The following is a 68,515-nucleotide window of genomic DNA, read 5'->3' as shown; positions in this document are numbered from 1 at the left end:
ATGGTGTTAAATGCTGAGCTGTAGTCGATGAACAGCATTCTCACATAGGTATTCCTCTTGTCCAGATGGGTTAGGGCAGTGTGCAGTGTGGTTACGATTGCGTCGTCTGTGGACCTATTGGGGCGGTAAGCAAATTGGAGTGGGTCTAGGGTGTCAAGTAGGGTGGAGGTGATATGGTCCTTGACTAGTCTCTCAAAGCACTTCATGATTACGGAAGTGAGTGCTATGGGGCGGTAGTTGTTTAGCTCAGTTACCTTAGCTTTCTTGGGAACAGGAACAATGGTGGCCCTCTTGAAGCATGTGGGAACAGCAGACTGGGATAAAGATTGATTGAATATGTCCGTAAACACACCAGCCAGCTGATCTGGGCATGCTCTGAGGACGCGGCTGGGGATGCCGTCTGGGCCTGCAGCCTTGCGAGGGTTAACACGTTTAAATGTTTTACTCACGTCGGCTGCAGTGAAGGAGAGTCTGCAGGTTTTGGTAGCGACCCGTGTCAGTGGCACTGTATTGTCCTCAAAGCGAGCAAAGAAATTATTTAGTCTGTCTGGGAGCAAGACATCCTGGTCCGCGACGGGGCTGGTTTTCTTTTTGTAATCCGTGATTGACTGTAGACCCTGCCACATACCTCTTGTGTCTGAGCCGTTGAATTGCAACTCTACTTTGTCTCTATACTGACGCTTAGCTTGTTTGATTGCCTTGCGGAGGGAATAGCTACACTGTTTGTATTCGGTCATGTTTCCGGTCACCTTGCCCTGGTTAAAAGCAGTGGTTCGCGCTTTCAGTTTCGCGCGAATGCTGCCATCATTCCACAGTTTCTGGTTTGGGAATGTTTTAATAGTTGCTGTGGGTACGACATCGCAGATGCACTTTCTAATGAACTCGCTCACCGAATCAGCGTATTCGTCAATGTTGTTGTTGGATGCAATGCGGAACATATCCCAATCGACGTGATCGAAGCAGTCTTGAAGCGTGGAATCAGATTGGTCGGACCAGCCTTGAACAGACCTGAGCTTCTTGTTTTAGTTTCTGTCTGTAGGCTGGAAGCAACAAAATGGAGTCGTGGTCAGCTTTTCCGAAAGGAGGGCGGGGGAGGGCCTTATATGCGTTGCGGAAGTTAGAATAACAATGATCCAGGGTTTTACCAGCCCTGGTTGCGCAATCGATATGCTGATAGAATTTAGGTAGTCTTGTTTTCAGATTAGCCTTGTTAAAATCCCTAGCTACAATGAATGCAGCCTCAGGATATGTGGTTTCCAGTTTACATAGAGTCAAATAAAGTTTGTTCAGGGCCATCGATGTGTCTGGGGGGGCTGTGATTATAATCTAAGAGAATTCCCTTGGTAGATAATGCGGTCGACATTTGATTGTGAGGATCATGTTCATGATGTACGCTATTTTGGGTAGAGAAATAAAAGCCCCTATTTCGTATTCCTGCGCCTGTCTCCTATCATTATACAACGTGACAATTGTGTTTCTCACTGAAATTAATTAAGCCACCTTTATTTGCAGTGTCTCAAACAAAAACTTGGTAATTTGTTGGTGTGTGTGTGCGCGGGCCTGTATGAGTGTGCTTGTATGTGCAGTGTTTCTCCAATCATATTCAATTAACAGGTGTGTGTGTGTGTGTGTTGATGCTTGTATTTCTTTCAAATCTCACTATTACAAAGCAGTAACTAAGTGATTACAGTCCTGTATACTTGTTTGTATACAGTGCATTCGGAAAGTATTCAGACCCCTTGACTTTTTCTACATTTTGTTATGTTACAGCCTTATTCTAAAATGGACAAAATTGTTTCCCCCCCTCATCAATCTACACATAATACCCCATAATAACTAAGCAAAAATAGATTTAGAGAATTTTTAGTAAATTCAGGAAAAATTAAAAAATTAAATATCACATTTACATAAGTATTCAGAACCTTTACTCGGTACTTTGTTGAAGCACCTTTGGCAGCGATGTTGCTACAAACTTGGCACACCTGCATTTGGGGAGTTTCTCCCATTCTTCTCTGCAGATCCTCTCAAGCTCTGTGAGGTTGGATGGGGAGCGTTGCTGCACAGCTATTTTGGTATTTTATTAGGATCCCCATTAGCTATTGCAAAAGCAGCAGCTACTCTTCCTGGGGTCCACACAAAACATGAAACATAATACAGAATGACATAATACAGAACATCAAAAGACAAGAACAGCTCAAGGACAGAGATACATACATTTAAAAAAAAAGGCACACATAGCCTACATATCAATGCATACACACAAACTATTTAGGTAAAATAGGGGAGAGGCGTTGTGCCGTGAGGTGTTGCTTTATCTGTTTTTTGAAACCAGGTTTGCTGTTTATTTGAGCAATATGAGATGGAAGGAAGTTGTCACGTGTGCTCCCTCTCCGGCCTCTAGGTCACCAGGCTGCTCGTTATGGCGCACACCTGTCACCATTGTTATGCTCACCTGGATTCTATCACTTCCCTGATTACCTTCCCTATATATGTCACTCCCTTTGGTTCCTTCCCCAGACGTCATTGTTTCTGTTTCTGTTTCTTGTCTGTGTGCTGTTAGTGTTTATTGTTTTGTTTTATGTTCTGTTTATTTTATTAGAACACTCACTCCTGACTCTCAGTGCACAGCGTTACAGAAGTTCCATGCAATAAGGACTCTATATAATACTGTACGCTTTCTTGAATTTGTGGGGACAGTGAAAAGACCACTGGTGGCATGTCTGGTTGGATAAGTTTGTGTCTCAGAGTTGTGTGTAAGTTGATTATGCAAACAATTTGGGATTTTCAACACATGAATGTTTCTTATAAAATGAAGTGATGCAGTCAGTCTCTCCTCAACTCTTAGCCAAGAGAGACTGGCATGCATAGTATTTATATCAGCCCTCTGATTACAATGAAGAGCAGAAGTGCCACTCTGTTCTGGGCCAGCTGCAGTTTAACTAGGTCTTTCCTTGCAGCACTGGACCACACGACTGGACAATAATCAAGATTAGACAAAACTAGAGCCTACAGAACTTGCTTTTTGGAGTGTGGTGTCAAAAAAGCGGAGCATCTCTTTATTATGGCCAGACCTCTCCCCATCTTTACAACCCTTGAATCTATATGTTTTGACCATGACAGTTTACAATCTAAGGTAATGCCAAGTAATTTAGTCTCCTCAACTTGTTCAACAGCCACACCATTCATTACCAGATTCAGCTGAGGTCTAGAACTTAAGGAATAATTTGTACCAAATACAATGCTCTTAGTTTTAGAGATGTTCAGGACCAGTTTATTACTGGCCACCCATTCCAAAACAGACTGCAACTCTTTGTTTCAGTGACTTCATTAGCTGTGGTTGCTGGTGCATATATGGTTGAATCATCAGCATACATGGACACACGTGCTGTGTTTAATGCCAGTGGCAGGTCATTGGTAAAAATAGAAAAGAGTAGAGGGCCTAGAGAGCTGCCCTGCGGTACACCACACTTTACATGTTTGACATTAGAGAAGCTTCCATTAAAGAAAACCCTTTTAGTTCTATTAGATAGATAGCTCTGAATCCACGATATGGCAGAAGTTGAAAAGCCATAACACATACATTTTTTCAACAACAGGTTATGGTCAATGATATCAAAGGCTGCAGTGAAATCTAACAGTACAGCTCCCACAATCTTCTTATTATCAATTTCTTTCAACCAATCTTCAGTCATTTGTGTCAGTGCAGTACATGTTGAGTGTTCTCTATAATCATGCTGAAAGTCTGTTGTTAATTTGTTTACAGAGAAATAGCATTGTATTTGGTCAAACATAATTTTTTCCAACAGTTTGCTAAGAGCTGGCAGCAAGCTTATAGTTCTGCTGTTAGAGCAGTAAAGGCCGCTTTACCACTCTTGGGTAGCGGAATTACTTTGGCTTCCCTCCAGGCCTGAGGACAAAGACTTTCCTCTAGGCTCAGATTAAAAATACGACAGATAGGAGTGGCTATAGAGTCAGCTACCATCCTCAGTAGCTTTCCATCTAAGTTGTCAATGCCAGGATGTTTGTCATTATTGATTGATAACAATACTTTTCCCACCTCTCCCACACTAACTTTGCAAAATTCAAACTTGCAATGCTTTTCTTTCATTATTTGTTTTTTAAATTAATGAATACAATTGCTCACTGTTCATTGTTGGCATTTCCTGCCTAAGTTTGCCAACTTTGCCAATGAAATAATCATTCAAATAATTGCCAACATCAAATGGTTTTGTGGTGAATAAGCCATCTGATTCGATGAAAGATGGAGTTGAACTTGTCTTTCTGCCCATAATTTAATTTAAAGTACTCCAAAGTATTTTTCCATCATTCTTTATATCATTGATCTTGGCTTCATAATACATTTTCTTATTATTTTTGTTGAGTTTAGTCACATAATTTCTAATTTTGCAGTAAGTAAGCCAGTCAGATGTGCAGCCAGACTTATTAGCCACTCCCTTTGCCCCTTTTGTCTCTTTCAACCATAGTTTTTCAATTCCTCATCAATCCATGGAGTTTTAACAGTTCTAACAGACAGTTTCTTAACTCTTAACAGGTGCATGTTTATCAATAATTGGAAGAAGCAATTTTCTAAATTCATCAAGTGCAGCGTCTGGATGTTCCTCATTAATCACATCAGACCAACAAATATTTTTAACATCATCCACATAAGAGTCACAGCAAAATCTTTTGTATGATCTCTTATACACTATTTTAGGCCCTGCTGTTGGAACTTTGGCTTTCCTGGATATATCCACTATATTGTGATCACTGCATCCAGTGGGTACGAATACAGCTTTAGAACAAAGTTCTACAGTATTAGTAAACATGTGATCGATACATGTGTATGATCTTGTTCCTGTAGTGTTTGTAAACAGGTCTCTCCACAGAGATCATAAACTTTATATGATTGGCCTGACTGAAACATTGCTCAAGCCTGATGAATGTACTGTGATAAATGAGGCCGCTCCCCCTGGATACACTAGCGACCATAACCCTGCACATCCCGCAAAAGCGGGGGTGTTGCTAACTTTTACAACAGCAAATGTCAATTTATGGAGGAAAAAATTACTGCGCTATTGTCTTTTGAGCTTCTAGTCATGAAATCTATGCAGCCTACTCAATACATTTGTAGAGCTACTGTTTACAGGCCTCCTGGGCCATATACAGCGTTACTCATTGAGTCCCCTGAATTCCTATTGGACCTCATAGTCATTGCAGAAAATATTCCGAATTTTTGGTGCCTTCAATATTCAAATGGAAAAGTTCACAGACACACACCAAAAGGCTTTAGGAGCCATCATCGATCCAGTGGGTATTGTTCAACATGTCTCGGGACCTACGCATTGCCACAATCATACCCTGGATCTAATTTTGTCCCGTAGAATAAATATTGTGGATCGAACTGTTTTTTGGGTGGACTATCGGACCACCATCTTATTAAGTTTGCAATCGCAACAAATAATGTGCTCTGACCCCAACCAAGGATATTCAAAAGCCGCGCTATAAATTCTCAGACAACCCAAAGATTCCTAGATGCCCTTCCAGACTCCCTCCACCTACCCAAGGACGTTGTAATACAAAAATCAGTTAACCACCTAACCAAGGATCTAAACTTAACCTTGTGTAATAACCTAGATGCAGTCTCACCTCTAAAAACAAAAAACAACTGTCACAAGAAATTAGATATTTTAAACTCTAACAAAACATAGATGCTATCTCTAGGTCCCAAGAAAGAAAGATCTGCTGTTTGATCTGACAATGAATCTAGAATAAAACTGTGAAGGACCTCGGTGTTACTCTGGACCCTGATCTCTCTTTTTACAAGCACATAAAAAATATTTAATGGGTAGCTATTTTCCATTTTCGTAATCACAAAGTTTTTGTCCAGAAATTCTGCAGAAAAGCTCATCCATACATTTGCCACTTCTTCTGCTCTACTCTCTGGCTACCCGGATAAAGCACTAAATAAACTTCATTTAATGCTAAATACGGCTGCTAGAATCTTGACTAGAACCCAAACTTTTGATCATATTACTCATATTCCAGTGTTAGCCTCTCTACACTGGTTTCCTGTTAAGGCTAGGACTGATTTGAAGATTTTACTGCTAACCTAAAAAGCATCACATGGACTTGCTCCTACCTATCTCTCCGATTTGGTCCTGCCGTACATACCTACACGTACGCTATGGTTGCAAGACGCAAGCCTCCTTATTGTTCCTAGAATTTCAAGAGGGCTTTCTACTATAGAGCTACATTTTTATGGAATGGTCTGCTTATCCATGTGAGAGACTAGGTCTCGACCTTTAAGTCTTTACTGAAGACTCATCTCTTCAGTAGGTCCTATGTTTGAGTGTAGTCTGGCCCAGGGGTGTGAAGGTTAAAGGCAAGGCACTGGAGTGACAACCCGCCCTTGATGTCTCTGTCTGGCTGGCTCCCCTCTCTCCACTGAGATTCTTTGCATCTGACCCTATTACGGGTTTCACTGGCTTACTAGCGCTCTCCCATGCCCTCCCTAGGAGTGGTGTTTCCTGTCTTGACAGGCTTTTTCCCTACTCGATTTGAGTGGGTTTAGTCACTGGTGGGAGATCTTCCTGGGCTATACTCAACTTTGTCTTGGGGTAGTAGGTTAGTTGATATCCCTTCGTTGGTGTGGGAGCTTTGCTTTGAGAAAGTGAGTGGGGTTATATCCTGCCTAGTTGGCCCTGTCCGGGGGTATCGTCGTCATATAGGGCCATAGGTGTCTGGTTAGACTGTAAACTCTCCTTCCAGACTCACATCAAACATCTCCAATCCAAAGTTAAATCTAGAATTGGCTTCCTATTTCGCAACAAAGCATCCTTCACTCATGCTGTCAAACATACCCTCGTAAAACTGACCATCCTACCGATCCTCGACTTCGGCGATGTCATTTACAAAATAGCCTCCAATACCCTACTCAATAAATTGGATGCAGTCTATCACAGTGCCGTACGTTTTGTCACCAAAGCCCCATATACTACCCACCACTGCGACATGGTATGCTCTCGTTGGCTGGCCCTCGCTTCATACTCGTTGCCAAACCCACTGGCTCCAGGTCATCTACAAGACCCTGCTAGGTAAAGCCCCCCCTTATCTCAGCTCGCTGGTCACCATAGCAGCACCCACCTGTAGCACGCGCTCCAGCAGGTATATCTCTCTGTTCACCCCCAAAACAAATTCCTCCTTTGGCCGCCTCTCCTTCCAGTTCTCTGCTGCCAATGACTGGAACTAACTACAAAAATCTCTGACACTGGAAACACTTATCCCCCTCACTAGCTTTAAGCACCAGCTGTCAGAGCAGCTCACAGATTACTGCACCTGTACATAGCCCATCTATAATTTAGCCCAAACAACTACCTCTTACCCTACTGTATTTATTTATTTTTCTCCTTTGCACCCCATTATTTCTATTTCTACTTTGCACATTCTTCCACTGCAAATCTACCATTCCAGTGTTTTACTTGCTATATTGTATTTACTTCACCACCATGGCCTTCTTTTGCCTTTACCTCCCTTATCTCACCTCATTTGCTCACATTGTATATAAACATATTTTTCTACTGTATTATTGACTGTATGTTTGTTTTACTCCATGTGTAACTCTGTGTTGTTGTATGTGTCGAACTGCTTTGCTTTATCTTGGCCAGGTCGCAATTGTAAATGAGAACTTGTTCTCAACTTGCCTACCTGGTTAAATAAAGGTGGAAAAAAAAAATATTAAAAAAATGTATTTGTGTCTGCCTATTCGACACACGATGGCGGCATTTAGCAACTGCCCTGTGCCATTGTGAAATTAGGGGAGAGAAGTAGCGAGGAAGGGATAAGAAGGAAAGGGGGGAGTAAATTAGAAACTAAACGAGGCGGGGGTGTAAGTGAAGGCTTTATTTATATTGTCCTGAAATAAAGTGATTAATGTCAGCGCAGTGCCATGTTTGGTTGCCCCCACTCGGGCCACCAGATCAACCCACCCCCTCTTCCATGTCCTACCTCCACATAGTGTCCCGGGTATCGAACGATCTTCCCAAATTTAACCCCTCCTTGGCGTAGGACGGAGTCACTGCCAAAGTTTTTACGGAGTTAGGGAACTGTTAAGGAAAGCGAATCCAGGCTGTCCCTCAAGAGATGGTACTTATGACCGAACAACCGGACAGAGACCTAACTCCGTTATCTACGCCAGAACAAGTTGTAAAGTCTGTCAAACCGGTCAGAAAAGATCCGAGAGGGATCCAATCGACGTAAGTTTGTATGTTTTCAGTCCAGTACAGCGCAAGGCCGGGGGCCTAGTAAGCTTGCAAGTTAGCCATGTAACCACTTTTGTTGTTGATGCATAGCTAGCTAGCGTTAGCTAGTTAAGTCCTTGCTTTCCCGACCCCTGTCGATAAACTTTGCGTTTCATTTGGAAGCAACCTCACACGAAGTTATGATAGGTTGTGTATTTTTTATGCAGTTATTTCTATAATGCTAACGTTAGCAAGCGAACAGTGTTTTCAACTTTAAAGACATGGAATTGGAGAACTAAAGTTGACCTCGTCCCAATGGATTTTCCTCCATTGTTTGTTTACCTAGTTAGTTAAGTTTCGCAAATGCACAATCAAGGTTATTTGTCGTCATTCTGATGGGGGATATCGTTAACATTTGACGCGTGGCACTGTTTGGTCTTAATCAGCCAGTTAAGTATGTCCAATCAGTTCATTGCGCCAATTCTGTTGCAAAACGTTTTGCAACAAATTGTTTACTCCAAATAGAAAACGTTTTGCAATGAAAACGAGTTTCTATTGGACAAATTCAGGTAGTTCCCTTGTTGTTTTGTACTATTTTCTTTGGGGTGTATTCATAACCGTTAAGAACTAAACCGAAGCGAACTGCGCAAACGAAACGGGGAGGGACCTACCTGAATTTGTCCAACAGAAACGATTGTTTGTGTTTTCCATTTGGAATAAACGGTTTATGTTGCAAAACGTATTTGCAACAGAATCAGCATAATGATTACACCCCTGTTTGCTTTCATTTGATTCTTGAACAGTAAATGTTTCTATTGCAAGTGTAACGGATGTGAAATGGCTATCTAGTTAGCGGTGGTGCGCGGGCCGTGGCCTTTGTGGAGCGATGGGTAACGATGCTTCGAGGGTGACTGTTGTTGATGTGTGCAGAAGGTCCCTGGTTCGCGCCCGTGTCGGGGCGAGGGGACGGTCTAAAGTTATACTGTTACACAAGACGCGAGCGGTTTGCTAATGTCAACGTTGTGAACAGAGTGCCCTGTGTTGGTTTGGTTATGGTATGGGCAGGCATAAGCTACGGACAACAAACACAATTGCATTTTATCGATGGCAATTTGAATGAGGCCCATTGTCACGCCATTAATCCGCTGTTTCAGCATGATAATGCACAGCCCTATGTCGCAAGGATCTGTACACAATTCCTGGATGCTGAAAATGTCCCAATTTTTCTATGGCCTGCATACTCATCAGACATGTCACCCATTGAGCAGGTTTGGGATGCTCTGGATCCCAGTTCCCACCAATATTCAGAAACTTCGCACAGCCATTGAAGAGGAGTGGGGCTACAGTTCACAATCAACAGCCTGATCAACTCTATAAACTGTAAATCAGTACAGTCTTTGTAATTGTTGCATGTTGCATTTTATATTTTTGTTCAGTGTTGCTTGCTAGCTAAGGTTGACAGCAGTGAGAATTGTTGATTGCATTTTAATGTATGGTTTTCAAGGGTTAATAAAGATTGTATGACTTCAGTAACTAAAGTTGACTGCGATTTCCAAAAACTACAGGCTTCATTGGTAAATGTGCAATATCAATGCTCAGACAGATTTGATCCTCTTTTTGAAAGAGTTTGAATGGGGATTTTCTTAAATGATTTCCCAATGATAGGTAGCTAGTTGAATCAATGTCCATGTTCATAAAGAAGGAAAACCTCTTCTACGGACTGTTGTCCCACATCAAAAGGTGCCAGATCTTTGTATTACTTCTGCCCTGCTGTTTTCCTTCCCATCACTTGAGGCTAAACATTTTAATAATTTATCTCTACAGGTCTGAATGGAGAAACAACACAAGTTTAGCTAGCTACAACGTTTCATGTTTGACTGTCACTACTGTGTCCAGGTCAGAGGCAGCGAATGGAGGAGAGGACAGGCCCAGGAGGAGTGCCAGTGGGAGGTCTGCTGGGGACACTCAGGTGTCAATGGACACTGAGTCAGACCTCTCGGAGAGCAGGAAGAAACCGCCCCTCATGAAGTGAGACTTACAGATACCATAAATCATGTATTATGTGTAATGATGTGAATATGTGGTAAAATGGTCAACTGTCTGTTCTAGCACATAGGGTGCACATGTTTTGTTTTAGCCCAGCACTGACATATTTGATTAAACTAATCTCCAAGCCCCTTAGTTTAGTGTCCGTAGATCAAGTTAGTTAGTGCTGGTCTAGAACAAAATGTTCACCACCTGTGGATCCCCTAGGGATGGAGAAACAATGCTTTAGCCATTATTGTCATACCAATTTGTTGTGATACCATACATGTGAGGTTTTGGAACTTGGATATATACACTTCTGTTTAAAAGTCACTTAGAAATTTCCTTTTTTTTGAAAGAAAAGCAATTTTTTTGTCCATTTAAAATAACATCAAATTGATCAGAAATGTAGACATTGTTAATGTTATAAATGACTATTGTTGCTGGAAACGGCAGATTTTAAATGGGAAATCTACGTAGGCGCACAGAGGCCCATTATCAGCAACCATCACTCCTGTGTTCCAATGGCACGTTGTGTTAGCTAATCCAGGTTTATCATTTTAAAAGGCTAAATAGATCATTAGACAATGGGCCTCTGTACACCTATGTAGATATTCCATTAAAAATCAGCCGTTTCCAGCTACAATAGTAATTTACAACATTAACAATGTCTATGCTGTATTTCTGATCAATTTGATGTTATTTTAATTGACAATGTGCTTTTCTTTCAAAAACAAGGACATTTCTAGGTGACCCCAAACTTTCGAACGGTAGTGTAGATTACCAACTCTCTAATCCTTGACCACATTCGATGGCGCTAGAACACAGTTTTATGTTATTGATTAATACATCAGACTGCACTGTCTAGGGCTGTTATGTGATCCACACCTGGATCGAGTTCATTAGCTGCAAATCAGGAGAAACTGTTTCGAAACAGGAGGTTCTTCTTTTGCTTGACTAATAAGAAAAGCCAATTTGTTTTCCATTTCAAAACATTTTGGCCTGTTTTGTGACCTACGAAGCTTGGCCGAGTATTGTGTTGACGAACCTTGATGTTGCTGTATAAACAACACACTTTACATAACCATGCTGCAAGGGATGTGGCTGGCTGTCCTCATGGGAGTTGCTCGTCTTTTTCACTGCTGTAGATCTAGGGGAAACAATATTTCATTTCAATGGGAGTCAAAGTGGATGTGTCATTGACAGTAAGAACTTAGCCAAGTCAACTTGTTTTGGACTGTTCTATTGAAGTTGTCTGTCTACATTTATTGTTTTTGTACCAATCACTTGCAGTATGGGTTGCTACTGTGCTTGTGTGTTAATCTTGTCCCCTTTTTCAGATTTAAGGCTGTGGAGCTGCCTTCCCCAATGCAAACTCCAAGTGACGGTGAAACTAAATTTGAAGGAAGAAAGAAATCCCAGTCCAGCCAGGTGTGTTTATACTGTATATCGGGCAACCCACACAATCACATTTTCCATTGGTCTCCACAATGTGTGTATGTTTGTTTGGAATTAGCATAATGGCTGAGCAGCTGACTGCAAAACTAGAGTTTTGTGAGTAAAGTATCTTGACCAAGTTAAAGGTGCAATATGCAGAACTCTCTGCCATTTCCTGGTTGAAAACGTTCTAATAGTGCGCCTAATTTCAGTTTGACAAAACAAGCAGTCATTGTGTAGAGAATCATTGTACCATCTAAACCGCTGTGAAATATATTTTCCATCACCAAAAATATTGTATTTTCAGCTGTGAAACTGAAAGTAAAAGATCCAAAAAACTAAACTTAAAAAATGGGAAGCATAGAAATAGTGCACATAGAACACTTCTTAGCCTTGCTTTCAATAAGAATGACAGATCTCTAACTTAAATTTCTATGTGAATTTGGTCGAGTCGCCCAAAAAGTTAGATTGTAGCTTTAAGTCTACACAACCCTAATGATCTTTATATGGATGCTCGTATTTGACATTACCTAGTTGCACATGCACCTCAATACGTTTGGTCATTTGGAAAGGGAGGTAAAGAAAGTAATACATTTCAAAAGGTCACATTTATCAACATTTGGATGTATTGTCTTCTCTTGCAGATATCCAAGACAAATGCCCAGTACCATAAAATATTCAAAGAAATCAGCAAGGATGAGTTACTGAAACAAAGTAAGTGGCGTAATCTTCAATTTAAGTGAAAGTTAAAAAGACATAGGGTGACTTTCTCCAGTTTCCTCTTGTTTATAAAAATACATAAGATTTGCATTCTTCTTTCACTTGAAAATAAGCCATACAGTCTTGTCATTTGTGCAGAATAGATTTTGCCTGACATCCTCTGCTATGCCTCTTCTCAGGTTACACCTGTGCACTGCAGAAAGACATGCTGTATCAGGGCAAAATGTTTGTGTCTGATAACTGGATATGTTTCCACTCCAAAGTCTTCGGCAGAGATACTAAGGTACAGTATAACAATGGAATACTATAGTCATTACTCCTCCAGTCTAGATTTAATTACATTGTTGTTCCTGATAACTGCAAGCCCCAGTTTAGTGCACACACTATCATTACAATTCTGAGTCGTTACATTTATCAGGAGTTGACTTTCCTACTAATGAACTGAAGGTTGTAGACCAGGAGGTGTGTTTCACTGACTCAATGTCAACAGATTTGCTATAAATGTTTTTAATAATACTTTTTATTGACTGTTTCTCCTTGCTGGTCTCTCTAGGAAAAGAGGTTCAAACAAGACATTCACTGAAATATAGTTGAAGTGGAATAATGTTTGCTTTCCCTTTCCCAGATTGCTATTCCTGTACTCTCTGTGACTCTTATCAAGAAGACAAAAACTGCCATTTTGGTTCCAAATGCACTCGTTATCACATCCACAAACAAGCGGGTATGACCAGTTTTATTTGTAGATATTCAATTGTCAAGTTTGGTCTTAATTAATAACAATTATTATTTTTCATTATTGTCATTATAATTCATTATTTAAAATCTGTTTTCCAGCACGTATTTGCATCATTCCTATCCCGAGATACAACCTATAAACTTCTGAAATCCATCTGCGTTCATCTGGATGTAAGTTCTTCCTCCTTGTCCTCTTTTCTTTAATGCATTGTTGTGACATTTTAAATAGTCTTATTCTGTGTTGTTTTACAGATAACATTAGCACTGAGGTTAAACATGTTCTTTCTGTTGTCATAATACTGTATTAGACTGCAACAGGGACTTTTCTATAGGGCTGTGACGATACCAGTATCAAAGAAATTTTTTGCCATGGAAAAAAATAAACACGAAGTAGAGCAACTCTTTGGTCCTTTAAAAACTTCCTCTATGTAAAATATTGTGTGCTATAGCTTGGGAAATAAATACATGTGACTGGATGATGTTTGTTTACAACATTAGGGCTGTTTTCCTAAAGAAATTGAATACGCTTTTTGTTTCCTTGCCACGGTACTAATGAGTATTGCGATACTGGTATCGTCCCGGCCTTACTTTTCAAGTCTAACTCATTGAACACCATTGTAGGGGGACAATACAGGGAGCAGCCTCATTACTTCCTCTGCTGAGAACAGCTTCATAGCCGATTGTCCCTCCTCACTTCCTCTGGTCAGTACTAAGACAGTTGCCTTTCTCCTTTCTCCCAAATCTTCTTCTTTTATGACCATACAGCATAGGGTGTGTGTGTGTAATGTAATGGTTCTACTGTACCCTCTGTGTCTGGACAAAGTTTCATTTATATTCAATAATGTTTTTATTTCAATGGGTTCAACTGTATGGACAAAATGAATGTAAATATTCTGTGTGTAGGATTTCTCTGGAGACTTCTCAGACCTGGATGGGGTTTTGTGCCAGAGGAGGCAAGACATGCTGGAGACCAGCAGCTCAGGCTCCCAGACCCCAGACTATGAGAAAATGACGGGTGGGTTCTCCCTTTATGATGGCAGGGAAGTCCAACCCTCCACCTTGTGAAAAACAAGACAATCATCATACACAATAGACAGACAGATGCAACATCATAGAGACAGAAATAAACCTTGCGAGATGGTGATTAGAAAGAGAAAGGAATTGCCCCTGAGTATGTAGTCTTATCTATACAGCTTAGAAAAGAGCAGTACTCTCACAGCTTCTAATAACCTAATAGATTAGTTATTACTGAGTCATGAGTTGGACTGGGAGGTGCAATCAGAGGCTTTCAGTTAGTTCAGCTTCTCTGCCCAGACACAGCAGTCGTCAAACTTGTACTGTACAGGCTCACTTTTTCTTGTAGTCCATAGGCTTGAGTTCAGCTGTATTTGAACAGACACGATTTACTTTTTACATGTTGATACAGTCATGATTTTATGGTTTGTTTAAGAAAATCAATAACATCTATTTCAAAAAGTAATTGGGATTAATTGGCTATAGACAAATCAGTCTTAGTACATACATCAATGAGAGAGCTGTATATCCTTTCACCTGTTCACTGCATATGCTTATTGGAAGGCTGAGTGTAACACAGATGGTTCGGTGAGCCACGCGCACATGAAGAGTAATCTGGCCTGAGACCTGAAGACTCATCTTAGCTCCCCGAAGGAATGCCTTGGCTTTAGCTCAGTGGGCTAACATGGTTTAGTTTGTGCACAGGTGACCTGGCCTTGATACCAATTAACAAGACCACATCTGATAATGTTGGTAGTTAGGCATGTTGAATTGAAAGGAAATTAGTTCAAATATTTAACGACTTGTGGTGTTCAGAGAGCAATCTGTGTTTGTTTCTGCAGAGTTCCCCAGCATCCCAGACACGTTCCTGAGCGCAGTGAAGAATGGAGAGGTGGCGGTGCACGCAGACATCCACCTCCAGACCCCCAACCAAAAACACGGAGCCGCTCACCAGAACGGTGAGGCCCCCTTATGCATGAGCGTGGTGCAATGGAAATGGCTAGACTCTGTTAAATACTTCTGCATTCTCTCTCCCTGGTATCCTTTGGCTTCTATCATTTTCCAGAGGGAATGGAATCTGAAAAGTACAACAGATTGTAATATAAACATTAATAGAAGGATAAGATCTTAAAGATGTAGTTCTGCAAGTGTTAATTCATTTGTTTAGCTTCGTCTTTTTGGATTTAAGTCCGGCCTTCTGTGTTGCTGACCTGTGCACTAATCCTGTCTTATCTGTAGGGCCGACCAAGCCTGCCCAGGGTGTTGTACACAAAGTGAAATCGCTACAGCCAGTGTCATTGAACACCCTTCTACTCGTCTATTTGTTCCTGTGAGTATCCTCTCATTATGAGTCATAAGGGGGTGTCGAGGCCATCTGACAAGTTTTGTAGCTAATCTAATAATTTCACTTGTCGCCAGGCATGTCAAAACAAGTTAAGTGAACTGGGTGTTTTGTCCTGCCTTGGGTGTTAACTTGGTTGTGGAATTGTGACTGTTTGTCTTGTAGGAGATGATTCAACAATGGGAGTGGAATTGGAAATGCTTGTTTCTTATTGAACGCCAATGGGTTCCTGTAGATTCCAGCCCTCATCGGGGTGCGTGACGTGTTTTGTTGTCTTTGCAGAGTTAGTGTCCTTGTCTTGTCTTCGTGTTACATGGCCTTCAAGATTGTGGCTCTTGAGAAGCGGCTGAACTCGTTGAGTTCCGTGGGGGAGTATGCACACAACGAGTAAGAGCTGCCATTAAACACTCACAACAGCTTTGTCTGAGATAACAGAGCATCAATGGGAATTTGTTAACAGATGAACAATTGCAATGCGAATCCAGTCCTAGTATCCGTGGTATACAGTAGATAGTGTTATAGTGCATGATAAACCTGGAATTTGACATCACAAACTGTTGGAAAACCCGAAGAATGACTGTCAGTCAAGAAACTGTAATTCTTTATCATGTTATAAATATATGTAATATGCATGTTTTGATGTAATTTTTCCAAACATTTCCTGACTTTTCCATAGAAAATTGTAAACTCACTTGTGTTAAAAATCGATACAATCTAAATGTTAATTTCTTTAGGTGTTTAATTTAATGGCTATTTTACAATACGTACATGTATTCTAATGACGGGATACAGTAAAATTGACCTTTTGCATTTGTGGTCTTTCATTTGCGTCTTGCTATAGGAATGAGCTGAAACTGAATTCACCTGAATTCATACGACGGCTAATTCAGAGCATATTTTGTTTCAGAAACGTTGTGCATCACAGATCGCAGGTCGACTTCAATGCCGAAATTTATGGGGAGCTGTCTACAAACCTGTTCAAGCTAGAAAAGGTTTGTTTCCTTGCCAACGAAGACAGTGTCAATATCTGCTCACTGTTTGCTACTCCCAAAAGTTGTTTAATCCGCTTCATTAAAGTTCACTTTTTGGGAGTAGCTTATAGTTACTAGTCTAGCTTGTCTGAGTTTGCCCAGCTCCTGTGTCATGCTCGAGTGTGTGTGTGTGATACTCTTTCATTGTCACCTCGCCACTCCATGGAACTGCTCAAACATGCCACGCAAGTCAGCTCCATGGAACTGCTCAAACATGCCATGCAGTCAGCTCTGTCACTGAGCTAACAACTACTCATTAAGTGGGACAATAGCTCTGCTTTCCCAATAACATATTTTGTATGAACCATTCCCCACTCGGTTACATAAAGTGAGCTTGTTGGGGACTGAAGAGGCCAATGTGGGAGTGTTCTCTGCTCATCAGCCTCTCATGCATGCTATTGTTTTGAGGTGTGTTTTTATTAATTCAGTGCATGTTTTAACCTGTCAATAATCCTACCAAACCAGATTCAGAGAAATCTCCGTAAGCTACTTGAAGAGACCTGACTTAAGGACCCGTTGGTCGCCTCGCTGGACGGAAGTGGCGCCTTCATAAAACGCTGGTGAAAACACTGCAGATCTGATCGGCAATCTGTTACCAAATAACAGACTGCCACTTTGGAAAAGAGACCATTTCTTAATTGTGCAATAGCAGTATCTTCCTTCTCTTTCTACTCAGGACAAAACCCATTATTTTGTGTCTGATTAGCATGCCAGAGTAATCAAGACATTTCAGCAACTGTAGCTAGTTTGGGCTGAATCCTAACTTGAAACTCACGTGCTTAATAACGCAGAATTCTGCTTTTAGGGGCAATCTGCAGTTGCTACATTCATTTTGGACTGAATTAATGATATTCTTCAAGAATCAATGGGTACATAACTTATAAGTGTTTCATGAGCTTAGTTCAACTGTTGTACCCCACCAGAACCCAAAATATAAGCTTGTTTTACTCCAATATTTGAAAACAAAGTTAATGTAAACAAACACTATATAGCCTAAAAACATGGTTAAAACGATGACATCATTGGTGGTCAGTCTTTGCATCCATAGCTTTGTCTATTAATTTGAGTGGTTACATTTCCCCAGCCCCATGTGTTTTTTACCGAAACCGGGGCGGGAAAATGCATTGTTTCAACTGCTGATTGCCGCATTAAATCATGCCTCGATGTCAATGGGAGATTTCTGTGGAAATTTGAGTTAGGTGTTCAGGTTTTAAGGTATAGGATGCAACCCTTAGCAAAGAGAAGCCATAAGCTTTAGCCTATGTAGTACTGTACCTGAGAAGCTTTTCAATATTAATGTTAGGTTTTCAGGTATGAGTAGGTCCCAAGGACCCACCTATTTCAATGTTTTTCTATTAACATTTCAAAAATGGTCAGTCTTGTAATGCCTACTGGTCATGTGCCCCTTTTGTTACAGGTATGACTTGCCAATAAAATATTTATAGTTCTTGCTTCATTTTTTGTCTCAAACTGTCGTCCAACATGCCTAAATGCTGTTTGCAACCACTCAGTAAATAGGCTCCATTTTCTCAATTTTCATTAAGCACTGAATGATTCACACAATGTATAACTGAAGTGAATGCCATCTAAAAGATATGACAAGTCTATGGCTTCTACTGCATCATGGATGTATATAGTAAAAGAGACATGACTCCCTCACCTTGTCTGACAGTGTGGTCCAACACTGGTCCCCTACTTTGTGTAAGATTTGCATTCAGGTAAAGCAGAGCATGAATTTGAGTGCCCCATTCAACCTCATACCACAGAACAGACTGCTCTTTCAGTGCGTTTTGCCAGTGTCAAGTGAATTAATGGTTTGCATTCACTTTGAGTGTTCACAATACATAAAGACTACACTGTTGATACATTTGTCATGCTTTTCACATCTGAACAAAATATCTGCATTTTATTCTAATGAATGAGGGAGGGAAGTTGTTATAATAGTGGCAGCTACTAGCCTACTATTATAGAGCCTCAATTGATGTCTTGTCAATCATTATAAACTCACCTATTGGGAGGTATGCTTGGTAAACATGAAAATTATAAAACTAAATTATGCACAACTAACCTATATAATTTGTCCAAATGCCTATATTTTCATTATTTTAAATGTCATATGAAACCATTACCAATGGATTATCGTTTGTAAGGCACCCCCTTTACATTTGGCCTGTCTCAACCCATGTTAAGGCTGCACATGACGTAACACCCACACTGCAAAGTGTAATGGCGAAATTGAACAATAACAGACATCGCTTCTCGGTACCATATGTATTATGTCGTTAACATTAAAGAAAACAGAATCATTCTTCTGCAGAGTCACATCATGCAACATCTGTAAATTTAACGCGCGCGGGGCTGTTACTAGGAGTATTCTACTGTCTCTGCAAGCGATGACAGTTTAAAACGCGGGTAAGTTTCATGTAATTGCAATACCGTCCATTTTCAATGCCAAACCATTTTCGCAGCAAACTGGTTTGTGCACCTGGTTTTAAAGGGGCGTGGCGGCTGGAATGCAGGGTACCCCACCTCCAGCTAAAGATGCTGATAGCTTAGCAACTACGATAGGGGAATGCAGACGAGAGCAACACCAATGGATTTACCATTTGTAAGCATCATTCGCAATGTCTGACTATGCACGGAGCATTTTTGTGTGATGACCCGACCATCAACTGTTCTGACACGACTGTAGCGCGAGCTACACGGTGCTATGACTGCTGACTCGAAATGTAAACAAAGGGAGACGGGCCTTTTGCTATTTCTCTCAATGCCTGGTTAGCTGCATTGAAGTTGTCGTTGATAGTGTCAATAACTGTTTTTATTTATGCACGGTGCATGTATTAGTACAAGCAGACCGTAGGTCCATGTGGTCGATCGTGTCTGCTAAACCATAAATGTTTCAAAATATACAAAAAGATGTACTGAACAAAAATATAAACGCAACATGTAAAGTGTTGGTCCCATGTTTCACGAGCTGAAATAAAAATTTCCCGAAATTCTCCTTAAGCACAAAAATATTATTTCTCTCAAATGTTGTGCAGACATTTGTTTACATCCTTGTTCAGTGAGCATTTATCCTTTGCCAAGATAATCCATCCACCTGACATTGGCATATCAAGAAGCTGATTAAACAGCACAATCATTACACAGGTGCACCTTGTGCTGGGGACAATACAAGGCCACTCTAAAATGTGCAGTTTTGTCACACAACACAATGCCCCAGATGTCTCAAGTTTTGAGGAAATGTGCAATTGGCATGCTGACTAGGAATGTCCACCAGAGTTGTTGCCAGATAATTTATGTTAATTTCTCTACCAATGTTGTTTTAGAGAATTTAACAGTACGTCCAACCGTCCTCACAACCTCAGACCATGTGTAGCCATGTGTAACCTGGCTTCTTCATCTGCGGGATTATATGAGACCAGCCATGAAATTGAGGAGTATTTCTGTCTATAATAAAGCCCTTTTGTGGGGAAAAACTAATTATGTTTGGCTGGGCCTGGCTCCTCAGTTTCAAATCCATTACCTTTACAAAAATTAAACAAATAGAAATAACCATGGTTTTCAAGCGCCCCTGCCCAGTCGTGTGAAATCCATAGATTAGGGCCAAATACATTTATTTCAATTGACTGATTTCCTTATATGAACTGTAACTCAGTAAAATCGTTGAAATTATCGAATGTTGCGTTCATATTTTTGTTCAGTATAATTATTTTCTCTTCTAATACAATGACAAGCTTTTTTGAATGCACAATTATCAGGCTAGATGCCATACCATGCCAATTGTTTATTATGGGCAATGGGCTATAATGCCTAAACAAGAACCTAAACAAGAAATACATACTGGCAAATACATCAGATCTGCCAAATTGTCTATCTCTGACCCGACTGACGTAGTATTGTATTAGTGTCATATACAGGAAAAGCAGTGGCCTACTGTCTGCAGTACCTTTCTCTCAGTCTTAATTAAATAGTATTATAGTTTGGTTTCCAAAAGATATTCAGATGGAGACCTGCGCTCACTGATAATCTAGCTTTACCATGTCAACATCACATCAGAAAAATATGCCTTCATAGTAAACTTTTCAAGTTAATTTGGACTCTGACGTTGTTGTTGCCAGGTCTTAGGCGTACTGAGGGAATCATGGCCACGCAAGAACCATCCCCTCCGTCGTCCATGGAGAGCAACAAACCCGGCTTCCCCAAGCAGATCCTGGCCAACAAGCTGGAAGATAAACACCTGTGTAACTGCTGTCAGAAGCTGCTGCGGAGGCCCTTCCAAGCCCAGTGTGGACACCGCTTCTGTTCCTACTGCTTCAATAGGACTGTCAGGTGGGAGTTCAAAGAGTGTATCTCAACTGTATACACTCATCTGTATTTTCTTCTTTAGCTGTAATGTGTAAGTACTGGTCTGGTAAAACCTAAGGAAGAAACTTTAGACTATTGAAATGCACCCCAGGTTATGATGCCTGATGAATATATTACACATTTGACAATACTGACTGTACTGTTATTTTGTACTGTTTGTTGACATAATATTCCCATTACAGAGATGGACCTCAGAAATGCAATGCTTGTATCAAAGAGGACATTTTTGAAGAGCCCACGTCGATTCTAAAACAAGGCTGTGTAAGTTTCTACAATATGCATCTTTCATTACAGTGCCACTTTATCCTCTCAAAGAAAAAGTAAGATCAAAATGTACCCTTCAAATAATATGCGTCCATGTTATTTGGAGCGTGTGCGCTTATCTCACACACACACATACACACACACACACACACACACACACACACACACACACACACACACACACACACACACACACACACACNCACACACACACACACACACACACACACACACACACACACACACACACACACACCTCTCAATCATAAATTAAGCATTCGGAAACAGTACAGATTCACTGTAAAGGAAAAAGCCTCAGCAAAATGTTTGTTTGCTCTCACTTCTGCAGGCTTTTCCTGACAACGCAGCTCGACGAGAGGTCGAAAACCTCTCTGTTGTCTGCATCAGCGAAGGCTGTACCTGGAAAGGCAATATTAAAGAATATGAGGTTAGTTGAGTGTGGTTTTAGACTGATTATAAACCTTTTCATCATTCAATGATGCATTTAGATGGACGTTTTTGTTGAAAAAATAAATGGTGCCACAGATGGTTATAAGCAATGCACCTCAATACTCTATTTGCTTTGCTGTGTTCTTGCTTCACGATCAGTTTGACCGAAGATCCTTGTTTAGGCTGTTCTGAACGTATACTAAAGCCAAATTAATCCTGTCTCTTACAGTTGAGCCACGAGGGGAAGTGTGAGTACATGATCATCCCCTGCCCCTCCTGTAAAGAGCAGATCCGCTTCAACGAACAGGAACGCCACAACGAGCGAGAGTGCCCTGAGAGAACTCTCAACTGCAAGTACTGCAAGGAACCATTCCATTTCAAAAACATCAAGGTGAGAAATAATGCATGCTCTGAGAGAGAACTTCCATCCATCTGTTTATTTGTGAAATCTCTCAAATGGCTGGCTTACGATTGTATCAATTTTGCAAGGAACATTAGGGTCAATATTTGTAAGAAGCTATACAAAAACACGTCCTTTATTTAGGCCCACGACGAGATCTGCCCCAAGTACCCCATGATCTGTGAAGGCTGTGCCAAGAAGAAAATACCCAGGGAGAAGGTGAGTTCTTAAAGTTTCAACACACACAATATAGCCAATTATAGCCAAACGTGACTGAATGCGTTTGGAAAATGCATAACGGAAAAGGAAGCTCAATATTGAGAGAAAATAATCCACTCTCTTTTAAGAAGGTTGATGTTTGAAATAGCTGTAGAACTTGTCAAATCATTGTGTATTGTTTTGTCTTTGGCTCTTTCCCTAGTATGTGGACCACATTAAGTTCTGCAGCAAATTCAGAACTCCATGCAGATTCCATGTTGTTGGGTGTGATATGTCAGTAAGTAGCTTTCTTATCTCTTCAGAGCTATGGTTTTAATGAATCCTAATTAAACAAACGAGGTTGTTACTGTGTAATTACTATTTTACCATGTTATTTCTTAAATATTACCTGGTAATAATGCAGTGCTACTGTTAGAACAGCTGTCCTCACCCCCTATCTCTGTACAGGTGGAGAAGGAGAGGATCCATGACCACGAGAGGGCCTGCGCCTACGAGCACCTCAACTTGCTGCTGCACTACATTATGGGCATGAAGGTGAGGATGAGTATGGATGTAGTGGAGCGGAAATGCCCATTACACACACTAAAGCAGTGGTATTCAAAGTCGGGGTCGTAGGGGAACTGCAATGGGGTTGCCCAAAAAATTATTATAAAAGTACAAGATATTATATGGGACTATATAAAAAAGTTGTTGAGAAAGATAATGAAATACAATTGTATTTAGTAGATATATTTATTGGTTTCCTTTTGTTTTGTTAAGAGATGAAAACGTAATGAATTGAAGGTTATGTGCTGATGTAAAAATCGAAATGTACCAATTTTATGGTTGTGTAATTAGATTTGGGGTGGGGTCGCGAGAAATTAATGCGAAAAAAATGGGGTCCCCAGAAATTCTGGTGGAAAAAATGGGGTCCCTGCTGAAAAAGTTTGAATAACACTGCGCTAAAAGATGGTTGTTTGCATTAGCATTTACTTAGCATTTACATTAGCATTAGCAGACTTGCCTCTGTGTTTACTTTACCTACCTTATTTTCTTCCTCTCCATCCATGAAGGTGAGCATGGAGGGCCTGCAGCCGCAAGGCCTGGAGCTGGCTGGAAACAAGCTCCTGGAGCTCCACCATTCCCTCAGGGAGCTGGAAGCACGCGTCTCCCAGCTCAGCACTACCTCCACCGGGCCTCCCGTGCAGGGGGCCACCAACTCTTCTTCCTCCCCGGGCCTCCCCGGGCCTCCCGCCCTAGCTCTTCCCCTGCCTCCACCTCCCGCCCTGGCCCCCACCCTGACTGTGTCCACCTCCTTCACCCCCTTGCCCAGCTCGGTGGGGGCGGCCCTGGAGCTGCAGCTCCACAGTGAGAAGACCAAGGTGGCGGAGCTGGGACGCAGGTGCACCGACCTGGAGGTGAAGGCGGGGATGTTTGAGAATGTGGTTTGCGTGTTGAACCGAGAGGTGGAGCGCTTTGCCACAACCATGGAGGCCAGTAACAGACAGCACCGCCTAGACCAGGATAAGATCGAGGCCCTGAGCAACAAGGTAGGAAGGCCGTGAAGCAGAAATTAAATTCAGTCATTTAATTTATATAGCCCTTTCCTAACATTTTAATTCAATGGCATGACTTACTGGGGTATAAAGCTGGAGGTTCTGAGGTTATTGAATTCATAGAAGCTAACACATATTGGTGTGTGTGTCTCAGGTGCGGCAGCTGGAGAGGACGGTGGGGCTGAAGGACCTGACGGTAGCAGAGATGGAAGGCAGGCTGAGGGAGATATCGGCCACCACATTCGACGGCGTCTTCATCTGGAGGATCTCTGACTTTACCAAGAAGAGACAGGATGCCATCGCTGGCCGAGCCCCTGCCATGTTCTCACCAGGTAAACATAACTATTGCAGTCCGTGTTAAGACTGAGACCAAAGGGGCTTCGAGACCGAGTCAAGACCGAAACCAGAACAACCATATCGAGACTATATTATATCATAGTAGTGCAAGTCATAATGACAGTGCAAAACGTAGGCTATTGTGTTTCCATAATAATATTTAAATCACAGTTTTTCAGCCTTCTACACCAGTAAATATGGCTATAAAATATGTCTGTTTTTCCCCAACAGCCTTCTACACCTGTCATGTCCTGACCATAGTTCTTATGTGTTTTGCTTGTTTTAGTGTTGGTCAGGACGTGAGCTGGGTGGGCATTCTATGTTGTGTGTCTAGTTTGTCTGTTTCTGTGTTCAGCCTAATATGGTTCTCAATCAGAGGCAGCTGTCAATCGTTGTCCCTGATTGAGAATCATATATAGGTGGCTTGTTTTGTGTTGGGATTTTGTGGGTGGTTGTTTCCTGTGTCAGTGTTTGTGCCACACGGGACTGTGACGGTTGGTTCGTTTGTTGTTTTGTTTTTTGTCTAGTTTTTGTGTTATTAAATCATGGAAACTTACCACGCTGTACATTGGTCCTCCGATCCTTCTCGCCTCTCCTCGTCCGAGGAGGATGACTTAGACTGCCGTTACAACACCAGTAAATATGGCTATAAAATATGTCTGTTTTTCCCCAACAGCCTTCTACACCAGTAAATATGGCTATAAAATATGTCTGTTTTTCCCCAACAGCGTTCTACACCAGTAAATACGGCTATAAGATGTGTCTGCGGATCTACCTGAACGGGGACGGGACAGGGCGTGGCAGCCACCTGTCTCTTTTCTTTGTGGTGATGAGGGGACTGAGTGATGCTCTGCTCAAATGGCCCTTCAACCAGAAGGTAAGGACCAGGGGACACATTTAGAAAATGCATAGAATATGTGTTAGAAGGTCATACATTTTACATGCTGTATATTGAAATCCACACGAATCCTGTAATTTATACAGTACCAGTCAAACGTTTGGACACACACACTCATTCAGGGGTTTCTATTTTCTTTTTATTATTTTCTACATTGTAGAATAATAGTGATGACATCTCATCCCAAACCATCTCAATTGGGTTGAGGTTGGATGATTGTGGAGGCCAGGTCATCTGATACAGCGCTCCATCACTTTCCTTCTTGGTCAAATAGCCCTTACACAGCCTGGAGGCTTGTTGGGTCATTGCCCTGTTGAAAAACAAATGATAGGCCCACTAAGCGCAAACCAGATGGGATGGCGTATCGCTGAAGAATGCTGTGGTAGCCATGCTGTTTAAGTGTGCCTTGAATTCTAAATAAATCACAGACAGTGTCACCAGCAAAGCACCCCCACACTATCACACCTCCTCCTCCATGCTTCACGGTGGGAACCACACATACGGAGATCATCCATTCACCTACTCTGTTTCTCACAAAGACATGGTGGTTGGAACCAAAAATCTCAAATTTGGACTCATCAGACCAAAGGACAGATTTCCACCGGTCTAATGTCCATTGCTTGTGTTTCTTGGCCCAAGCAAGTCTCTTCTTATTGGTGTCCTTTAGTAGTGGTTTCTTTGCAGCAATTCGACCATGAAGGCCTGACTCACTCAGTGGCCTCTGAACAGTTGATGTTGAGATGTGTCTGTTACTTGAACTCTGTGAAGCATTTATTTGGGCTTATATTTTTGAGGCTGGTAACGCTAATGAACTTATCCTCTTTAGCAGAGGTAAAGGACAGATTTCCACCGGTCTAATGTCCATTGCTTGTGTTTCTTGGCCCAAGCAAGTCTCTTCTTATTGGTGTCCTTTAGTAGTGGTTTCTTTGCAGCAATTTGACCATGAAGGCCTGATTTCACGCCGCAGTCTCCACTGAACAGTTGATGTTGAGATGTGTCTGTGAAGCATTTATTTGGGTTGCAATTTCTAATGAACTTATCCTCTGCAGCAGAGGTAACTCTGTCTTTCCTGTGGCGGTCCTCATGAGAGCCAGTTTCATCATAGCGCTTGATGGTTTTTGCAACTGCACTTGAAGAATTGCAGTTGCAAAAACTGATTGTCTCAAATGCATTAAGAAGGAAAGAAATTCCACAAATTGACTTTTAACAAGGCACACCTGTTAATTGAAATGCGTTCCATGTGACTACCTCATTAAGCTGGTTGAGAGAATACCAAGGGTGTGCAAAGCTGTCATCAAGGCAAAGGGTGGCTACTTTGAAGAATCATAAATATAAAATATATTTTGATTTGTTTAACACTTTTTTGGTTACTACATCATTCCATATGTGTTATTTCATAGTTCTTATGTCTTCAATATTATTCTACAATGAAGAAAATAGCAAAAATAAGGAAAAACCCTTGAATGAGTAGGTGTGTCAACTTTTGACTGGTACTGTATATCTTCAAATTGATGTGAAAATGTGCAACACAATTTTGATTTTGCATGACACGTGTGATGTATAAATCAGACATGCTTTTGTGGGATTCTCTCTCTCTCTCGTTGTCCTGGCAGGAAACTCCAAAACATGTCTGTAATGGAGATTATAAATATCTAATTCTATGATTTATTACTTTTCTATATCAGACATTGGGGTGTTTTGTTCTTACTCTTTTTAGTTGTAAATAATCATTAATCAACAAAGAGGTGAAAAGAGGGCGACACAGTCAAGTGTTTTCTCATCTTATGTCAGACAGAGTTGTTGAGGTAAAGTCAGAATGGCAGCTGGCAGGTTTGTGAAGTCATCTGGTTTGCACTTATGAGGTCTATCCCTCACACTATCTGTATCTCTCTCTGTATCTCTCTCTCAATTCAATTTGCTTATTGGCATGACGTAACAATGTACATATTACCAAAACTTACTTTGGAGATTTACAATATTAACATAATTAAAATAATAATAACCAATATTGACAACAGTAACAACAATATTCAAGGGTCAAAATAACCAAACATTGAGCAATAACAATACAATAAGCATAGAGGACAGGTTGGTTGGTCTGTCAGACACTGTCCCTCATCTTATGGCAGGCAGCAATGTACGTAGTGCGCTGCCAACCCACAGCTGTCTACGTCCTCCCCCAACAGGATGGGTAGCCTATTCTCATCAGAGAGGTCTTTGAAATCTTGAATAAGGGTTTCAATTCTGGGGAAATGACACTCTTGTTTTATATTTTTGACATTTTGTCAGAAAATGCAGCTCTGTTTCCGGTTCTGCTGTGGTGCAGTGGTTGCACAGCCTTTCCTCTACAGGGAGCCAGGTTTTCCTGCGTTTACCCTTCTTAATGGCAAGGCTGTGCTCACTGAGCCTGTACTTTGTCAAGGTTTTTCTAAGGCTTTGATCAGTAACAATTGTCAAATAGTTAGCCACAGTGTACTGTTGATTTAAGACCAGATAGTACTGCATATTGCTTTGTGCTTGTGTTTCCCAATACGTAATATAGTTTTTGTTTTGATTGTGTTGTAATTTTGTTTATTCTGATTGATTGGATGTTCTGGTCCTGAGGCTTCAGTGTGTTAGTAGAACAGGTTTGTGAATTCAGCCCCAGGACCAGCTGGATGAGCGGACTATTGTCTTTGCTCAGCTCTTGGCATTGCAGGGCTTGGTAATGATATGAGAGGGGGTCACTGTATTTTAAATGTATCCAAAACGTAATTGCTCTATTTTATAATTATTGGCCTAATTCTGCCCTGCATGCATTTTGTATTTTTCTCTGGACACGTAGGAGGATCTTACAGAACTCTGCATGCAGGGTTTCAATTGGGTGTTTGTCCCATTGGGTGAAATCTTGTTTTACAAGTGGACCCCACACCTTGCTGCCATAAAGTGCAATTGGTTCAATGACACATTCAATTAGTTTTAGCCAAATTTTTATAGGTATTTCAATTTGAATTAGTTTTTTAATGGCGTAGAATGCCCTGCGTGCTTTCTCTATCAGTTCATTCACTGCCTCATTAAGGTGTCCAGTTGAGCTTATTTTTCAACCAACTGTAACGATTGTCGTCGGGAGAAGGAGAAGAGGACCAAGGTGCAGCGTGGCAAGTGTCCATATTAACTTTTAATAAATACTAACACTTGAACAAAAAACAACAAAGCGACAACCGAACAGTTCTGCAAGGTGCACTACACTAAACAGAAAAACCCTACCCACAAACACAGGTGGGAAACAGGCTACCTAAGTATGGTTCTCAATCAGAGACAACGATTGACAGCTGCCTCTGATTGGGAACCATACCAGGCCAAACACATAGAAATACAAAACATAGAACAAAACATAGAATGCCCACCCCAACTCACGCCCTGACCAAACCAAAATAGAGACATAAACAAGGAACTAAGGTCAGGGCGTGACACCTACGTAATTGTAGTGTGTGCAGTACTCTGTATATTTTGTATCAATTGAGAACTCACTCTCTCTCTCTGCATGCTGGGAATTGTATGAGTGTTGTGTAGAGTTAGAAATCCTGGTTTTTCTTTTACGTTTCCTTTTATTGGTGGTATCTTTTTTCTTCCTATGCATGATTAAGGTTATCATTATTTTTATTTAGTTGTTGTGGTAGAATTAAGTATATTGTTTGTCGTGTCGATAATTACCCTGGCTTTGGCGGGGATGGCGACCCACATGGGGTCGCTGTCACTTCGGCACGGCTTTAGGTGTGTTACTGAAGCTACTGTCACTGTGGAGGAGTTTTTGGTCGCCGTAGGAGAGAAGGCATGCTATGAGAATGTTGCTTATGCGTCACAGATGAATAAAGCGATGTTTTTTCTTAAAGAAGAGCGTCTTGTTGATCGTATGGTTGAGCATGGCGTACGTCTTAATTAAAGGTATGTTTATTCTAGTTACGCCGCTTTTTTTCCTCTGTCAACAAGGGTAACGATTTCGAATATACCGCCATTTATTCCCATTGAGATATTCCCATAAGCGATATGCTTGCCAGAAAAGGGAGAAGGCGGAGGGAGGGGCGCATGTGGTCCTCGTAACGCCTGGGCCCAGTGATGTAGGTCGACAGTGGTTGAGCAGCCACAAGCACCTGTTGTTGAGGAACAAGTTGTCCATGTTGAGGGCACGGAGTTGCAACTTGTACCAGAGGAGAATGCTATGCAGCAGAAAAATATTGTTGTAGAAGGTATGGACAGATCTGAAGAGCAATTTCCTCAGACTGGTGATGAGTTGTCCAGTACAAGTGCTGGGGTACAGGCTCCCAGGTAGTGGAGAAGATGCCCACTACGAGTAATGGCGTACAGGAGGGGGTTCAGGTGGGGCTAGTCTCCCAGGTAGTGGAGAAGATGCCTGGTACGAGTGATGGGGTGCAAGTGGGGAGTGTTGAGAGGGATGTGGTAGAGGGGAGTCAGTGGGCTCAGTTGGGGAGGATATGGATATCTCTCCTGATACGATAGCAGCTGATGAAGACTCAATTTACAGTCTAGAGGAGGTAAATGGGTTCCTGGATCAGACTTTTGGGAAATCTGTGAAATTGGCAGATTTTTTTGATGTTGATAAGTTTGTGAGGTCAGCTGTGATGTTACAGAAGACGGTGGGGTTAGACCAGCTGAGTGAGAAGAAGCGTTTTCGCTTGAGGAAAGTTACTACTGCTGTCACTGCAGCAAAATGCAGTGGGAAATGCGGTCAGGTTAAGAGAAAAATAAAACAATGATGATGATCATGCCTCGTTTTTTTTTTTCTCCTTGTCTGGTTTATCTGTGGTGTTTTCTGCTTCTCCTTTCTCTTTTCTATATGGCGGTACTAAGGGTAGGTTCTCTCAATATAAATGGGGGAAGGGACAGGAATATGAGGGCTTGGTTATTAGAAGTAATAAAACAGAAAAGGCTTAATGTAGTTTTTCTACAGGAGACACATAGTGATGAGGCTAATGAGGTTGACTGTGGTGGGAGGGGCAGCATATGTGGTGGGAGGGGCAGCATACCATAGTCATGGTACTCATTTCAGTGCTGGGGTGGCCATTTTGTTTTCCTCAGGCTTTGGGGTGGCTGTGGTATCTACAACAGAGATTGTCAAGGGTTGGGTTTTATTGGTCAAGGTGGATGTTATGTTTATTATTTATTTACATTTTTTATGTTTATGCTCCTAATGAGGGTACAGAGTGTATTGCTGTATTTGATAAAATAAAGGAAACCTTAAGACAGTGTGACCAAGAGGGGTGTATGGTTTTAGTGGAGGACTGGAATTGTACAGTGCATTTTACTGTTGACCGCACTGCTGAAGAACCTCATCTGCGGTCAACCACTTGCCTGTCTGGTCTATTAACTGAGTTTGAGCTTTCTGATGTGAGGAGAGTAAGGAATGCAAAAGTTAGGCAGTACACATGGTTAAAAGTTAATGAAGGTGGTGTCAGTGCAGCAAGGTTAGACAGGTTGCATGTATCTGAGCTAGAGGTCGACTGAATATGATTTTTCAACGCCGATAACGATTATTGGAGTACCAAAAAAAGCCGATACTGTAACGAACTTCGTTGGGAGAAAGAGAGGAGGACCAATGCGCAGTGTGGTAAGTGTTCATGATGAATATTTAATGGAACAAACCTGAACACTGAAATACAAAACAATAAAGTGAACGAACTAAAACCGAAACAGTTCCGTGTGAAACACACAGACACAGAAGACAACCACCCACAAAACACAATAGAAAACAGGCTCCCTAAATATGGTTCCCAATCAGAGACAACGACTAACACCTGCCTCTGAGAACCATATCAGGCCAAACGAAAAACCCAACATAGAAAAACAAACAGATAACCCACCCAACTCACGCCCTGACCATACTAAAACAAAGAAATAATAAAAGAACTAAGGTCAGAACGTGACAGATACCGATTAATCGGATGATTTTTATATATATATTTGTAATAATGACAATTACAACAATACTGAATGAACACTTTTATTTTAACTTAATATAATACATCAATAAAATCTATTTAGTCTCAAATAAATAATGAAACATGTTCAATTTGGTTTAAATAATGCAAAAACAAAGTGTTGGAGAAGAAAGTAAAAGTGCAATATGTGCCATGTAAAAAAGCTAACGTTTAAATTCCTTGCTCAGAACATGAGAACATATGAAAGCTGGTGGTTCCTTTTAACATGAGTCTTCAATATTCCCATGTAAGAAGTTTTAGGTTGTAGTTATTATAGGACTATTTCTCTCTATACCATTTGAATTTCATATACCTTTGACTATTGGATGTTCTAATAGGTACTTTAGTATTGCCAGCTTAATCTCGGGAGTTGATAGGCTTGAAGTCATAAACAGCGCAATGCTTGAAGCATTGCGAAGAGCTGCTGGCAAACGCAGTAAAATTCAGGCAAATAAGTTCGCAACGAGCCAGGCGGCCCAAACTGTTGCATATACCCTGACTCTGCGTGCAATGAACTCAAGAGAAGTGACACAATTTCCCTAGTTTAATATTGCCTGCTAACATGAATTTCTTTTAACTAAATATGCCGGTTAAGAAAAATATACTTCTGTGTATTGATTTTAAGAAAGGCATTGATGTTTATGGTTAGGTACATTCATGCAACGATTGTGTGTCACGGTTGTGTGGAGAGACGGACGAAGGCGCAGCGTGATTAAAGTTCCACATATTTATTTACGCGAAACTTCCAAACAAAAAGAAACAAACAACGAACCGTGACATCAGAGGTGCCACATGCACTAACTCAAAACAAGATCCCACAAAACACAGTGGGGAAATGGCTGCCTAAATATGATCCCCAATCAGAGACAACGATAAACAGCTGCCTCTGATTGGGAACCATACCAGGCCAACATAGAAATAAAACAACCTAGATTACCCACCCTAGTCGCACCCCGACCTAACCAAAATAGAGAATAAAAAGGCTTTCTATGGTCAGGGCGTGACATTGTGCTTTTTTCGCAAATGCGCTTTTGTTAAATCATCCCCCGTTTGGCGAAGTTGGCTGTCTTTGTTAGGAAGAAATAGTCTTCACACAGTTCGCAACGAGCCAGGCGGCCCAAACTGCTGCATATGCCCTGACTCTGTTGCACAGAACGCAAGAGAAGTGACACAATTTCCCTAGTTAAAAGAAATTCATGTTAGCAGGCAATATTAACTAAATATGCAGGTTTAAAAATATATACTTGTGTATTGATTTTAAGAAAGGTGTTGATGTTTATGATTAGGTACACATTGGTGCAACGACAGTGTTTTTTTTCGCGAATGCGCTTGTTATATCACCCGTTTGGCGAAGTAGGCTGCGATTCAATGATAAATTAACAGGCACTGCATCGATTATATGCAACGCAGGACAAGCTAGATAAACCAGTAATATCATCAAAAAATATTGATTATTTTTTATAAAATCCAGCTAGCACCTTACCTTGGCTCCTTGCTCCACTCGCATAACAGGTAGTCAGCCTGCCACGCAGTCTCCTCGTGAAGTGCAATGTAATCGGCCATGATCGGTGTCCAAAAATGCCGATTACCGATTGTTATGAAAACTTGAAACCGGCCCTAATTAATCGGCCATTCCGATTAATCGGTCAACCTCTAATCTGAGCACTACTGTAGAAGGGTTGGAAGGTGTGATATTACTCCTGTGTGTTTCTTTGATCACCATAATGTGTCTGTTGATATTCACTTGTCCTGTCCTCGAAGGTCATCACCTTACTGGTATTTTAATGTTAAATTGTTACATGGTCATATTTTGTGAAAGGTTTTTGTTGTTTTGGGAAAAATGGAGGGTTATTAAAGGGAATTTTGAGTCCTTGAGCCAATGGTGGGAGGTTGGGAAGACCCAAATACGATTGTTTTGTCAACAGTATACTGCTCTGTCTCGAATTGAAGTTAAAGAGACTATTAGGGCCCTTGAACAGGATATCAAATCTATTGAATTGAAGTTGCTCACTCAGAATGACCCCGGACTAGTCATGAACTTACAGGACAAGAGACATGAACTGAGGTCGTTTCTGCATGAAAGAGTGAAGGGTGCCTTGATTAGGTCTCGTTTCGCTTCCCTCAAGGATATGGATGCTCCTAGCACTTTTTTAAATTTTAACCTAGGACAGTCAACATTGCAACGTAAACAGATGGTCTGCCTTTGTCTCCCTGATGGTGTCACGGCCGTTTAAAGGAGTGGACCAAGGCGCAGCGTGATTTGAATCCATTCTTCTATTTATTAAACGAAGAACACTTAACAAACTCACAAAACAACAAAACGAAACTTGAAGCCAATGTAGTGCTCACAGGCAACTAAACAAGGACAACTACCCACAAACACCGGTTGGAACAGGCTACCTAAATATGGCTCCCAATCAGAGACAACGATAGACAGCTGCCTCTGATTGGGAACTACACCAGGCCAAACACATAGAAACACAACAACATAGAAAAAGAACATAGACTGCCCACCCTAGTCACACCCTGGCCTAACCAAAATAGAGAATAAAAAGCCTCTCTATAGCCAGGGCGTGACAGATGGGAAGGTGACCACGGATGACAGTGAAATGCGCCAACATGCCGTGGATTTCTACTCTGCCCTCTATAAGGCGGAGGATTGTGATTCTCTGAGTACTGATCAGTTGTTACAAGGTCTTCCTCAATTGGGCCCTGAGCAGAGAGTTGCTTTGGATTCTGACATTACTCTGCAAGAGCTGTCCACAGCAGTTATGCAGCTCTCATCAGGCCGAGCCCCTGGCATCGATGGTTACCATCTGAGTTCTATAAGCAATTTTGGGGGTCTATTGGGGAGGATTTTTATGAAGTGGTGTGTGAATCTTTTTCTGAGGGTTCTCTTCCTGTATCTTGTCAACGTGCTGTGCTTTCATTGTTGCCAAAAAAGGGGGATTTGGCTCTTATAAAAAATTGGCAACCTGTTGCGTTGCTGTGTGCGGAATATAAAATTGTATCTAAATGTCTCTCAAACAGGTTGAAAGAATATCTGGGGCTGTTGGTCCAAATGGACCAGTCTTACTGTGTACCTGACCGCTCTATTGTTGATAACTTGTTTCTAATAAGAGATGTTTTAGACATTAGTAAACTGTCTGATGTGAATGTGGGTTTACTTTCATTGGATCAGGAGAAGGCTTTTGACCGTGTGGACCACGAGTACTTGTTCAAAACAATGAAAGCCTTTGGGTTTGGGGATGTGTTTTTGTCTTGGATGAGTTTACTGTATGCTGTGGCCTCATGTATGGTGAAGGTGGGGGTGGTTTGAGTTGCCCCATCCCTGTCCAAAGGGGTATCAGGCAGGGATGCCCAATTTCGGGACAGTTATATTGTCTGGCAATTGAACCAATGCTTTGTTTTTTAAGAGCAAGGCTTACTGGTTTCTCTGTGCCAGGAGTAATGAAGGGTTCCATGATAGCACTATCTGCGTATGCAGATGATGTGACAGTTTTTATTACAGGGGATGAGGATGTTAAGGTTCTCTCAAACGCTTTAAAGGTGTATGAGAGGGCCTCCTCAGCTAGAGTCATTTGGGAAAAGAGTGAATCGCTGTGGGCAGGTCAGCTTCAGATAGGGTCCACTCCACGGTTACCAGGGGGGCTTCAGTGGGGAAGAGATGGGATGAAGACTAGGGTTTTTTCAAAGGCTCCGATGTATTTCAGAAAAATAACTGGGAGGGTGTAGTGGAGAAAGTGTGTGCCAGACTGTCAAGGTGGAAGTGGGTGCAACCCCAGCTGTGTTATAGAGTAAGGGTACTGGTAGCTAATAATCTTGCTGCCTCTACCCTGTGGCACAGACTAATGATTTTACAGACACTGGGGGGTCTGATACAAGAGCTTCAGAAGACCCTTATCAATTTATTTTGGTGTGGACAACATTGGATGAGGGTTGGCAAGGTCTGGTGGACATTTCTTCCAGGATCATGGCTTTTCGGCTTCAAGCAGCCCAGAGACTGTTGTACAGTGACGGTTTTAGCTGGGTTGACACAGCCTACACATTGATGAGGAGAGCGGGCTGTTTGGGCTTAGACAAGCACATTTTCCTCTTAAAGTTAGAGGGATTTGTCTGGACTGACTCCATTTTATGAGTCTGTTATGCAGGCTTGGAGAGTTTTTGTCAAGTCCTGTAAGGCCGGCACGCCACCAGGGATGTGGCTTTTTGAAGAGCCTCTTTTTTACAACACTGCCATCCAGTCCCGTGCTATGGGTTCAGCCAGCCTACGTTCATGCCTGTTAGGTGTGGGGTGTACTAAGCTGGGTCATCTGATGAGGAGCAGGAGCAGATCGTTGGAGGAGCTGGGAGAAAAAGCAGGGATCCGATCATCTCGCCTACTGAGGAAGGTCGTCGCTGAGGTCTGTTATTCCTTGCCAGTACTTCATCGACAATATGTGACTGACACTTCCAATTCTGATCGGTGGAAGGACGGTCTGGATTATGTGTTCCCTGCACTGATTGTAAGTTCTGCGGCGGGGGATTTCGAGGAGGACGTTCGGATGCTGCTTTCTTTTCGATACCCCGGAGCGGGGGGAGTTTAAGGGGGTGGGAAAGAAGGCCATGTATAAAATCTGTGTAAAAGTGTCCTTAGCCTCTTCCCTGGAAGGGGTAAAATCGATGAGGTGGGCGGGTGTGTTTGGTCCAGGTGCCTCCCAAAAGGCTGTTGGAGGTCTTTATATAAACTGCCTATTGAAAGAGGACAGCTGACCTCCAATGGAGGATAATACATGGAGCCATAGCTACCAACATGCATCTGGTACACCTGGATCCGACAGTTGAGGAAGGTTGTCCATTTTGTGCTGAGTCTGAACCTCTGGCACATTTTGTTTTTACAATGTCCCAGGTTGGTCGGGATGATTGACCTGATCACTAATTGGTTCTCAGCTCTGGGAGAGGTTTTCTCTTCCCAACTGTTTATATTTGGGCTAAAGTACAGGTTTAGTCAAAGGGGTGTAGTTACTTTGCTTAATTTTGTGTCAGGGGCAGCCAAATTAGCAATATGGAAGACCCGAAAGAACAGTATTCGGGGACAAGGGTCTGTGGATGTGGTGGGAATGCTGGAGGGAATGTTGGCAGCGAGACAGAGTTGAGTTTGCCTATTACAAACTGGTTAACAATATTGAACTGTTTGAGTATATGGGGTATTCAGAGGCTGTTATGTTTAGTTACTGTGGAGGAGGATTTTGTGTTGTTTTTAATTGATGTGTAACTATGGTTTTGTATGAGTGTATATAGTGTTGTGGGCTCCCAGACCCAATAAAGATTATTTAAAACTCAAACTCTCTCTCTCACCAGGTGACTCTGATGCTGCTGGACCAGAGTAACAGGGAGCACATCATCGATGCCTTCCGGCCCGACATCACTTCCTCCTCCTTCCAGAGGCCTGTAAGTGAGATGAACATTGCCAGCGGCTGCCCGCTCTTCTGCCCGCTCTCCAAGCTCGACGCCAAGAACTCCTACATCCGCGACGACACCATTTTCATTAAGGCCATCGTGGATCTCACAGGCCTCTAGGATGCACCCTTTGAAGTGGAAGTGCAAGACAACTGAGTAGCACTGTGGCCATTCAGGCTTCATTTTGGCTGCTTTTGAGCGCCATTTCGGCTCCATTTTGGTTCCGTTCGGGCCTATTTCAGTCCCCTTGCTACCGTGTGCTGCATGTGGCTCCAGTTTGCCCAGCTCAGGAGGCCCTTGCACTGTTGTAGCTCTACCATCTCTTAATGCCACAATACTGGTTCCTCATGGTGCTTGAACCCCAGTTGGTGTGGTGTGTAGCTTTATTATTTGTATCCATGGAAATAACTCCAGAATATAGTCTCAATATTTAGTAGGACAGAACCTGTGGTATTTAAATGGGGATATGTGGCAATTTAATTGATTTGGAGGGCATCTTTTTCTCTTTGTTTTTCATAAGACTTCATTAGGTCTCAGAGAGAGTGAATTGTAGCCATTAGAGAATAGTAAAAAGAGGGATATGAACCTTTTCCTTGTCAGTGTAGAAAACTGCCCCACTGCTTATCGCAGAAGTAGAGCTTATCGTGGCAGGGTATTCACTTTTTCTCTTGTTTCCGATCTCAACCCGAGTAATTTTGATTGTGGATATCGTGAGCTTCTCAATGCCATTGAGTATATTTGCATAGACAAACGTGGAGTTATGTTATGAATAAGAATATGGGCATTTGTTTGCCTTTTTGCGCAAATTGCATGCCGGCTATCTTTTATTGGCCTTGGTGTTGAAGTGCTCTCTCTTTTCATTGAGCTGCTGAAGGGATCCTTCCTTGTTCGTTATTACACTTGTTAGTGAGTTAAACCATCTGTGATGGTGGACATTGCCTGCATGTCTTGGATCCAGGCATATACTTTTACATATACTTGTTGGTGTTGCGTTTCTTGTTCCTCTTTAGGGGTTGAGGCTTATGGGATTGGTGGTTCGGTACATCTGTGGAAGATACAGTGGCGTTATCAGGGTGTTATAAGGCAGCTTGCCAATCAAAGCCTGAGGCGTACGACAAGTGTATTTCTATCACTGGTAAATACATCAAGCTGGAAGAGCTTTCCCCTCCAGGATATGCTCATTACAGTAGCTCATATATCAACACATAGTACTGTGCCCCACCACAGATGTTAATACAGGTTCCATGAACTGAAGGAATGGTGTGTTCCTTGTTTTCTGTTCATATTAGTGTGGTACATTTGTATGTAGTTTTGCTGCTATGTCAGATATGTTGGTGATGTAAAACAAATGTGTTGCGATCGATGCGAAATTTAGCACAGCCAGTTGAAGGTGTAAAGTGGAAGGATAAAGAGAGATGTAGCCACGAAGTGAAAACAAGTGAATGTGATGGTATACTTTGCCATTGGACCATAGTGGTTGATCATCGTTAATTGATGTTTGATGTAACTCTAGATAAATCCCATTAACCTGTGGGTGACAGTGAAACCTCTTAGCCTAGGTGGTGTTATTATGATTCATGAAGCCCCACAAATGACGCTGAACCAAAATGCTAAATCTGAGGAAATCCTTTAGATCTGAAATATATCTGTATGTTGTATGCTTGTCCATCAGGGGGTGCTGTTTTACTTGGTACGCCTGTGTGCGTCCCCAATAGTCTTCCCCCTCTGGACTTGTGTCAGGGTTTTCACCTGCCTGTTTTGAAACCAGTCTTGACCTGTTTTGAAACCTCTCTGTGCATGGGAGGGTTCAATTCATATTCAGTATCGCAGTTCGTGGTTGGCTTACCTCGTAGACCAATGGCGAATGCATTTATTTGCATTTGTTTGGAGGAGTATAAATAAAGATGCTAGAGTTATTATTATGTCATATCTCGCACAGCTTCTGTTCAACACAAGCAGATGCCTATATATATATATTCATAAGAATTTATAAATATAATATCATCATGTTGAACAATTCAATATATTGATGTTACTATACGCATATTGTTATTAATAAATATAGTATAGTTGAATATATTATTAATGATATAAATAATACCTACTTTTTGTTTGTCGAGATGGTTTAAGACAGGTCTGGAAAACCCCTTAAATGTAACCCAAATACATCAAAAGCTGTGCTACATAATACCAACCATGGCACCCCATTCTCCTGGGTTAACTGAGGGTTAAAAACCAAAATATGAAGTGGTTGTGTTTACATTCCCCAAAATGACCCTTTAAAGGTTCCCCCAGTAATTATGTGTCATATAACTGTGCTTCTCAACCTTTTCTGTACCACTGGGACCGGGAAACGATGGTCCCTCTTGTACTAAGAACCGTCAAGTTGCTATGGTCCTTCCTCCTCGAAGGACTCCTTAGGCCTATATCAAAACAGCACTTGAGATCTGGCTACATTATTGTCAGCTAACTATCTGATGGAACAGTCAGCAGCATCCCTGGTACTGGTGCGGGTCCACGGACCAGAGGTTGAGGACCACTGATTTTTTTTTCTTCTGAGAAAGGGTGCGTTGGTTGTTATTATAGGTAGTATTTGCGCTCTGAACATCATATTTGTGCAGTCAGTGAATATGGTGTTTGGTCTTTTGATGGTTATAGACAGGGTTTGGTTCTGCAGGAGTTGATTCTGACTATGTTCATTATAGGGCAAATCCCTCCTGCAGAGGTAGCTTTTTAGCATCAAACTGGAGAAGTTGTTCAGTCAGTTTACAGCCCTCAACAAAAAGGAATTCATATAATCTTTCCTTTCCATAAATACTTATTCTTGTGTTATGCCAGAATGTTATATTACCTCCAAATTATTGCAAAGCTGTGTTATATGTTGTACTTGTATTCTATGCTAAAAAATGGTGCCAAATATGCTTAGAGAAGAAATAGATATTATGTACATATGAAGGTTTATGGTTTGTATTTTTGTTTCATTCCAATGTAATGCATGGGTCACTTTTGGAACCACCTAGACTGATGGAGTACTTTCAGCAAAATATCTCCTTGTAATCCAATAATATACCTTTCTTTAGGTCTCTGAATGTAAAGCTTTTAATGCAGTGGTCCTTTACTTTTTCTGGGAGAGAAAAACAGTTCTGTTTTAACAGTTGTTTATGCAGTTGAATTTAATGAACTTTAATTGTGCACTTTGTATTATTTAAATGTCAAACAGGGTACTACTTTGTTCTGTGATTTGTATACTGTGAAGTCAGAGCTATATACATTCTGATGTGTTGATCATTTATGTTCTCTATACGCTATAAAGGCTGTTACAGGACATGCAGTATGCAATAAATTTGTCATTGAATTCCTGGGTTTTGTTTGTCTCATACCAAATCTCTATTTGTGTCCCAAATGGCACCCTATTCCCTATATTATGCACTACTTTTGACCAGGACCCATGGAATATGGTGGACATTTGGGACACTGCCTCTGACTTCCATCTCTTTCCTGCTGGCTAGAGGGAGTCATTGGTTTTACTGTTCCTGTATTCACCCAGAAGAGGGTGCTGCTCACCATTGTTTTACACTGGTTACCATCAGTATGGTTACCATGTATGATCTTCAAACAGGGATTATTCCATTCCTTTTAATGAGATTTGGCCATCTGCCAGAGATAAAGATCTAATACAGATTCTGGTTTCTGAGAATCTGGGATTTACTCTCTGAGTCAAATACCCCCTTGACCGTATTCTGCGCCTTTTAAGGAGGGACGAGTCACAGGCAAAGCAACTGAACCATGGACAGATTTATGTAACAGGCTCTTTATCGAGAAGAATAAAACCGACATGAATCATTGGAATATAGCAAATGGAAATAATACATTATTCTATGTGGAGTAGATTTTATAGTGTGATTTGGCTCCTTGAATAGTTTCTATGTGTCTTTCAAAGGCATGATTGAGCCCTAGACTGATACCCACAATCCTTCTGTCAAGGATTCCATACTTTTATGTTTTGTGTGTACAAGAAATAGCCAAGGACCCACATTTCATCAATCTACTGGCAAGTCTGCTTGGCAAACTTGTACTTTTGTCATGCTACAATACAAAAAATTCAACTGCACAATTGCAGTCAAACAAATTATTTCCCTGACAGTGTTGGGACAATGAATAAAAACCCAATGACCCAAATTTCACCAATGCACCTTGTGCTTAACGTCACAATACAATATCCACCTCACACAAATTCCAGTGAAACAAATTCCTTCCCAGACAGTCTTAGAGCGTCGGGACTCTAACTGGAAGTTTCACTCTAATATATCCCAGAGAGGGGTATTCTAGTATAGTAGTGGTTGGGTGAGTCATGATTCATGATGGGACAGTGGAACTGAATTGGCAGTACCAAGGCTTTCCTACAGGAAGTGGTGGGAAGGGAAGAGGACTTGCCCACACAGCCGTTGAGGCTCCTGTAGCTAGGGCTGCCAACCCTGCCCATTGGGCCTGAACTGGAAGCTCCTGGAGGATGGAGAAATCAGCCTTTGAATCCCAGGGAGCAGTAAAGTTATTACATGTCTAATTGAAATGAATGACTTACTGTTAAAACTGCCAAGGGATTTTTACAATCTCCCAGAAATGAGTTTGTTCTGACTTGGCAACCAACTTGGCTGCAGTTGTCACTAGCGGGATATGCTAGAAAGTATGACTGTCTATTAAGCACAAATGTGGTGTTCATGGTCTTGTTGATTAATTCTAACAATGTTCAATAGTGCCATTTCTGTACATTATTGCATGGTCTGTCTGTTTGGCCTGAACCGAAACCCCTGGATAGGAGGAGAGTCCTCTGACATGGTGTTGATTGGTAGGATTACACAGACCTAATACAGTGTTGCCAGTCTGCCCTCCAAAAAGAGATTAGAGGTTGCTGATGATAATTGATTAACTCTGGAAGAGATGTGGATGGACAGGACAATTAACTCTGACCTGGCATCTGTCTGTAGTGGTCTTACAGCACCAACCAGTTAGTGAAATGTCAGTTAGACATACACAATGTGGCTCTATACTAACGATAATAAGCAGATCTAGTTTCTCTACTCTGGTCAGAGGGCATTCTACCAGCATATACACCCTCGGTGGGCAGAGGCCATATGCCATTATGCCATGATATCATTCAGGTTTATGTCTGTGTGTGAGTGTCAGAGGAGGCTGGTGTGAGGAGCTATAGGAGGATGGGCTCATTGTAATGACTGGAATGGAATTAATGGAACGGAGTCAAACATGTGGTTTCCAAATGTTTGATATGTTTGATACCGTTCCATTTATTCCATTCCAGCCAATACAATGAGCCCATCCTCCTATTGCTCATCCCACCAGCCTCCTCTGGTGTGTGTGTATGTGTGTGCTTGCACACGTTTTTTACGTGCGTGTGTGTGAGCGTGTGGGTGTGATTGTGTGTGTGTGAGAGCCATTATGACGTGATTTCATTTGGGTCCTTGCTTACACTCACAATGTGGTGTTTTTAGTAACAGGCTACCAGTGAGTCACTTCCTCTGTGCAGCCTGGAACCTCTTCATCACATGCTAGTGGAACATTATACTGGTCCAGTATGGCTGGGGAATGGAGCTTTCATTTCCATAGACATGTAACTGGAGATGATTCTCCTTGTGCATTGTGGTGGCTATTGTTTGTGAAATTGTTTCATTCCATTAGTTATTGTCCATATTCAGATTTATACATATTCATCTTTCGATTAACATCCGGTCAAAACAATATACTGAAACTTACCGTAAGTCACCAACCCTGTCTTCCTGCCATAGGAAATGAACCTGGGTTATATCAAGGTGCGTTCAGATATCTTGAGGAGACCTAACGTTGCAATGCTGCAGTTGCCAGCCAATAGCTTTTACTATTTGTTTCTAGGCAAACATGAAAGGAGTTAGTCTGACCATCTGTCATGTACACTTTTATATGACAGCGTTTTATTAGAGACCATGAGAAGAAGCTGGGGTGCTTCATCATACTTGGAGAGGCTGGAATCAGAAGGATACATCTTCGTGCTGTTTGGATAGAGGATTGGAATGGTGGAACCTTTTCAGCTAGTTGTGCCTGTTATAAAGATCATGGGAAAAGTGTGTGTGTGTATGTGTGTATATGTGTGTGTGTGTTTGGAAAGGCAGATGAATAAGTGTGGAATTGATGTGTCTGGTTTAAATCTTTGATGTGAACCATGCATTGTAAAGTTCAAATAAGTTCATAATGCCTGCAGTAACTCTTCAAGACTATCTTCCTCTTCAAAAGTGAAATTTCAAATCAGACACGAAGACAGGAAGGTGAGGGAGAGGGAGAAAGAGAGAGAGAGAGAGAAAGAGAAAGAGAGCGAGTGAGAGAGCGAGAAAACAGCGAAAGAGAGTTCACCCACATAGAGTACACACAATAAGAGACTGTATTGAAGAGGCAACAACTACACCGCTAATGGGGTAATGACACTAACATGTAATCACACTGAAGACAGTTGCTTCAAGTTGCTTCAAGTTGCTTCAAGAAAATAAGGCTCCAAAAAAATAAGGCTCCACACAAAATGTTCTGTCTTAAATCCCCTTATTATGCAACACCCTCAGTTGCCATGTCCCCCGCTAGCTTTATTAGGGCAATAACCAGCCCCAGGCATGCCCATTAACCCTCCCTCTGACAAGCACTCTTATTGGCGCTCAGAGAAGATGTGATGTCACAGACGGCCCTCTATATTCTGGGTCACAGGTCCGCCATGAAAATGGGATCCAGTACGTTCAACCGAGTTTTCGGTTTAAAAGAGGTATTTGTTTCAGTCTCAGACTTTGGTTTTGGGTTTAGGAAAGCTACCTAGTTGTTTTAGAGGACCAGTCTTTTAAGAGAGGGAGACAAATGGGAAATTGGGGGAAATACATTGGCTATCAAAATACTGTAGATCTAGAGGCTACTACCTTTGATCAGGCAAGTTTGAATGGCTGTGTTCACTGGGGACCACATGGAAGAAAAAATACTGAAACAGGGAGGGACTACTGGATCTTTCCAATTAGAAACACAATTTTTTTTTTTCTGTTGCAAAACGTTTTAAAAATGTTCCATTGCATGCCCTAATGAACAAGACCATGGTGACGGCTTGTTGGGTTTCCCTCTCTGTTCACTCAAGAGAAACCAACTTGATCCACAGCTTTCAGGAGCCAAGTCTTTGAATGACACGTTGCATAGGGAAAACTCTTTCAAAGCCAAATTTTTCATGAAATCTATATGGAAACGGTTAGCGGATAAATCAAAACGAGGGATATCTGTAAAGTTTGCCATATGTCATCATAGTGAGGCAGTAGGGAAATGGAAAAATGGAGCGTATGCAAGTCCCCAGTTTGATAATGATCCCTAAAGACCGCCGTACCTACAGTACCAGTCAAAAGTTTGGACACACCTACTTTTTCTTTATTTGTACTGATTTCTACATTGTAGAATAATAGGGAAGATATCGAAACTATGAAATAACACATATGGAATCATGTACTAACCAAAAAATATATATTTTATGTTTTAGATTCTTCAAAGTAGCCACCCTTTGCCTTAATGACAGCTTTGCACACTCTAAAATGTATTTTGATTTGTTTAACACTTTTTTGGTTACTACATGATTCCATATGCTTTATTTCATAGTTTTGATGTCTTCACTATTATTCTACAATGTAGAAAATAGTACAAATAAAGAAAAACCCTAGAATGAGTAGGTGTGTCCAAACTTTTGACTGGTACTGTATATGGTTCCACAATGCAGGGGCTGGGTGGGAAACCCCAGTTTTCACCCTGCATACTAGGCCTACAGGCCGTCCTCAAATGAGTGAGTTGACCACTGGGGTAATAGGCCCTGACACACTCCCCCATCTCCCCTGAAATAAACACACGGCTACCCACAGGAGCCACTTTTACAAGCCCCCATCCCAAACCGAGGGTCAATCACTCATATGAGAGAATCCTGGACCGACACGTCACAGCGATAAAGCATGAGTGCCCCACTGGGATAATAGGGTACTTCAGGTTCAGGCACCATATGTAGTATACTGAGGTGAGGAGGGCTATAGACGGTACATTTCTGATCTATTTCCCAGCATTTCTAAATTGGTTTCACTGTATATTAATCATACGTGGCTATGTTCCATGTCAATGTAGGTGATTATTTGAGAAATAGTCACTGTTTCTGCCTGAATTTTCAATAAAAGTTTTTTTCTCTCTGATTCATAGCTATGGTTTTTGTTGTTGCCTGAATTTCCCCACTCAGCAGGGACTTCAATAATTCAATTATTATAGTGCTTCAAGGGTCACAGTATACAGCTCATTGATACAATGACCCTGAATTGCTTACTCCATAAGGGCCCGTGCTCTGATGCTCATTTGAAAATGTGAAAAGATGAGGTGGTATGACCTTCACAGAGATTGTGTTGCAGTGCTGTTTTGCCAAACAACAGTGGAAAAATAGCAGTCACTTAGTTGGCATCAATACTCGAGTACAGTCCATCCATAGAATCAATATCGTGCCATTTCTGGAATTAAAAGCAACAATTCTGGAGAGTACTGAAGCTGTCTCCCTCTGGGCACAGACGTCAATTCTATATTGGTCCCACGTCATTTCAGACGTGGACCACTGACTCGTGAATCTTTTATGAGAAGATAAGGAATTACTCTTATTGACTGAGGGATATAATGACTAAGTTACACTGTGGCTGATTTGATAGAGATTGCCCTCTTAAGAGAGTTTTCCGATGCTGATTCAAAGTATTTCACTCTCGAGGTACTCAAACCAATAAATACAACACACTGAGTGGAAATCTGCATTGTTGAGGATCTATGTCTATCCAACTGTCGTAGGCTTGAGCTATTAGCTTCCCCCAGTGTGCTTTTACACAGTTGGGTGCGATAGGTGAATAACATAGCAAAGAAACAGGTCTTCAGTAGATGGAACATTTATGAAATACTGACATAATAGTACTCCACTTGTCTCTGTTTTCCCCTGTTGCCGAGGAAAGGCTGTGGAAATTGGTTATGGGGGTGAAAGTGGTGGAGGGGAGAGTTTGTTTTCCCCTGTTGCTGAGTAAAGTCTGTGGAAATTGGTTATGGGGTGAAAGTGATGGTGGGGGGGATGCGAGGGTTGTCTTACAAACACCACCGGTTTGGCCCTGGTGGTGACAAGGCTGGGGATGACAGCCAACAGTCATTTCGGGGATCCTTTTGAATTAGAGCTTGTGGGTAGAAAGTCCTCAGTGTCTGTGTATTCATTTTTGACTTCCACATAATTCTGTTTTCCTATGAGAGCTTCTCAATCCTGATATACTGATATGGTCCTCCAATAAAGATCAGGCTCCAGTAATGAAGAAGTGTCCAGCGGAAAAGAGGGAGAAGGGTGTGGTTTATATACTGTAACTGCAAACCTGTAAAAGGGACTTGATCAAGCTATGTTGAAGGCTATAGGAGGGCCTGTTGCTCTATGTCAGGGTTGTCGAACTCATTTTGCCCCCAGAGGACTGCACTCGGTCTTCAACAAGGTCCGTAGGGACGCACTCGATCTTCAACGAGGTCCGGAGGGCCGCACTCGATCTTCAACGAGGTCCGGAGGGCCGCACTCGATCTTCAACGAGGTCCGGAGGGCCGCACTCGATCTTCAACGAGGTCCGGAGGGCCGCACTCGATCTTCAACGAGGTCCGGAGGGCCGCACTCGACCTTCAACGAGGTCCGGAGGGACGCAATTGGTCTTCAACAAGGTCCGGAGGGCTGCACTCGATCTTCAACGAGGTCCGGAGGGACGCAATTGGTCTTCAACAAGGTCGAGAGGGCCGCACTCGATCTTCAACGAGGTCCAGAGGGACGCAATTGGTCTTCAACGAGGTATGGAGGGATGCACTGAAAATATGTTATATTTCCTCGCCGTAGAAATTTGAAAAAAAGATAGTCCTCTATCCATTGTTTGGGGGAATTTTTTATACTCCCTGACTGTCTAGCTTTAATTTAGGTGATTATTAATGAGCTGGACACAGTCAAGAAACTGTATAAATGTAGGTCCATGAACATTTCTACACAGTTTTCAGTTTTCAGTTGGTTTTAGTCATTTTCAAGTATATTAAGTTTGTTTCCCCTCCCAGAGCGTCTGCTAAATGACTAAATGTAAATAATACGATGGTGTGATGCTCAGTGAATATATCCATACAATCTCTTTTTTGTATACTTTATAGAACTGCAATGCTCTATACACTGAATGTACAAAACATTAAGAACAGGACATAGACTGACCAGGTGAATCCAGGTGAAAGCTATGATCCCTTATTGATGTCACCTGTTAAATCCACTTCAATGTAGTTGAAGTGGAGGAGACAGGTTAAAGAAGGATTTTTAAGCCTTGAGACAATTGAGACATGGATTGTGTATGTGTTTCATTCAGAGGGTGAATAGGCAAGACAAAAGATTTAAGTGCCTTTGAACTGGGTATGGTAGTTTTGTATTAAGAACTACAATGCTACTGGGTTTTTCACGCTCAACAGCTTTCAGTGTGTATCAAGAATGGTCCACCTCCCAAAGGACATCCAGCCAACTTGACACAACTGTGAAAAGCATTGGAGTCAACATGGGCCAGAAACCCTGTGGAACGCTTTCGACACCTTGTATAGGACATGCCCGTACAAATTTAATCTGTTCTAATGGGGGGTGTTGGGGGTGCAACTCAATATTAGGAATGTGTTCCTAATGTTTGGTATACTCTGTGTATATCTCCATACAATCACTTTTTTTGTCTTGAGACTCCAATCAAAATGCACATTCTCTGGCCATGAAGTCTTCAACACCTTGGAATCAGTTACAGTCCAATCAGAGTCTGACTCAAAACTTTAAATCTGACCAGACTAATCACAGCATTACCTATTGCCCATGCGGCTCCTTTTGCTCCATGCATGAAGAGTAATGGAGCTTCATTCTTATTCTGTAGATGGCCATAAAAACCAGGAGAGAGAGCTGGATATTCCTTAGTCATGACTGGATGGAAAGATCTGTAAGATCTGAGCCGATATTATCTAGGGTCTCCCCACATACACTGCCAGATGAAGGTGAGACAAGAGTGATGTCATGAGCAGTGGTAGGTCTACTTCAGTACTAGAGTATCATTTAAATGTGAATTATTTTAAATCCAGTCCTCTATTTTGATTAAAAAACTGTGTGTGTGTGTAGTGTGTATGTTAGCGTGCATTTGTCTGTCTGTCTGTGTGTGTGTGTGTGTGTGTGTGTGTGTGTGTGTGTGTGTGTGTGTGTGTGTGTGTGTGTGTGTGTGTGTGTGTGTGTGTGTGNTGTGTGTGTGTGTGTGTGTGTGTGTGTGTGTGTGTGTGTGTGTGTGTGTGTGTGTGTGTGTGTGTGTGTGTGTGTGTGTGTGTGTGTGTACTGTAAGTGTGTTTGTTCCTCCTGACCTAAATGACCAACCAAATTAAATTGTTAGGCCTATCCATGCTTTTTTCACAGGTTATTAGACACCTGGATCTGTCCTGCGGTTTATGAGTAGAGCCTGTAAAATGGCAGCAATGACACCGCTTACCATTCAAATTTACCACTGTGCCTTTGACTTGTCAACAGTATAATTCAAACAACGTGGTCCAGAGGTGCTCAACTATAGAGATAGCTGTATGTCATGTTTGAGGTTCCCAAATCGTATTTCTGATGGACAAAGGCGTCAGATGGCAGTGAAGTAAGGGGACTGTCACGGTTTTGTGAGGGGTTGTGAAAACTACATACCAAATGCAACAGGACTCTGGAGACACACTGTATGTGTGTGATCTGGACTCCTAGCAAAAGTTTTGACGACAGAGAGAGAGAGAGTAGTACGCCTGCATAGCATTCAGTTCTGTTCACTTTTCCTCACCTCTTACTCACTGTCTTTCTGTGTGTGCACTGTGTGTGTATGTGTTTGTGTGACCTATATTCACTCAGAGGCCGATTCCATCCCGAGTTAAGAGTGTGTAAATGGAATGTAATTCCCTTTTTATGCACTTTTCTCTCTATGCATATTCAGACCTGAACTTAATAGCATGCTATTCACCCGCTATTCGTTTGTGGTGGAGATCAAAGAAATGAAGGTGTGGCGGAGGTGTGTCTACAGCTGTATTCTGACCTTGAATGAATTCCTTCATAATTCCACCACCTTTACGAGCGATGAAACGATGAATAAGGTGGAGCAACCTGTCGGTTCCAAGTGGAACAACATCTACTTTCTTTATCCCGATAAAATAACACCATTCTCCATGCACTGTAATTGACTAATTGAAACGAGCTATTGATAAGAGCTAAGTAAATGAGTAAGCCATTTGGATAAGGAGATTGTAAATATAAATTACACTTGTTTTAGATATATTTTAGGCCTTATGATCGCTGGAGACAAATGTGAAAACAGTCATATGGCAACAAACTGAAGCATATCAACATATCACCTTTTCCATAGTGAAGTTTATGAAATGCTGGCCTTATAACTTGCAGGGATGACATTTGGAGACCCAAGCTATAGGCTTCTCTAGCAATGACAGTATAGCGCAAAACCTACCAAGTTGATTTATGATTTTTAGGTGTTAATTATATGGCTGGACTTTTCACTTTATAAAAAAAAATGGTATTGTGTTAAATATTAGCCACGATCGGTAGCTACCGTCAGCTATACCCACATACATTTATAATTGTCACTTTAGTGTTTGTTTCCTTACATTTTGCATCATTCCATTCCATTCTTAGTTTACCTTTTTTCCCCTCTGCGTTTGTTTGGTTGTTCCTGAGGACCGCTAGGAATAGTGGATGCTGTTAGGCTAATGTATTAGAAGTTGTGCAATCATTTGGAACAGTTCACAACGACTGGACCGTTGTCATCACAGTTCCATGATTAGTGAGAAATATTAAGGTCGATTTAAAGAACTACTGTTCAACCCCTATTGTACACTTTTCTCATCTTCCAATATTTCATGTATTGAAAAATGGAATATGGCAACTTTAAGGAGGAATCAAACCACTGTATTTTTGATTCACCAATATATTTTGTGCGTAAAGGCTCTCCAAACCGTTTTATTTTTCATAAATACCTTCCTAACCTTAATTAATATACAAGATCAGAGTATTTTTTTATATACCAATTGGTGCAGAAAAGGAGATGAACATGCATGTATTTACATGGCTTTCTTTCATTGATCCCAACCCTAATATTCTGCACCTTTAACTTGAGAAAATGAAAGGTACACCAAATTTAAAGGAATGGCTTTAGATAAATGTACTGAAAACTCTATTGAATGAAAACTTGACGAGAAAATCAGTTTACCAGCAAGTGGGAGGGTTTTCAGTGGTTGAATTAATTGTATTCAGAGCACGCAAGGGAACCACGCCTGCAAAGTCAGTTTCGCACTAGCATAAGGTAAGTCTGAATACCAACTACTGAGACGTGCGTAGAAAAGACGTACATTTCCTAAGTCTGAATCGGGCCCTCAGACCTTTATTTACCCACATGAACATTAACAGTCCCTTGACTTATGCCCTGTCCAACCCTGTCTAAGTTCTAAATTCAATACCGGCTCAGTTTAATGGTTTGTATGCTACTTCATGCCCAAGGCTATATCATATGTACTCTTTTAAGCACATATTCCCTTTTAAGCACAAGACTTCTGATATGTCATCTATATAAAAGTGCAGAAACATTACACCACATGATCTAATGTACCCTTGCCGTCCCACACAAACACACTCATCATGGCAGACTAGTGTGTACAGTAGTGAAGACAGTAGGAGTTAGTAGGCTGCAACTGAGAGGAAAGCCTGATGTGTGTGTGTGATGGACACCCCTGACTCACTGGCCTCAGCCTCTGTTTCTAGCCGAGGCTAGGAAAGGACAGCCGGCGATGACAAAGCAGCGCGTGACCCCGTCCTCCCCCAGGCCCACAGACTGAAAATGAGATCACCGTCTTCTATAGTCTGTGCTCCACCACTTTTGTGCTCTGCATTCTAAATCATCATCCCTATTCACTGATGCCAACAGTTTCCATTCAGACTAAACAGATAGCATAGTGGATGCGCTATTTTGTCTAGACCTCTGCTCTGACCCCGTAAATAGGGATATACAGTATGTAATGCACTTAGTCCCAGCTTCAGACTCTGTTGAATGCTTTTACACGGAACTCCCCAATCAGTCATTCAAAGGTGATTACGGCAGGGCACTTACTGTAGTGGATGATGTCGATGTTCGTCGGCACTTTGGTTTTAAGGACACTTGATATCCAACAATATCCAACAAACCAGTGAAAGTGTCTTTGGTAAATTGGGAGGCACTTGGATATAGGACACATGTACTATATCATACAATAATCTTTGGAACATGGTTGTTAAAGTTGTTAAATGTTGTGTTAAATGTCTGCTACTTTATCAGATTGTCTAGCTAAGCATCTACTGTGGACTGCATCTATATAATGCCCCAACAGTGAAACCATAGCCTCAGATAATAACTCTGATGCTCTTATTTAGAACAAGCAGCTTTGTGGTAGAATGTCGCCTTCCCATATGGTAAATATCAGAGAAAGACATTTTCAAAATCAATGTACACCTTTGAACCCTTGATTGCTGTCACCAGCGTGCGTCTTGGACTATTTCATTGCCAGCCATAATGATAGACATTCATCATGCCCATGGCCTATGCTCTAAGAGTTGCAAAAAAACTATTTACATTATATGCTGGGTTGTGACCCACACAGTAGCAGCAGTAGTAGGTGTACTGTAGACTACGTGTCTCTTTACTGTTCCCCTAACAAGAGACGTCAACATGTTAATGGTCTCAGTGCTTGTTTTGACAGCTAGGGGCTGAATACTAACGATGATGTCAAGTTTTTCCAGGATTCCCGAGCTCTGTGTAATAGGACTTACTTTGACCAGGCAGGAGGATGGAGGGTTAGAGTGTTTCGGCTCTCTTCCCAGACGTTTCCCGGGTGTTTGAAAGATTGTGGCTGGTGAGGTATCGTAACATTGATTTTAAAGTGCCTTTAATGAAAATAAAATGGGGATTTGTCAGAATGACCCACAGCCTGTCTAGCTGGTAAGGAATGTTGATGAGCAAAACCTTTCCGATAAATAGACCTAAGGGTATGCAGTTGTTCATTCACAACCCTCCATGTCACTTTCTTACAATGGCAACGTCTTTGTTAACTGCTGCTCATTCGGAAAGTATTCAGACCCCTTGACTTTTTCCACATTTTGTTAAGTTACAGCCTTATTCTAAAATTTATTAAATAGATTTTCCCTCATCAATCTACACACAATACCCCATAATGACAAAGCAAAAACTGTTTTTTTATACATTTACATAAGTATTCAGACCCTTTACTCAGTATTTTTTTTAAGCACCTTTGGCAGTGATTACAGCCTTGATCTTCTTGGGTATGACTCTACAAGCTTGGCACACCTGTATTTGGGGAGTTTCTCTCATCCTTCTCCGCAGATCCTCTCAAGCTCTGTCAGGTTGGTTGGGGAGCGTCGCTGCACATCTAGAAGCCACTCCTGCGTTGTCTTGGCTGAGTGCTTAGGGTCATTGTCCTGTTGGAAGGTGAACTTTCACCCGAGTCTGAGGTCCTGAGCGCTCTGGAGCAGGATCTCTCTGTACTTTGCTCCGTTCATCTTACCCTTGATCCTGACTAATCTCCCAGTCCCTGCCGCTGAAAAACATCCCCACAGCATGATGCTGCCACCACCATGTTTCACCATAGGGATGGTGCCAGGTTTCCCCCAGACGTGACGCTTGGCATTCAGGCCAAAGAGTTCAATCTTGGTTTCATCAGACCAGAGAATCTTGTTTCTCATGATTTGAGTCCTTTAGGTGCCTTTTGGCAAACTCCAAGCGGGCTGTCATGTGCATTTTACTGAGGAGTGGCTTCCGTCTGTGTAACGATGTTCGTCTGAGGAAGAAGGATTAGACCAAAGCGCAGCATGGTACGTGTTCATGATGTTTATTATAACCTGAACACTGAAACAAAAAACAAAAGTGGAACAAAACGCAACAGTTCTGTCAGGTACTCACACAAAACAGAAAACAACTACCCACAAAACCAACATGGAAAATGGCAACCTGAATAGGCTCCCCAATCAGAGACAACGAGAAACAGCTGTCTCTGATTGGGAACCAATTCAGGCCACCATAAACCTACAATCCCTAGACCATACCAAATCCCCATAGATAGACAAAACCCCTAGACAAGACAAAATCCCTAGACAAATACAAAAACTAAACAAACCACCCTTGTCACACCCTAACCTAACCAAAAAATAAAGAAAACAAATATAACTAAAGTCAGGGTGTGACAGTCTGGCTACTCTACCATAATGGCCTGAGTGGTGGAGTACTGCAGAGATGGTTGTCCTTCTGGAAGGTTCTCCTATCGCCACAGAGGAACTCTGGAGCTCTGTCAGAGTGACCATCGGGTTCTTGGTCACCTCTCTGACCAAGGCCCTTCTCCCCAATTGCTCTAGGAAGAGTCTTGGTGGTTACTGTCATGACGTTGGCCTGGGGGTAGGTTTATGACAGTCATAAATACCTCTTCCCCCCCTTTTCCTCTCTCTACTCTACTGATGTGACATTAGAAAACCCCTTGGTTAACATAGAGATTCTGGGAACATCAGAAGTTGGGGGGAAATTAACTATATTCTGGTAATCCGACCAATTGAACATATGCGGTGGTACTTAAGGTATATTATGTCAGTTCGGTTGTCATCTGGCACATTCTCATCAATGATAGAATGACATAAACTCTACTGTGGAAAGTCTACACATCAGAGTTATCGGATTCACATGGAATTGTTGTTCAATTCAAATGTTTGAATATTAAATTATTCGTGATGGGATGAAATATGATTTTAGCTTCTAAAATGTGAGAATTGGGTTTTCATGAGTGAATTAGGCCCGACTCAGTGGCCCACCCACGTGAAGAGACAGAGGTTGTAAATTATGAAACACACCCCTTTTCTCCCTCTACTATATAAGCCATTGACGCAAATGTAGCCTCCTGTTCCGAGGATGTGAGGACGACGGTCCGATGTCAGAATGGTTCAGATAATAACTACAGAACGAAGCCAACATCAGCGTGAGCTTTGGTTGCGAATGGTATGAACTTTGAACTCTTATTCACTACAGAAGTGATACCGCCTAGCCGTTGAGTTAGCAACAGCAGCTGCAAACATAAATTAGGACAGACAGAGTCCCGTCTACCACACAACGACGTTACTACAACTATCCAATTGACCACCAGAGACATTCTTCAAAGGACAAAGGACTCGGTTGGGCAACACGGCCTTCCATCTACCACCAACCTACCGAAGCGCAGCTCAGAGTAAATATTTATTGCATTTTCCTTTTCCAAATGGGCGGTAATTTAGAATGCATAATATATTGTATTTACGATAGCACAGCTTCGCCCTTTGTTCCTCAGTCTTCCCGCTCTTTCACTCAAACCCAGCCCCTTTTCTTTTGTGTAACAAGCTGTCATATCTGTTCCGCCCGCTAGGGACGTTTTCTTTTATGACGTAATTTGTAATCAAGTTATGATTAATTACGTGTATGTGTAATTCTGTGTGATTAGTTAGGTATTTAGTAAATAAATAATTAAACCCAATTTTGTATTGCTGATTCAACTTGTTAGCCAAGGTTCGTGAAGATTTACAACTTTCAGATGAGACTGAAATAAAGTGACGATTAATATTGACTGCCATTGATGTAAAATATTACAGGTCTTTAAGAGTTTATTCGGAAGATAACAGCTCTATAAATATTATTTCGTGGTGCCCCGACTTTCTAGTTAATTACATTTACATGATTAGCTCAATCAGGTAATAGTTATTACGGAGAAAGGATTTTATAGAATAGCATGTCATAACACTTAATCCGGCATAGCCAAAGACACGACATTACAAACTTCTTCCATTTAACCTCTAATTCCTCCCAAACCCGGATCCGGGAGCACCCCCCACAGTAAAAAAGCTGACTACCATAGCCTAGCATAGCGTCACAAGTAAATACTAGCATCTAAATATCATTAAATCACAAGTCCAAGACACCAGATGAAAGATACACATCTTGTGAATCCAGCCATCATTTCTGATTTTTAAAATGTTTTACAGGGAAGACACAATATGTAAATCTATTAGCTAACCACGTTAGCAAAAGACACCACTTTTTTTACTCCACCAGTTTTTTACTCCATCAGTAGCCATAACATTTCGACCAAATAAAGATATATATATAGCCACTAACCAAGAAACAACTTCATAAGATGACAGTCTGATAACATATTTATTGTATAGCATATGTTTTTTTAGAAAAATGTGCATATTTCAGGTATAAATCACAGTTCTACATTGCAGCTGCAATCTGAAATAGTGCCGAAGCTGCCAGAATAATTACAGAGACCAACGTCAAATACCTAATTACTCATCTTAAAACATTTCTGAAAAATACACAGCGTACAGCAAATGAAAGCCCAACATCTTGTGAATCCAGCCAATATGTCAGATTTTTTAAGTGTTTTACAGCGAAAACACAATATAGCATTATATTAGCTTAGCACAATAGCCAGAAACACAAGCAATTTACCAGCAGCACAGGTTAGTGATCGTAACAATACAGCAAAAGATATATAATTTTTGACTAACCTTGATATACTTCGTCAGATAACATCATATTACACAATGCATATAGGTTTTGTTCGAAAATGTGCATATTTAGCAGCACAAATCGTGGTTATACAATGTGATCAGTGGCAACAGGTCATGCATTCTGGCCGGAGCCATCTTGGAAAGGCACCTAATCTAATCAATAAATAATCGTAAACTTGACTAAAAAATACAGGTTGGACAGCAAATGAAAGATGCATTAGTTATTAATGCAACCGCTGAGTTAGATTTTTAAAATTAACGTTACTAGACATACAGTGTGCGTTACAGCCAGACTAGTGCCGCAATAATGGCGGACAAATGCGTTTACATTTTTCCACATAAATACGGAATAACATCATAAATAGCTCTTACTTTTGGACGAGCTTCCATCAGAATCTTGGGCAAGGTGTCCTTTGTCCAAAAGAATCGTTGCTTGGTTGTAAAACGTCGTCTTCAACTTCGGAATTAGCAGCTAACAATAGCTATGTGGCCACAACATTCCCAAATCCCCAAAACGCAATACTAAGGAAATTCCGAAAATAGCAATATACTCGCATAAACTGATATAACTCGGTTTAAAATAACTTCGTTATGATGTTTCTAACACCTATATCGAATTAAATTACAGACGGATACCTGTCTCTTATACACATCTAGATGTGTATAAGAGACAGGACATACACTGTCAACTGTGAGACCTTTTATAGGCCTGTCTCTTATACACATCTAGATGTGTATAAGAGACAGGAYSTATATMGAATTAAATTACAGACGGATATAGCTAAGGCCGATAACTGAGCGTTTCAAAATGCCATCTTGAGGTCTTGCTTTGCGCAATGACGAACGACGAAAAGAGAGCGCACTTCGTTCCTTGGCCTTTTATAAGCTCTGAGAACTACGTAGACACTCCATTCCACTTCTCATTGGTTACTGACATCCAGGGGAAGGCGGGTGCAGTTCATGTCGACCCATAGGATACATACAGAGCTTTAAACTGATCTGAGAACAGAGCCTCGTTTTCAGACCTTCGCAGTTCCTGTCATGGATTTCGCTGCAGAAAGAGTTCTGGTTCACCCACAGACATAATTCAAACGGTTTTAGAAACTAGAGATTGTTTTCTATCCAATAGTAATAATAATATGCATATTGTACGAGCAAGAATTGAGTACGAGGCAGTTTAATTTGGGAACGATAAATGTCCAAGTTGAAACAGCACCCCCTGTAGTGTCAAGAGGTTATTAAGAATGATGGAGGCCACTGTGTTCCTGGGGACCTTCAATGCTGCAGAAACGTTATGGTACTCTTCCCCAGATCTGTGCCTCGACACAATCCTGTCTCGGAACTCTACAGACAATTTCTTCGACCTCATGGCTTGGTTTTTGCTCTGACATACACTGTCAACTGTGAGACCTTTTATAGACAGGTGTGTGCCTTTCCAAATCATGTCCAATCAATTGAATTTCCCACAGGTGGACTCCAATCAAGTTGTAGAAACATGTCAAGGATGATCAATGGAAACAGGATGCACCTGAGCTCAATCTCAAGTTTCATAGCAAAGGGTCTGAATACTTATGTAAATAAGGTATTTATGTTTTCGCTTTGTCATTATGGGGGTATTGATGATGATTTTTTTTGTATTTAATCAATTTTAGAATAAGGCTGTAACGTAACAAAATGTGGAAAAAGTCAAGGATTCTGAATACTTTCCAAATGCACTGTATATAATTCTGAAAAACTGAAATAATTTACCTGTGAAGGGAGTCTAGAGTAGTAGTAGTAGGAGAAGTGTTTCTTCATTCGAACTATACAAAACTGCATGATGTTTAGTTACTAGCGGTACTAGTTAAAGTAGGCCTGCCTTCCTTGACCTGTCAATTGCCTGCCCCTGTGGTTGTAATAAACTCTTGTTACTTCTACACCTTCTGCATCTGGGTCATACCTTTAAATGTGATAGTTTATGGAACATAGTAAACTGCAATCCATGGGGTGTCTACTCCAAGAATGTTGAGTTGGCTTCGGTCAGCACTTATACAAAGAAGTAATCATTCTGTCATATATTTACTTGAGATGTCGTAGCAAGAATGCTCAGCTTTTTAAACAGAGTAATTGAGGTGTGTGTATTGCTTGACTCTCGCCATGACGTTCCTGTTTTCTGAGGTTTGTTGGTATCAGTCATGTCACCGACTGGAATGAACACTCACGTAGACCCTGACTGCAGTCTGATTTCACATTCCTGCTATTCAGTGGGAATTCTGATCCAGTAACCATGCAGAGCTGGGACAGGAAGTTGTGTGCATATTGAGGGGAATGCAGTTCATGGGCATATCTCAAATCAATCAACCCATCTATTAATCCATCCATCAATCCATCCATCCCTCAATCAAATAAAACCAATTCTATAAATCTGAATATGACCAAATAACTTTTGTTGCTAAGAAATTGAGATGGGGAGATAGATTAGAGGGAAGACAGTGGGTTTGTAGCTAAAGTCGCTGGGTGGGATTCGTACCTTAGCTCAGAGTTGGCTTCCCTACCCAGGACCAGACTCTGGCTCATTGGCAGTTTCATAATATTGACTTCGGCTCATTGGCAATTTCATGATATTTGTTGTGTAACAACAGTCATTATCCATAATTTATTCACAGTCACACCAGCAGGATTTTAGAGCAGAAATTAACACTGTTTTGTCTTTTCTCTTTGTAGAGGAACATTGGGGTTTGGACAGTGCTTCTGGTTTCCCAGCCAAATTCCCATTCTCCATTTCAGAATATTATCGTTCACATCTAAGAGTTGCCAGGTCTTCTGCGCCCAATCACCATAAAACACTGGCTTTCCTGTACGGAGTACATGTACACTAAGCACGACTAGCGTAGAAGCAGTATGTCACATTAAGGAGAAGAACACAGTTATGAAACTTCACTCAGGGGGTAGAAACAAGGTGACTTCATGGTAAATGGGGAAAAGCAGTAAACAGCGTCACACTTCCAATGTAGTGATGCTTCGACACTATGGATTTTACAGGAGCTGTGATTTCCCAGGGCTGAATGAATGTAAAAGGCCCCTGGTTAGTTTCGAGCCCGGGGCCTTGCGAGCCCGTTTTACCACCGGTGGAATGGCCAAACAAGGGATTAGTTGCTAGGCATATCATGAAAGATGTTATTGTTCTGATCAGGGCAGTGAAATGCCTGGACTGAGGTGATGCCAGTTTGAAATGAAGGGTTGCATTTCTCTTCTACCGTCTCTGTAACGGTTTTCTTCTGTGGAAGGAGAGGACCAAAGCGCAGCGTGATTAGTGTTCATCATGTTTAATAAAAGACAAAAAACTGAACACTTCCAAAATACAAAACAACAAACGTGAAAACCGAAACAGTTCTATCTGGTGCAGACACACAAAGACTGAAGACAACCACCCACAAAACCCAACACAAAACAGGCTACCTAAATATGGTTCCCAATCAGAGACAACACAAAACACCTGCCTCTGATTGAGAACCATATCAGGCCAAACACAGAAATAGGAAAAACATAGAAATACAAAACTAGACTGCCCACCCCAACTCACGCCCTGACCATACTAAAATAAAGACAAAACAAAGGAAATAAGGTCAGAAACGTGACAGTCTCTCAGGACTGCTGTTGAGTACAAGTTCAGGGATTACCAAATATAGTATATTTTACCTTTATGTCCTTTTACCTGTTTGTTATTTAATGATATGGTTTCTAAGCAATAGATGAATTCCCCTAAGGGTATTATTCAATTTGATGTGCGACAGGATGTAGTCAGGGTTGGATAGGTTACTTTCTAAATTTAATCTGTTACAGTTACTAGTTACCTGTCCACAATTGTAATCAGTAACATACCTTTTGGATTACCCAAACTCTGATTACATTTAGTTACTTTTAGATTACTTTCTTTTTAAGAGGCATTAGATAAAGACAACAATTTATGTTACCAATTGAAGGACATCTATTGCAGGATAAATCAATGTTAAAGTTTACATAGCTGGCCATATATGGATGCTACATTTTACTTCATGGGTTGGTTATGTAGGCTTCTTCTAACCCATCGCTTTCTACTACGTACATATAATAATACAATTAAATTATATGTTTACATTAAAAACCAAAGTCTATCAGAATTCCAGTCATTCCAATAAATGTTATACCCCTTGATCTTCAAGAATAGGACTCGGAAATATGGACGTATAAATTAGCCAAATTGTGTTACCTGAGCATGACCCCAAAACTAAGGACTTATTAGCCAGCCCTACTCTGTTCTTTATTATTTTGTTGTAATGGAGGACTTATTGGGCTCATTGATTCGAGTTGAAAAATAAATGCTGCGCTTGTGGAATGGCATGCTTTGAGTACTACTAAAAAGTGCTATTTACATGTGAAAAATGAATGCCATATGCTGCATTTGCTATAGGTCTATTGTTTACCTTTTTCTTGGTGACACTTTGACATCTTGATAATATGCAGCTGTTTAAAGGGCAAATCCATAGATGAAACAATATCAAAACGGTCGCCCCACCTCTGCTTTGGTATAAATCTGAGGGATTGGGCATGGAGAAATGTAACCAGTCTCAGATTAATAGACAGAGCTATGGATGCAATAAAATTATTGTTTTAACTATGTTATGAGGCTATACAGTGTTTGTTTATATTTACAATGTTTACAAACATTGGAGTAAAACAAGCTTATATTTAGGGTTCTCATGGAGTGTGACAGTTGAACTCAGCTCATGACTCATTTATAAGCTATATTCTTCAAGAATCAATGGATATACAGTATCAGTCAAAAGTTTGGACACACCTACTCATTCAAGTGTTTTTCTTTATTTTACTATGTTCTATATTGTAGAATAATAGTGAACATATCAAAACTATGAAATAACACATAAAGAATCATGTAGTAACCAAAAAAGTGTTAAACAAATCAAAATATATTTTATGTTATATTGAGAGAATGCCAAGAGTGTGCAAAGATGTCATCAAGGCAAAGGGTGGCTACTTTGAAGAATCTCAAATATAACATATATTTTGATTTGTTTAACACTTTTTTGCTTACTACATCATTCCATATGTGTTATTTCATAGTTTTGATGTCTTCAATATTATTCTACAATGTAGAAAATAGTAAAAATGAAGAAAAAAAACTTGAATGAGTAGGTGTGTTCAAACCCTTGACTGGTACTGTATATACAGTATCCTGCTCTTATCCTGCTCTAATCCTGCTCTTTTCCCGCAATCCATCAAACACATTTTGTGTGTCATTATAGTGGTCTCTGACTTGTGGTCAGACTCGCTCAGGTGGAACAAACTTGCAAAGTTTTTTCAATGCTGATTTGAATGTCATTGAGAAAACAGAGAATTTCTCGCAAACATGCTTTCTGAATTTAAAAGTAATCCTTGAACTAATTATGTTGTTTTTCAAAAGTATCTGTAATCTAATTACAATATTTTTGCTGGTAATGTAACGGATTACAGTTACCATTTTTTTGTAACCCCTTACATGTAATTGATTAAATGTAATCCGTTACTCCCCAACCCTGGATGCGGTGATACACCAAGAGAAAAACAGAAGTATGATATTATCACAATTGATTGAGGTCAGTTAATAATGACAACATGACAAATCCAAAGATGCAGTATCAGAGGAAATAGTATCTATTTTGTGATATCTAACATAAAACTGTACATATGAAACTCCCGTCTTACTGTTCAATAAAATATTTTGGCACAAAATCAAATTGAAAATAGTTTATGACAGAATTCCTCCAAAACCTTAATTTCTCATTACATTTCACATTAATACAGCCATAGTTTATCCTGCTTTATTCCATTGTGTCTTTCTACAATGACACAGTGAAATGTCAGGACATTTGCTAAACAGCAGAATCAAGTCATTCCCTGAGGCCCTGTCAATACATGATTAAACAGACAGGATACAGATATACCCCTTGTTTGCCCTCTCCCTTCTGCTTCTTAATAAACCACAGTCCCTAAACAGTAAGCTACAGTGGTAACTGGTAACACTTTATTTACACTGAACAAAAATATAAACCCAACATGTAAAGTATTGGTCTCATATTTCATGAGCATGAAATAAAAGATCCCAGAAATGTTCCATACACACAAAAAGCTTATTTCTCTCAAATTCTTTGCACATATTTGTTTATATCCTTGTTAGTAAGCATTTCTCCTTTGCCAAGACAATTCATCCACCTGACAGGTGTGGCATATCAAGAAGCTTGTGCTGGGGACAATAAAAGGCCACTCTAAAATGTGCAGTTTTGTCACACAACACAATGCCACTGTCACGACTTCTGCCAAAGTCGGTTCCTCTCCTTGTTCGGGCGGTGTTCGGCAGTAGACGTCACCGGTCTTCTAGCCATCACCGATCCATTTTTCATGTTCCATTTGTTTTGTCTTGTTTTCACTCACCTGGTTTCAATTCCCTAATTACATGTTGTATATTTCCCCTCTGTTTTCCCCCATGTCCTTGTCGGGAATTGTTTTTTGTAAGTACGTGTGCTTTATGTGACTGGTGCGATACGGGTTTTGTGCCCATGTGTTTTGTTATTTTTGTATGCCGGTAGTTATGTACATTAAATGGCTCCGGCTATTTACCAAGTTCTGCTCTCCTGCGTTTGACTTCCCTGCCACCAGTTACGCACCCCTGACAGAATTCCCGACCCGCTATGGAGTCAGGAGGAGCAGGTGCCCCTGGTATAGGGGTCGAGGAGCGCATCCAGGAGCAAGCGAACATAATCCACCATCTCGGTGCCATCAAGGATCAAGTTATCCAGACCCTGGACCGTTGGGAGAGACGGGGAGGTCCACCAGCGCGTTCAACAACGCAACCCGAACCTCCACTAATCACTCCTTCTGCAACCGGTCCAAGTGCGTCTCGCCCTTCCTGGGGAGTATGATGGGGTTTCCGTTGGTGCTACCATGGTGGAAAGTCCAGACTAGGTCTCCACCGTGCGCATCCCTCCAGAATATGCCGATTACCACCCCATCGACGGGGGGATCGTGCGATAAATCTCCTGGTAGACGCTGCACTTCCCAGGAGTCACGTGTATCCCCTGTCGCAAGCGGAGACAGTGGCTATGGAGACATATGTCTCCGAATCCCTGCGTCAGAGGTACATTCGGTCATCCACTTCACCCGTCTCCTCAAGTTTATTTTTTGTGAAAAAGAAGGATGGAGGTTTGCGCCCGTGCATTGATTATCGAGATCTTAATCAAATCACGGTGAGGTACAGTTACCCACTACCTCTTATCGCCACGGCGATTGAGTCAATGCACGGGGCGCGCTTCTTCACAAAACTGGATCTCAGCAGCGCATAACACCTGGTGCGTATCCGGGAGGGAGGCGAGTAGAAGACGGTGTTTAGTACCACCTCAGGGCATTATGAGTACCTCGTCATGCCGTACGGGTTGATGAATGCTCCATCAGTCTTCCAATCCTTTGTAGAAAAGATTTTCAGGGACCTGCACGGGCAGGGTGTAGTGGTGTATATCGATGACATTCTGGTATACTCCGCTACATGCGCCGAGCATGTGTCTTTGGTGCGCAGGGTACTTGGACGACTGTTGGAGCATGACCTGTATGTCAAGGCTGAGAAATGCCTGTTCTTTCAGCAAGCCGTTTCCTTCCTAGGGTATCGCATTTCCACGTCAGGGGTGGAGATGGAGAGTGACCGCATTTCAGCCGTGCGTAATTGGCCGACTCCCACCACGGTAAAGGAGGTGCAGCGATTTTTAGGGTTTGCCAATTACTACCGGAGATTTATCTGGGGTTTGGTCAGGTGGCTGCTCCCATTACCTCACTGCTGAAGGGGGGTCCTGTACGTCTGCAGTGGTCAGTTGAGGCGGACAGGGCTTTTGGGCAACTAAGGGCTCTGTTTACCTCGGCGCCCGTGCTGGCCCATCCGGATCCCTCTTTGGCGTTCATAGTGGAGGTGGACACGTCCGAGGCTGGGATAGGAGCGGTGCTCTCTCAGCGCTCAGGTACGCCACCGAAGCTCCGCCCCTGTGCCTTCTTCTCGAAGAAGCTCAGCCTGGCGGAGCAAAACTATGACGTGGGGGACCAAGAGCTGTTGGCTGTAGTCAAGGCCTTGAAGGCGTGGAGACATTGGCTTGAGGAGGCTAAACACCCTTTTTTCATCTGGACTGACCACCGTAATCTGGAGTACATCCGGGCAGCGAGGAGACTGAACCCTCGTCAGGCAAGGTGGGCCATGTTTTTCACCCGTTTTGTTTTCACCCTTTCGTACAGACCAGGTTCCCAGAACGTTAAGGCAGACGCACTGTCCCGGCAGTATGACACAGAGGAGCGGTCCATGGATCCCACTCCCATACTCCCCGTCTCTTGCTTGGTGGCGTCGGTAGTGTGGGAGCTGGACGCGGACATTGAACGGGCGTTACGTGCAGAGCCCCCTCCCCCTCAGTGTCCAGCTGGGTGTCTGTACGTTTCGTCTGCTGTCTGCGATCGGCTGATCTATTGGGCCACCCTCCTCTGGTCATCCTGGGATCGGTCGGACAGTGCGCTGTCTTAGTGGGAAGTACTGGTGGCCCACTTTGGCTAAGGATGTGAGGGTTTATGTTTCCTCCCGCTCGGTGTGCCCCCAGTGTAAGGCTCCTAGGCACCTGCACAAAGGTAAGTTACAACCCTTACCCGTTCCACAACGGCCGTCGTCGCACCTGTCGGTGGATTTCATAACCAATCTTCCACCTTCACAGGGAAACACCACGATCCTGGTTGTTGTGGATCGTTTTTCTAAGTCCTGTCGTCTCCTCCCTTTGCCCGGTCTCCCTACGGCCCTACAGACTACGGAGGCCCTGTTTACTCACGTTTTCCGGCACTATGGGGTGCCTGAGGATATAATGTCTGATCGGGGTCCCTAGTTCACTTCGAGGGTCTGGAGGGCGTTCATGGAACGTCTGGGGGTCTCGGTCAGCCTTACCTCAGGTTTTCACCCCGAGAGTAACGGGCAGGTGGAGAGAGTTAACCAGGATGTGGGTAGGTTTCTGATGTCTTATTTCCAGGACCGTCCGGGGGAGTGGGCAGCGTTCGTTCCCTGGGCAGAGATGGCCCAGAACTCGCTCCGCCACTCCTCCACTAACCTCTCTCCCTTCCAGTGTGTGTTGGGGTATCAGCCGGTTCTGGCTCCTTGGCATCAGAGTCAGACCGAAGCTCCTGCGGTGGATGACTGGTTCCGGTGCGCGGAGGAGACATGAGACGCCGCCCATGTCCATCTTCAGCACGCCGTTCTGCACCAGAAAGTTGGCGCAGACCGTCACCGCAGTGAGGCCCCGGTGTTCGCACCTGGAACCTGCCCCTTCGCCTGCCCTGTCGGAAGCTGGGTCCGCGGTTTGTGGGGCCATTTAATGTCCTGAGGAGAGTGAACGAGGTATGTTATAGGTTACAGCTTCCCCCCGATTACCGCATTAACCCCTCGTTCCATGTGTCTCTCCTCAGGCCGGTGGTGGAATTTTTCATGTTCCATTTGTTTTGTCTTGTTTTCACTCACCCGGTTTCAATTCGCTAATTACATGTTGTATATTTTTCCTCTGTTTTCCCCCATGTCCTTGTCGGGAATTGTTTTTTGTAAGTACGTGTGCTTTATGTGACTGGTGCGATACGGGTTTTGTGCCCATGTGTTTTGTTATTTTTGTATGCCGGTAATTATGTACATTAAACAGCTCTGGCTATTTACCAAGTTCTGCTCTCCTGCGTTTACTTCCCTGCCACCAGTTACGCACAACTGACAGCCACAGATGTCTCAAGTTCTGAGGGAGCATGCAATTGGCATGCTAACTGCAGGAATGTCCACCAGAGCTGTTGCCAGAGAGTTTCATGTTAATTTCTCTATCATAAGCCGCCAATGTTGTTTTAGAAGATTTGTCAGTACGTCCAACCGGCCTCACAACCACAGACCACATGTAACCACGCCAGCCTAGGACCTCCACATCCGGCTTCCTCACCTGAGGGATCATCTGAGACCAGCTATCCAGATAGCTGATGAAACTGTGGGTTTGCACAACCGAAGAATTTCTGCACAAACTGTCAGAAACCGTCTCAGGGAAGCTCATCTACGTGCTTGTCGTCCTCACCAGGGTCTTGACCTGACTGCAGTTCGGCTTCGTAACCAACTTTAGTGGGCAAATGCTCACCTTTGATGGCCATTGGTACGCTGGAGAAATGAGCTCTTCGTGGATGAATCCCTCGGTTCATCCCACAGCACCAGTTCTGCTTACCAACAGTGGCCCACAAGGGTGAGCGGTTTGCTGATGTCAATGTTGTGAACAGAGTGCCCAATGGTGGCGGTGGGGTTATGGTATGTGCTTGCATAAGCTACGGACAATGAACACTATTTTATTTTATTGATGACAATTTCAATGCCCAGAGATACCGTGACCAGATCCTGAGGACCACTGTCGTGCCATTCATCCATCAACCATCACCTCATGTTTCAGCATGATAATGCACGGCCCCATGTCGCAAGGATCTGTACACAATTCCTGGAAGCTGTCACAGTTCTTCCATGGCCTGCATACTCACCAGGCATGTCACCAATTGATCATAATTGGGATAGAGACCTTTTCCATAATCTGAGGACTGACAACATGACACATCAAAACTGATTGTTCTAAAACTGATTGTTCTATCCTGTTCTTGTGAGCTTGTCATCACAACGATACCTCTCTAGAAGAACATTCTAGACTTGCCTGAAAATTTTTTGGATTCTTTGTATGACCCTTGAGAATATACACAACCAACACATTTCAATGGAAACGTATTCTGGGATCAGATGAAGATGATCCCTTCTGTTCAGAGAGTCAAAACAGATACACTCAATGATCCAGAACATTCCCAGTAATCCCGTACCATTAATGCGCTTTTTACCCAGGATGAATGGACACATTCAAGATGGTAATCCTTCAATTTAAAAGATCCTTCAAATCTTTAGAATTATGTCTCAGTATTGCAGTAGAGCAATCCTTTGGTGCACACTTTGAGAGGTACAGTACTGCACAAAACCGCTGAGACTTCAACAGTCATGTCATTAGCTGATACCTAAAACAGCATACCCGATGAGAAGTGTGTTGTTATGATTTGCTACCTTGGCTGTTGTAAAGTGACTTTAAAATCAAGCCTGTAGCCATCTTACCAGACTTAACGCTTCACCACTATTAGCGGATGGCGGATTATGTAGCTCTTACCTGGCCTCAAATGAGGAGTAACAAGACAATACGTGTCCAGAAATCACCTCTCTTTCCCATGTGTTCAATCTGATCCGTTTCCATGTATCCAAACATGGTCCCACTTCATTGATATACACTGAGTGTACAAAACACTAAGGACACCTGCTCTTCTGTAGCGGTCTTTATATGTACCACAGAAGACCCAAGAAATGAAGAGTGCCACCACAGCTGTCTTTTTGGTCTTTTATGTAGATCTGCTATAATATTATGAAAAGACAGGAATACATCAGTCTCCAATGCACCATCTGACAAGTTGTTGTTTCTCTCTCATTGTTTGCTCAGACTGTACAACTGAATGCATTATCCACATTTAACCCAACCCCTCTGAATCAGAGAGGTGCAGGGGGCTGCCATAATCAACATCCACAGCACCCAGGGAACAGTGGGTTAACTGCCTTGCTAAAAACAACAGATTTTTACCTTGTCAGCTCGGGGATTCGATCCAGCAACCTTTCGGTTAATGGCCCAACGCTCCAACCACTAGGCTACCTGCCACCTGACGTAATCATATTCATACATAAAGCCATAATATATAGAATAAAATAGTAAACAATCTTCAAGACAAAGACTGTATAATAGTAGTTCTTAGACAATAGAACCAAACCTGGAATAATATTATGAAAAGACAGGACAGGAATACATCAGTCTCCAATGCACCATCTGACAAGTTATTCTATCGAGGAGCACGAAGAAAAGTAAAACACATACAGTTCAAGTCGGAAGTTTACATACACTTAGGTTGGAGTCATTAAAACTAGTTTTTCAACCACTCCACACATTTCTTGTTAAACAAACTATAGTTTTGGCAAGTCGGTTAGGACATCTACTTTGTGCATGACAAGTAATTTTTCCAGCAATTGTTTACAGACAGATTATTTCACTTAGAATTCACTGTATCACAATCCCAGTGGGTCAGAAGTTTACATACACTAAATTGACTGTGCCTTTAAACAGCTTGGAAAATTCCAGAAAATTACGTCATGGCTTTAGAATCTTCCGATAGGCTAATTGACATAATTTGAGTCAATTGGAGGTGTACCTGTGGATGTATTTCAAGGCCTACCTTCAAACTCAGTGCCTCTTTGCTTGACATCATGGGAAAATCAAAAAAAATCAGCCAAGACCTTAGGAAGAAAATTGTAGACCTCCACAAGTCTGGTTCATCCTTGGGAACAATTTCCAAACACCTGAAGGTACCACGGTCATCTGTACAAACAATGGCACGCAAGTATAAACACCATGGGACCACGCAGCCGTCATACCACTCAGGACGGAGACGCATTCTGTCTCCTAGAGATGAACAAGCTTTGGTGCAAAAAGTGCTAATCAATCCCAGAATAACAGCAAAGGACCTTGTGAAGATGCTGGAGAAAGCAGGTACAAAAGTATCTATATCCACAGTAAAACGAGTCCTATATCAACATAACCTGAAAGGCCGCTCAGCAAGGAAGAAGCCACTGCTCCAAAACCACCATAAAAAAGCCAGACTATGGTTTGTAACTGCACATGGGGACAAAGTTTGTACTTTTTGGAGAAATGTCCTCTGGTCTGATGAAACAAAAATAGAACTGTTTGGCCATAATGACCATCGTCATGTTTGGAGGAAAAAGGGGGTGGCTTGCAAGTCGAAGAACACCATCCCAACCGTGAAGCACGGAGGTGGCAGCATCATGTTGTGGGAGTGCTTTGCTGCAGGAGGGACTGGTGCACTTCACAAAACAGATGGCATCATGAGGGAGGAAAATTATGTGGATATATTGAAGCAACATCTCAAGACATCAGTCAGGAAGTTAAAGCTTGGTCGCAAATGGGTCTTCCAAATGGACAAATGGACCCCAAGCATACTTCCAAAGTTGTGGCAAAATGGCTTAAGGACAACAAAGTCAAGATATTGGAGTGGCCATCACAAAGCCCTGACCTCAATCCCATAGAAAATTTGTGGGCAGAACTGAAAACGCATGTGCAATCAAGGAGGCCTACAAACCTGACTCAGTTACACCAGCTCTGTCAGGAGGAATGGGACAAAATTCACCCAAGTTATTGTGGGAAACTTGTGGAAGGCTACCTGAAATGTTTGACCCAAGTTAAACAATTTAAAGGCAATGCTACCAAATACTAATTGAGTG

The 68,515-nt window shown here is 41.9% G+C and overlaps 1 protein-coding gene across 1 annotated transcript; it reads left to right on the top strand.

Annotated features, from left to right (window-relative positions):
• The first annotated feature begins 7,856 nt into the window (after nt 1-7,856).
• LOC111961731 (TNF receptor-associated factor 3) lies at nt 7,857-39,780 on the top strand. Its single transcript, XM_023984220.2, has 25 exons — nt 7,857-8,252; nt 10,134-10,265; nt 11,603-11,693; nt 12,344-12,413; nt 12,599-12,702; nt 13,045-13,140; nt 13,254-13,325; nt 13,776-13,856; nt 14,058-14,169; nt 15,011-15,127; nt 15,408-15,498; nt 15,793-15,897; nt 16,418-16,502; nt 17,007-17,043; nt 20,663-20,873; nt 21,092-21,170; nt 21,523-21,621; nt 21,853-22,014; nt 22,168-22,242; nt 22,445-22,519; nt 22,690-22,776; nt 23,295-23,771; nt 23,932-24,109; nt 24,842-24,990; nt 36,327-39,780. Exons 1-25 carry the CDS (start codon nt 8,140-8,142, stop codon nt 36,543-36,545), a joined length of 3,117 nt encoding a protein of 1,038 aa, XP_023839988.2. The 5' UTR covers nt 7,857-8,139; the 3' UTR covers nt 36,546-39,780.
• The last annotated feature ends 28,735 nt before the right edge of the window (nt 39,781-68,515 follow it).

Source organism: Salvelinus sp. IW2-2015, linkage group LG4q.1:29, assembly GCF_002910315.2.
Source record: "Salvelinus sp. IW2-2015 linkage group LG4q.1:29, ASM291031v2, whole genome shotgun sequence".
NCBI lineage: Eukaryota > Metazoa > Chordata > Actinopteri > Salmoniformes > Salmonidae > Salvelinus > Salvelinus sp. IW2-2015.
Note: the sequence above shows the minus strand (reverse complement) of the source record. Positions and strands in the feature narration are given on the sequence as shown.

Excerpts from the sequence above, each read along its gene's own strand:
- LOC111961731 (XM_023984220.2), top strand. The coding sequence starts at position 8,140 with ATGGTACTTATGACCGAACAACCGGACAGAGACCTAACTCCGTTATCT. Across the intron at positions 22,015-22,167 it reads TCCATTTCAAAAACATCAAG|GCCCACGACGAGATCTGCCC; the intron begins GTGAGAAATAAT and ends TCCTTTATTTAG. Across the intron at positions 24,110-24,841 it reads CCCTGCCATGTTCTCACCAG|CGTTCTACACCAGTAAATAC; the intron begins GTAAACATAACT and ends TTTCCCCAACAG.